This window comes from Nerophis ophidion, linkage group LG23, assembly GCF_033978795.1.
Source record: "Nerophis ophidion isolate RoL-2023_Sa linkage group LG23, RoL_Noph_v1.0, whole genome shotgun sequence".
Classification (NCBI taxonomy): domain Eukaryota; kingdom Metazoa; phylum Chordata; class Actinopteri; order Syngnathiformes; family Syngnathidae; genus Nerophis; species Nerophis ophidion.
Genome location: NC_084633.1, coordinates 4,374,470 through 4,446,558, shown reverse-complemented (window position 1 = coordinate 4,446,558; position 72,089 = coordinate 4,374,470). Strand labels below are relative to the sequence as shown.

The 72,089-nt window shown below is 40.5% G+C and overlaps 1 protein-coding gene and 1 long non-coding RNA gene across 2 annotated transcripts; one reads left to right on the top strand and one right to left on the bottom strand.

Moving 5' to 3' along the window:
* Nucleotides 1–19,892: 19,892 nt before the first annotated feature.
* On the bottom strand, nt 19,893–20,923 carry LOC133541540 (uncharacterized). The gene is made up of 3 exons (XR_009803908.1): nt 20,723–20,923; nt 20,405–20,489; nt 19,893–19,980 (listed from the first exon to the last, which is right to left on the bottom strand). It is a non-coding gene; the product is annotated as an uncharacterized LOC133541540 (long non-coding RNA).
* An 18,699-nt stretch (nt 20,924–39,622) lies between these two features.
* On the top strand, nt 39,623–65,927 carry fscn1a (fascin actin-bundling protein 1a). The gene is made up of 5 exons (XM_061885276.1): nt 39,623–40,637; nt 56,428–56,584; nt 62,348–62,469; nt 62,731–62,898; nt 64,190–65,927. Exons 1-5 carry the CDS (start codon nt 39,797–39,799, stop codon nt 64,396–64,398), a joined length of 1,497 nt encoding a protein of 498 aa, XP_061741260.1. The 5' UTR covers nt 39,623–39,796; the 3' UTR covers nt 64,399–65,927.
* Nucleotides 65,928–72,089: the final 6,162 nt, after the last annotated feature.

The following is a 72,089-nucleotide window of genomic DNA, read 5'->3' as shown; positions in this document are numbered from 1 at the left end:
CAAACACTAGAACAGATCGATCTCCGTCTCCATGTGAGACAGGCCCCTTCTTTGGCTATTTTTAAGACCCTTCTTAAAACCCATTTTTATTCACTGGCTTTTAACTCAGCATGAGACTTTAAACTGTTTTTAACTTTTAACTTTTTTAACTTTTTAACTGCTTTTTATCTAACACATTGTTCCTAGGGTAATTTGTATTTGCTATCTCAATGTGTTTTTTTTTTACTTCTGTTTTAAATATTTTTTTAGTCTGTCCTTTGCCTTTATTTCTTTGTTGTGTACAGCCCTTTGTTCTTCAACTGCGGTTGTTTTTAAAGGGCTTTATAAATAAAATTGGTATGGTACGGTATGGTAACATAACATTTATCCATTCATCAGCAAAAAAAAAATACAATAACGGTCATATATTTTTATAGCTTTTTGTTTATTTATTCACTCTTACTGCCATAAAAAAAATAATGTTACCTTGTATGTTGCTTGTTTGCTTGCTAAAAGCGCTGAAACCCGGCAGGAGAGAGTGGCAGAACGATGGTCGTCAAAGTACTGAATTGAAATTAAATCACGATTAATTTATACCTTCGGTGTGACGTACACATAACATTTATCCATTTATCAGCAAAAAAAATACAATAACGGTCATATATTTTTATAGCTTTTTGTTTATGTATTCACTCTTACTGCCATAAAAAAAAATAATATTACCTTGTAAGTTGCTTGTTTGCTTGCTCAAAGCGCTGAAACCCGACAGGAGAGAGTTGCAGAACGATGGTCGTCAAAGTACTGAATTGAAATTAAATCACGATTAATTTATACCTTCGGTGTGACGTACACATAAAAGAAGGCTTTGTAACGTTAGACGAGCATCTTTCATCTCTTTCATACCCTCATGACACCAACTTACGTTTAAATCTGACGAAACGTCAATGTCAAACTATTATTTATTTTGCGTGTTGTTTTGCCGTGCTTTTATTTGTGTTGTTATATGAATACGATTATGTTGCGTTCACAGATCCTGTGAAAATAATATTGTAATATCCACGCTTGTAAACTTGTTTACACCGAATGTTTAAAAGTGTTTTTTTTTGTTTTTGTTTTTTTTAATAACTCTCTTGACAAAGTAAACACTTCCACCAAAAAGGTTCAAAATATTTGGCGTGCCAAGAACTTGGGGAATTCCCAACTAATTCATTATCCGAGTACTGTTTAAAAGCTGGGCTACTTTGTTTCTCCTTGAATGGGCAAGATGTCCACCTACAATTGGCTGGCGGTGTCGCAAGTAGCTCTGTTCTGATTGGCTGTTGGTCCCTGCCATATAAGGAAAGGCGACAGCGGACGGCGCAGGAGGCAGGAAGTTGGGCAAAGCGGAAGTGGGGAACGGCCACAATGAAAGCATCATTTTAGCTATTTCTCCATCCCCGAGTCCAAACCTTTCTCATCACAGTTTAATTGATTTGTTACTGCATTTACACATTTTGCTTTTTTATACTGTTTTATTTATTTGTTACTGCAAATAGAAGTTAGCAAAGTACAGTACACACATTGCTTTTTTATGGTGGGACAAAGTCCATGTGCAGCCATATAATATCGTTTTGTTTTTTTTGTTTTTTTTAAATGAAATACAGCTTTATTTATTTTAAGGAACAATAAGTATGAAAAAACAAAACCTACAAAAAAACCTGCTGAGGGTATTTTAAACATTTGTTTGAGTTGCTTGTTATAGAAATTGCTTGTGTTAAAGGCCTACTGAAACCCACTACTACCGATTACACAGTCTGATAGTTTATATATCAATGATGAAATATTAATATTGCAACACATGCCAATACGGCCTTTTTAGTTTACTAAATTGCAATTTTAAATTGCCCGTGAAGTGTCCTGTTGAAAACGTCACGGAATGCTGACGTGTACGCGTGACGTCACGGACTGTTAGGAAATATTAGCGCTGCGCACACACACAGCTAAAAGTCATCTGCTTTAACCGCATAGTTACACAGTATTTTGGACATCTGTGTTGCTGAATCTTTTGCAATTTGTTCAATTAATAATGGAGAAGTCAATGTAGAAAGATGGAGTTGGGAAGCCTTAGCCTTTAGCCACACAAACACACGGTGATTCCTTGTTTAAAATTCCCGGATGTGAAACTTTATTATGGATCACAGCGAACATGGATCCCGACCGAATGACAGCCAGCAGGTTTCGGTGAGAAAATTGTGGTGAAAAGTCGCCTCTTACCGGAGATCAGCTGAACTTGCCCCGTCCATAAAGCTGCCATCGACTTCCCTGAGACATTGGCGTCAAGACCTCCGTGGACACACCCCTCCGACTATCAGGTACTGTTAAACTCACTAAAACACTAACAACACAATAGAAAGATATGGGATTTCCCAGAATTATCCTAGTAAATGTGTCTAAAAACATCTGAATCCGTCCCAATGCAATCGCGTTTTTTTTTAAACTTGATTTTATTTTTATTTTTTTCTAGTCCGTCGCTATCAATATCCTCAAACACAAATCTTTCATCCTCGCTCAAATTAATGGGGAAATTGTTGTTTTCTCGGTACGAATAGCTCTTTTTGTTGGAGGCTCTCATTAAAAACACTGTGAGGATGTGAGGAGCCATCAACGGGTAACGTCATCGTCTGCGACTTCCGGTAAAGGCAGGGCTTTTCTGTTAGCAACCAAAAGTTGCGAACTTTATCGTCGATGTTCTCTACTAAATCCTTTCAGCAAAAATATTGCAATATCGCGAAATGATCAAGTATGACACATAGAATGGACCTGCTATCCCCGTTTAAATAAGAAAATCTCATTTCAGTAGGTCTTTAAAAAGTAAATTTTCTGAGAAAAGAAGCAAAACCAAAAAAAACAAAAAATCATTCTAACACTTTGTTTAACGTCGTGATGTTGTCTATGTCTAGAGACTTGATGTGAGTGTGATGTAATGTATGATATCCGTCAACTGTAAAATAACATGATCACAATTAATAGGTATGGTTATGGTTTTAGTTGAGTAAAACTGGAGCTGGCCTTACAAAGGGAACAGCATTTGAATAACAAATAACAATGTCAACATATTGCATTTAACAGCAAGATGTAAGTAACATTTTATATATTTTATATAAATAAAGTACTATCTAATCTAATCTAATCTAATCTAATCTAATCTAATCTAATCTAATATACCAGTATTGCAGCATGTGACAATATTTGTGCTGTGTTGTGTTTTTTAATCTTCACTCGAAAGTAATCTGGCATTCCTTTTGGATGACAACTGGGCAAATGCTGACAGGCCACAAGACCATCATGCCTTCATCCATCATTTTGCCTTGTGCTTTGTTTTTTTTTTTGGATTGGTAGGGTTGTATGCATTTGTTGACCAGCAAGTGTATGACATAGCTGGCCACACCCTTCTTTGTGTTAAATCTGATATCCATAAAAGGAGATCTTTAGGTTTGTCACATGGTAAGATTCTAAGGAATGCAAGCCTGGTCACATGGGATGCAATCTACAGTTCTCCCCGCCCCAGGGATATGAAGTAACATGTACGTCATTGTGTGTATTCGTCTTGTTAAGACTGAAGTATGCTTACTGTTCATGCATTTTCTTACTTATGTGTGTGTGATTACAGGGGAAGTCACACCTTAAACTTTCACTTCTCTTTCCCTTGCTGTTCCGCCACTGGCACATGCAAAAGAGGACGCTAATCCTTTCGTAATGAGATGAGTAATTTAGTAGTATAAATGAAAGGGGGTTAATCCTCCCCCCCTTAAATGAGACCTATAATGCAAAAAAAAAAAATAATAATCTTATTGTTTTGTGTATTTAGGATCGGTATGAGTCTTGAATATTTGAAAGCAAAACTATTTAGGAATGGCAGAGATATTTATAAAACAATCTTGCCTTCCTTCATACTTCCTCCAAACAAGCCATTTGGAACTTGCCCAATTTGTGACGTCTTTCCAAAGTGTGAAATATGTAAAGTATTCACAGCGCTTCCCTTTTTCCACATTTTGTTATGTTACAGCACTATTCCAAAATGAAATCCATTAATTTTTGTCCTCAAAATTATACACATTATGATGACAATGTTTTTATTTTTCAAATTTACTAACAATAAAAAATATATATGTACAGTGACACCCGGGATGAAAACAAACACTTTCCGTCCAATCTGATGGAGCTTGAGAGGTGCTGCAAAGAGGAATGGGCAAAACTGCCCAAAGATAGGTTTGCCAAGCTTGTGGTATCACATTCACAAAGACTTGAGGGCGTAATTGCTGCCAAAGGTGCATCAACAAAGTATTGAGCACAATATGTGAATAGTTATGCACATGTTATTTTTTTTGTTTTCATACATTTGTAAATTTAAAAAAAATCTTTGTACATTCGCAATACAGGTTATTGTGTGTAAAATTTTGAGGAGAAAAATGAATGTATTCCATATTGAAATGGGGCTGTAAAATAAAAAAATGTGGAAAAAGTGAAGCGCTGTTAATATTTTTCAGATGCACTGTATGGTAAGAATATACCCAAAGTGCTTTGTGTGAGTTCGCCATTGTAGTACGCGCTGTAGTCAAAAAGCTCCTTTTCCCTATCCTCTTGTTGTGGGGCTGACATGCATTCTCCACTGGTGCCATTTCTAATAAAACTAGCGTATAGTTTGAATGTATATTTGTCAGTATACTCTATGTAAGTTGTAAAAAATACAACAAAGATGACGCGAAATAAACACTGTCGAAGTGGAGCTACGTAAATAATACCAGAAAGCGGCTTGCAAATGGTCTGTTAAATATAATCCATGCAGCATTTTGACCAAAGATCCGCCAATGTATGTTGTGTAGACCAGTGGTTCTCAAATGGGGGCACGCGTACCCCTGGGGGTACTTGAAGGTATGCCAAGGGGTACGTGAGATTTTTAAAAAATATTCTAAAAATAGCAACAATTAAAAAATCCTATATAAATATATTTATTGAATAATACTTCAACAAAATATGAATGTAAGTCCATAAACTGTGAAAAGAAATGCAACAATGCACTATTCAGTGTTGACAGCTAGATTTTTTGTGGACATGTTCCATAAATATTGATGTTAAAGATTTCTTTTTTTGTGAAGAAATGTTTTGAATTGAGTTGATGAATCCAGATGGATCTCTATTACAATCCCCAAAGAGGGCACTTTAAGTTGATGATTACTTCAATGTGTAGAAATCTTTATTTATAATTAAATCACTTGTTTATTTTTCAACAAGTTTTTAGTTATTTTTATATCTTTTTTTCCAAATAGTTTAAGAAAGACCACTACAAATGAGCAATATTTTGCACTGTTATACAATATAATAAATCAGAAACTGATGAAATAGTGCTGTATTTTACTTCTTTATCTCTTTTTTTCAACCAAAAATGCTTTGCTTTGATTAGGGGGTACTTGAATTTAAAAAAAAAGTTCACAGGGGGGTACATCACTGAAAAAAGGTTGAGAACCACTGGTGTAGACCACAAGGAAGTGTTTAAAAGTGGGAAAAAAAATCATAAAATAACCCCTTTAACTAATTTTACGCAATTTTTTTTCTTTTATCATGTTGAGTTATTACTTCATGTGGCATGAGCCATGATTACTAGACTTAGACTTAGACAAACATTAATGATCCACAAGGGAAATTCTTCTACACAGTAGCTCAGTTACAAAGGATGGAAAGGATAATGCAAAAAAGACGTGAAAACAAAAGGTGTAAAGTAGACTAAACATGTACCATGGTAGCAATATAAATATAACATATGTAATATTTACATACTATGTCTACATTATGTAGTATATACAGTATATATATAACAAATCCCAGTTAGCATGTACAATATTATTGTATGTAACAGCTGTAGCAACAAAAAAAAAGGGGCAGCATAAAAAAAAGAGAAGATCCAGCAGAAAATATAAATTATAAACAAAGAGAGGTAGCTACTATACAAGCGGCCTGGTAATAGACAGATATCATCTATTGCTGTATGGCGAGTGATTACACAGCTAATCTATTCTACATATATTTAATTTAAGTGTAAGAGTAGGAAAACACACCTTCCCCTTTAGCTTGTGTGGGCTCTTGCATCTCTATACTGCCCCCTGCAGCTGCTTGACTGTATCAATTTAACCCTCAGGTTACCATTTTTCCTAGTAACCGGAAGAGGCACTTCCTTTACCACGAAGCACCATATAAGGTGACCGTATGCAGGTAAAGACTTTATGGCTTTCACGCAACCACATAAGAGATCGGATGCGGGCGAAGTCGGGTTTATCCCCACCTTTATCTGCTGCACCGTCAGCAAGCGTGTTAGTCATATGGAAGGAAGTTTTAGGCAACTTTTTTTCTGACTCAGGACGCTGAACTTTTGACACGCCACTGCTTGGATACAGGCTGGCATGCATGTGAGGTTTGCGTTGCGCTTGAATTGAATGTGTCCTATGTGCGTTTTTATTTTCCACATAGGCTCAAATATGCCAAAAACAAAGCAACACTACCTCCTTCCGCCTCTCGGTATCAAGACCTCAGGTTTTGCCCCTGCATGGTTCCTGACACTTCGACAGTTTACACAAGATGTGGTATTCACTTCCTCTTTAGTTGGAAGGGTTAAAGTAGAAAGTCTCGTTTGACTAAAACCTACACGTTGTGTTTGTCCTTATTGGTGCCGGCCTGGGTGTTACAGCTAATTATGTGGAATTCCCCCTGGCAGCCGAACACACCAGAGCCCCCCTCCAAAAATGTAGGTCAAGAGGCACGCTCCTTCCCGTGTTACATAATCAAACATACACTAAAGTGTGTAGCTACGACACAAAACGAAATACACTTAAAATCCCAGCATTGGGCCCCAGTCAGCAACCATGTTCTTAGGCCCACTTATTTTTGTATTCACCAATGTTTTCTTAGCTGTGATTTGTTCGTAGGTAAGAACAACATATACGAGTGTTCCAGAGCACTCTTAGGGTGGCCTATTTGTTCTTAAGTGTGACAAGTTCCCTTACTTCTATTGTCCAATGTTAAATTAATATCATAGGATAGATAGATAGATAGATAGACAGATAGATCATACTTGCCAACCCTCCCGGATCTTCCGGGAGACTCCCGAAATTCAGCGCCTCTTCCGAAAACCTCCCGGGACAAATTTTCTCCCGAAAATCTCCCGAAATTCAGACGGAGCTGGAGGCCACGCCCACCCCTGCTCCATGAGAACCTGACTCTATGTTGTGACCCTCTTAAACAGGACAATACTGCCATCTACTGTACATAGAATAGAATGTCTGTTCTGAAGCCCACAGTAAAGAGACGTAACTTCATCACGTCACCTGGTTATTGACTCCAACCCAATATATTACACCGTCGACGTGCAAGATGAAGAAATACGCTTGCAAGTTCCAGAACGATTGGAAACAAGAATTTCAGTTTATCCAGGAGAGTTGGAAGGGGAAGGGGTATGTTGCCTGTAAATTTTGTAGAACAGACTTCTCCATTGAACACGGCGGCCGAACGGATATTCAGCCATGAACGGTCAGTCAGCAAAGCACAAAGCGTCCTCAGCGCAGCATCGTTCACAACCCAGTATTATGGGCCACCTCGCAAAATGAAGACCCAATGGTGTATCTTATGCTGAGACAAAGATGGCTATGCTGATAGCTGGAAGCAACATCCCGTTCTCATTTGCGGATGTCTACAACAAATCCGCGAAGGATGTTCCCGGATTCGGAGATCGCTCGCCAATACGCAAATGGCAGAACAAAGGTTACTCAAATAGTGAAAGGTAAGGGTTGTTGTTTTTTAGTAACCAGCAAGCACAGTACAGTTAGTAGAACAACTGTGTTTTTATTACTGTGTATTTGATAGGTGCCGTCTGAAATTAAACTACTTATTTTATTTATATATATAATAAAATAAATATATATAGCTAGAATTCACTTAAAGTCAAGTATTTCATACACATATATATGAAATATATATGAAATACTCGAGTTGGTGAATTATGCGCCAACCCTCTTAACCACGCCCCCCACCCCAACCACGCCCCAAACCACGCCTCTGCCCCACACCCGACCACATCCCCCACCCCCCGAAATCAGAGGTCTCAAGGTTGGCAAGTATGAGATAGATGGATAGATAGATAGATAGATAGATAGATAGATAGATAGATAGATAGATAGATAGATAGATAGATAGATAAATAGATGGATAGATATAGTTAAGACAGACAGACAGACAGACAGATGGACAGACATAGCAAAATGAGCAATATATAGACATTTCAAAATACCGTGTGTGTGAACGCGCGCACGCACACACACACCATTTATTTTCAACGTCCTCGACTGTGCAGACCTCGCCGCCTTACACCATGTTTACTGCATCGATTATAGTGCCCCAGATCTTAACTTTATATGTGCCCTTAAACCCAGAGTTTGCACTGCTGAGGATCACTACTTTGTTTTTCTCCACTTCCTGCAGTAGAATTTCCATTTCTGAACTCGACCAGTTTTTATTCAGCTTCGGGGCTACCTCAGCAGTTCCCCTCCTTCTTAAACTTATGTTTTGACATTGTGTATTTCCCCCACGGGATAATACGAATTTCTCTTCCGTAATCTGTTTGTGTTTTATCTATATGTTTGATGTTTAGTTTTTCCACCGGAATTGTGCCCTTATATGGGGAATTAAGGGCGTTTCCCTATGCAAATTACAGAATTGAGGGTGTTATGTTTTAATTTTTTTAATTATTTTTTAATTTTTTATTTACCTGAAGGAACTCTCCTGAAGGAATCAATAAAGTACTATCTATCTATATTGGGGAAATAAGGGCATGTTTATATACAAATAATGATAGACATGCACACGCTATCCATTTGGCATTCAGCAATTTAAGAACAGCAGGTGGGAACAATTTGGCCGTTTAAGGAATCTGAGCTGCCACCTTATCGTGGTAGAGGAGTTTGCGTGTCCCAATGATCCTAGGATCTATGTTGTCCGGGGGCTTTATGCCACCTGGTAGGGTCTCCCAAGGCAAACAGGTTCTAGGTGAGGGATCAGACAAAGAGCAGCTCAAAGACCTCTATGAAGAAGAGAAAACATGGACCCAGATTTCCCTCGCCCGGACGCGGGTCACCGGGGCCCCCCTCTGGAGCCAGGCCCGGAGGTGGGGCACGATGGCGAGCGCCTGGTGGCCGGGCCTGTTCCCATGGGGCCCGGCCAGGCACAGCCCGAAGAGGCAACGTGGGTCACCCCTCCAATGGGCTCACCACCCATAGCAGGGGCCATAGAGGTCGGGTGTGATGTCAGCTGGGCGGCAGCCGAAGGCAGGGCACTTGGCGGTCCAATTCTCGGCTACAGAAGTTAGCTCTTGGGACGTGGAACGTCACCTCACTGGGGGGGAAAGAGCCTGAGCTAGTGCGCGAAGTGGAGAAGTTCCGGCTGGATATAGTCGGACTCACTTCGACGCGCAGCAAGGGCTCTGGAACCACTTCTCTCGAGAGGGACTGGACCCTCTTCCACTCTGGCGTTGCCGACAGTGAGAGGCGACGGGCTGGGGTGGCAATTCTGGTTTCCCCCCGGCTTAAAGCCTGCACTTTGGAGTTCAACCCAGTGGACGAAAGGGTAGCCTCCCTCCGCCTTCGGGTGGGGGGACGGGTCCTGACCAAAACAGCAGTTCAGAGTACCCACCCTTTTTGGGTACACTCAAGGGAGTACTGGAAAGTGCTCCCCCGGGTGATTCCCTTGTCCTACTGGGGGACTTCAACGCTCATGTTGGCAACGACAGTGAAACCTGGAGAGGCGTGATTGGGAAGAATGGCCGCCCGGATCTGAACCCGAGTGGTGTTTTGTTATTGGACTTTTGTGCTCGTCACGGATTGTCCATAACAAACACCATGTTCAAACATAAGGGTGTCCATATGTGCACTTGGCACCAGGACACCCTAGGCCGCGGTTCCATGATCGACTTTGTAGTTGTGTCATCGGATTTGCGGCCTTATGTTTTGGACACTCGTGTGAAGAGAGGGGCGGGAATTTCTACCGATCACCACCTGGGGGTGAGTTGGCTGCGATGGTGGGGGAGGATGCCGGACCGACCTGGCAGGCCCAAACGCATTGTGAGGGTCTGCTGGGAACGTCTGGCAGAGTCTCCTGTCAGAGAAAGTTTCAATTCCCATCTCCGGAAGAACTTCGAACATGTCACGAGGGAGGTGCTGGACATTGAGTCCGAGTGGACCATGTTCCGCACCTCTATTGTCTAGGCGGTTGATCGGAGCTGTGGCCGCAAGGTAGTTGGTGCCTGTCGGGGTGGCAATCCTAAAACCCCTTGGTGGACACCAGCGGTGAGGGATGCCGTCAAGCTGAAGAAGGAGTCCTATCGGGTCCTTTTGGCTCATAGGACTCCGGAGGCAGTGGACGGGTACCGACAGGCCAAGCGGTGTGCGGCTTCAGCGGTCGCTGAGGCAAAAACTCGGACATGGGAGGAGTTCGGGGAAGCCATGGAAAATGACTTCCGGACGGCTTCGAAGCGATTCTGGACCACCGTCCGCCGCCTCAGGAAGGGAAAGCAGTGCACTATCAACATCGTGTATGGTGCGGATGGTGTTCTGCTGACCTCAACTGCGGATGTTGTGGATAGGTGGAAGGAATACTTCGAAGACCTCCTCAATCCCACCAACACGTCTTCCTATGAGGAAGCAGTGCCTGGGGAATCTGTGGTGGACTCTCCTATTTCTGGGGCTGAGGTCGCTGAGGTAGTTAAAAAGCTCCTCGGTGGCAACGCCCCGGGGGTGGATGAGATCCGCCCGGAGTTCCTTAAGGGTCTGGATGCTGTGGGGCTGTCTTGGTTGACAAGACTCTGCAGCATCTCTTGGACATCGGGGGCAGTACCTCTGGATTGGCAGACCGGGGTGGTGGTTCCTCTATTTAAGAAGGGGGACCGGAGGGTGTGTTCCCACTATCGTGGGACCACACTCCTCAGCCTTCCCGGTAAGGTTTATTCAGGTGCACTGGAGAGGAGGCTACGCCGGATAGTCGAACCTTGGATTCAGGAGGAACAGTGTGGTTTTCGTCCTGGTCGTGGAACTGTGGACCAGCTCTATACTCTCGGCAGGGTTCTTGAGGGTGCATGGGAGTTTGCCCAACCAGTCTACATGTGCTTTGTGGACTTGGAGAAGGCATTCGACCGTGTCCCTCGGGAAGTCCTGTGGGGAGTGCTCAGAGAGTATGGGGTATCGGACTGTCTTATTGTGGCGGTCCGCTCCCTGTACGATCAGTGCCAGAGCTTGGTCCGCATTGCCGGCAGTAAGTCGAACACATTTCCAGTGAGGGTTGGACTCCGCCAAGGCTGTCCTTTGTCACCGATTCTGTTCATAACTTTTATGGACAGAATTTCTAGGCGCAGTCAAGGCGTTGAGGGGTTCCGGTTTGGTGACCGCAGGATTAGGTGTCTGCTTTTTGCAGATGATGTGGTCCTGATGGCTTCATCTGACCGGGATCTTCAGCTCTCACTGGATCAGTTTGCAGCCGAGTGTGAAGCGACCGGAATGAGAATCAGCACCTCCAAGTCCGAGTCCATGGTTCTCGCCCGGAAAAGGGTGGAGTGCCATCTCCGGGTTGGGGAGGAGACCCTGCCCCAAGTGGAGGAGTTCAAGTACCTAGAAGTCTTGTTCACGAGTGAGGGAAGCGTGGATCGTGAGATCGACAGGCGGATCGGTGCGGTGTCTTCAGTAATGCGGACGTTGTCCCGATCCGTTGTGGTGAAGAATGAGCTGAGCCGGAAGGCAAAGCTCTCAATTTACCGGTCGATCCACGTTCCCATCCTCACCTATGGTCATGAGCTTTGGGTCATGACCGAAAGGATAAGATCACGGGTACAAGCGGCCGAAATGAGTTTCCTCCGCCGTGTGGCGGGGCTCTCCCTTAGAGATAGGGTGAGAAGCTCTGCCATCCGGGAGCAACTCAAAGTAAAGCCGCTGCTCCTCCACATCGAGAGGAGCCAGATGGGGTGGTTCGGGCATCTGGTCAGGATGCCACCCGAACGCCTCCCTAGGGAGGTGTTTAGGGCACGTCCAACTGGTAGGAGGCCACGGGGAAGACCCAGGACACGTTGGGAAGACTATGTCTCCCGGCTGGCCTGGGAACGCCTCGGGATCCCCCGGGAAGAGCTAGACGAAGTGGCTGGGGAAAGGGAAGTCTGGGTATCCCTGCTTAGGCTGGTACCCCCGCGACCCGACCTCGGATAAGCGGAAGGAAGAAGATGGATGGATGGATGGATGGATGGAATTTGAATGGACTTCTCATAGAAAATCACTAAGGAAGAAAGATAAGAGGAAAAGTTAGGAACTTATTGCTGAATGGGGCCCATTATCTTTATGTTTCATCCATCCATCTATTTCCTACCGCTTGTCCCTTTTGAGGTCGCGGGGGACGCTGGTGCCTGTCTCAGCTACAATCGGGCGGAAGGCGGGGTACTCCCTGGACAAGTCGCCATCTCATCGCAGGGCCAACACAGATAGACGGACAACATTCACACTCACATTCACACACTAGGGTCATTTTAGTGTTGCTAATCAACCTATCCCCAGGTGCATTTTTTTGGAAGTGGGAGGAAGCCGGAGCACCCGGCGGGAACCCACGCAAACTCCACACAGAAAGATCCCGAGCCCGGGATTGAACCCAGGACGACTAAGGACCTTTGTATTGTGAGGCAGACGCACTAACACCTTTCATCAGGCAGTAAAATGCTATGGCGACTCTCTGCAATGATTCGCTGACGACCGCAGGTAAATCAACTGGCGTGGATACCTTTTAAGGACAGGTACTTCTTTAAATCCCTCCTTCCGCACAAAGGTCCTCCTCTTCCCCTTTTTTTCCCCCTCTGATTTATTTTTCTCACCATTACTCAATAAGGTTTTTATTCATTCCTTTGCACCTCCCTGCTGTTTTTACACACTCTTCCCCCATAAAGAAAGCTAAAAGGACAATAAGAGGAGGGGGAAAGGACAAAACAGACATTGAAGACACGCCTTTCTTGGCTTATCTGATTGTAAACTGATAACCTGGAACATACCAAGCTTGCTAGTTATATAAGGATTAGGAGACACATTGAGAGAGACATATTGTGTGTGTGTGTGTGTGTGTGTGTGTATGCAAAAAAAAAAAGTGTGTTACCATATGCCTAATTTTTTCATGCTTTGTTTTTCCTCCTGTTTCTTTGGTTACAAGTAAAACTGGGTCAGTTAATGTTTTTTTTTTTTAAATGTAAAAGTTGCTCTTGTGCCGTTTTTACATCCTTCGTTTACACAACGGACACATGGCTTGAATTATGTCGTAGGAACCCACTTTTACTGACGGCCATCGCGGGTATTTTCATAAATTATTGAAGTTGAAATGCAACATACGAGCCCGACTCGTGGAGTTAATTATAAGTTGAGAACACAGTGGAAATGACGTTGTTATCATGAATTATTCACGGTTACACTTCATTTGACTTGTAACGGCTCTTCAGCTGAGTTCATAAACGTGCGCGCTAAATGGGTTTGAATTTCTAAGCAACATTTCTACATACATCATATTATTAGTAGGGCTGGCAAGCGATTAAAAAAATGAGCGATTAATAAATTATTATCCGTAATAAATTAATCCCTTTTAATCTCACCTAATAAAATGATGACAAAAGCCATAGCCTTGATGTTTGAGGTCAACAAATGCTGTCTGTTGGAAAAATACGGAAAATCTGCTAAAACCTAACCCTAACATTGAACCGGCAGTTATCATTAACTGAATGGGGCATATAAATTGAAGCAGTGTTTCTGTAGACCAGGGGTCACCAACGCGGTGCCCGCTGGCACCAGATAGCCCGTAAGAACCAGATGAGTCGCCCGCTGGCCTGTTTTAAAAATAGCTCAAATAGCAGCACTTACCAGTGAGCTGCCTCTATTTTTTTAATTGTATTTATTTATTAGCAAGCTGGTCTTGCTTTGCTCCACATTTTTAATTCTAAGAGAGACAAAACTCAAATAGAATTTAAAAATCCAAGAAAATAATTTAAAGACTTGGTCTTCACTTGTTTAAATAAGTTCATTTATTTTTCACTTTGCTTCTTATAACTTTCAGAAAGACAATTTTAGAGAAAAAATACAACCTCAAAAATAATTTTAGGATTTTTAAACACATTTACTTTTTCACCTTTTAAATTCCTTCCTCTTCTTTCCTGACAATTTAAATCAATGTTCAAGTAATTTTTTTTATTATTGTAAAGAATAATAAATACATTTTAATTTAATTCTTAATTTTAGCTTCTGTTTTTTCGACGAAGAATATTTGTGAAATATTTCTTCAAACTTATTATGTTTAAAATAAAAAATAAAAATACTATGGCAAATCTAGAAAATTTGTAGAATCAAATTTAAATCTTATTTCAAAGTCTTTGAATTTCTTTTGAAATTTTTGTTCTGGAAAATCTAGAAGAAAAAATTATTTGTCTTTGTTAGAAATATAGCTTGGTCTAATTTGTTATATATTCTAACAAAGTGCATATTGAATTTTAACCTATTTAAAACATGTAATCAAAAATATATATTTATTGTGAGAAATCATTAAGATGATCAGTGTTTCCACAAAGATAAATATCATTAATTATTAATAACAACATAGAGTTCGAGGTAAATTGAGCAAATTGGCTATTTCTGGCAATTTATTTAAGTGTGTATCAAACTGGTAGCCCTTCGCATTAATCAGTACCTAAGAAGTAGCTCTTGGTTTCAAAAAGGTTGGTGACCCCTGCTGTAGACCATTCAATGTCATTGACGTTTGCAAACTTGTCTCCTTTTGTGGTGTTTTTCAAGTTTCTTGTTCTTTTTCTTACTCACAACACTCACTGACATCGAACAGTATGGATTGATTCACACCGTATTTGTGCTTGTAAACTGCATAATGTGATATAAATACACGCACCTTCAAAATGTTAAATTCAGTCATTTATTAAGAAAATAGTTCCACATTAAGGATAGGCTACAAACTTCTGTTTTTAATGCATGTCTCTCCCTTGAGTTTTTTTATGGTTTTAATTCCATATAAATCTTACCAATGAAAATACAATCAGACGACTAAAAATGAAAATATAAATGTCAACTTCTTTTCTATAACTTAGTCATTCACAGCCTCGCAACTGTAGGCTTGCCATGGCACTAAGTGTTTACCTGAGGAATTTTATGCGCTAACGTCAATTGAGCTTAGATTTTTAGTTGAGGGAAGTTCTTAACATAACTATTTATCATTGACAAACACTTGCTTTTTTCCTTTCATAGCTTGTAATAACTGTCCGTAGTTAACATGTAATCTAGCGCTAAACTCACAGTTAAGGTCTAGCATGTACCAAAAGGATAGAAAAAAAAAAACTTTAGCTAACGTTAGTTAACTTGTCTGGTTAGTAATCTCTGTGGTTTACCTTTCATATGACTCGAGAGAGCCATTTAGAAAAAACTGGATTTCCTTTTTGCATACTTTGCAGCAGGGTACACATGGATTTGGTCCACGTTGTATCCAAAGTTTTTACTTGTCATTCTCCATCCAAGGTTCATTAAAACGACAACCTCCCGGCATGATGGACCGATGCACCACTGTCCTCTTGTAACAACCTACTGTAAGGGCTCGTGCAAAGCCAACAGATCAAGCGTGTGTAGCTTTCATTTTTAAGGAAACTTATTTAATGTTTTTCCATTTTATAATTAGCCTCATGCGTCAGACTGCCGAGAAATATGATGAACACTTCCAAGCATTTGCAAGCACTTCACCCAAAATTCAAGCATTTTTCAAAACTTGAAAACACAACATTAAAATCCTAGCATTTTAAAGGTTTTTAAACACCCGTACGAACACTGCTTTTTTGTTCCTTCCATGAAAATGCATATATACAAGCCAGGTACAGTTCACACTTTCCTTGTTTGTTTATTTTTTTGTTACTTATTAATTTCCATGATCAGAAAGGAGCAGATGGAAGAATAATATTTTTATATTTATACGCCCCCTTTTTTAACACAAAGGATTTTAGATTGTAGCTGAGATAGGCGCCAGCGCCCCCCGCGACCCCGAAAGGGAATAAGCGGTAGAAAATGGATGGATGGATGGATGGATTTTAGATTACTTTATCACTGCTCCCTCCACAAACATCCAAACTCCAACATACTTTTTAATTTTTGTTTAAGCATTTTCACAATGACACGTCCAATCAAAATAAAAAAATAAGTTGGACATAATGCCAGATGCATTATAAGTTAACACATTAAAAAACACTAAAACCACTTTTCTGGAAAATAATTAATGTATATTGTTCAATATACCATGTTGCTTTTCCCTTTGCTTCAGTAAGTATAAAATACATAAAACTGACCCATCAATCACAGTGCCAGCATACAGTAGAGTAGAATATTTTTGTCACAATTACATGTTCAACTTTGTAAAATATTTCCAACAGAGGAAATGTAAAACATTGTCCTCCATGCAAGTGTACTTCGATTTTATGTTAATATAATGCACTTGCGGTGTGAATCTTTGGGCACCTAACGATTCAATCCGATTCCGGTTCCGGTTCCTGGTATGACGATTTGATTCTCGATTATTATTTTTATTGTTATCATTATTATCTCGATTATTTTCATAATAAATTTTTTGGTATCTCAATTAAAATTTAACTTTTTCAAAAGAGGTTAGAGGTGAGAAAAGCTCATTCTGGTTGCATAGGGATGGCCTAAACATTTTTTTAAAAATTATTTTATACAAAAAAACGTGTATATGTGTGTGTGTGTGTATATGTAAATATATCCATCCATCCATTTCTACCACTTGTCCCTCACATATATATTATATATATATCCATCCATCCATTTTCTACCGCTTATTCCCTTTCGGAGTCGCGGGGGGCGCATATTTTTTTGAATTCCAATTTTTGAAAATTATGAATTTTTAGCGCACCACTACAATGTACACATCATTGTACATGTAATACATCACTATATTGATTTCCAGACAAATTACAATATGGTAAAATAATCTTAATGTCGGTCAAAAACACCTGTCCATGTTCTTCCGCTTATCCGAGGTCGGGTCGCGGGGCCAGCAGCCTAAGCAGGGAAGCCCAGACTTCCCTCTCCTCTATGCTAAAACAAAGACAACATCCAAACTATAAAGACATCTCTGACATGTCTTTTAAGTTTATTGTGAACAATATACACCATACCAACCACATTTTATCCTATCCCCACTAATTTATGCATCCCAGTCTAGTGACAGAGTGAGACCTCTTTTTCAGGTGGCTATATATTATCTTTGCAAGTCAAGCACAAAACGAGGGTGGCGACTATCTAGGACTAATCAATTGATCACAATGAACTTGATAATTTGACAGCCATGATTTAAAGTATCTCACAAAAGTCAGTTGACCCTTTCTTTACTTTGTATTGCAGTATACCTCTTCAAAGGACAATACTATAGAAATAAAACTTAGAGACTTAGATACGTCTAAGCTTATCCATGCCGACTGGACACTGGCCAAGTTAGTGGCTCTCTTGGTTGCTTTGTTGGGTCTGCTCCCGTCTCTGGCCATGCTCCCTCCACCCCAGCAGACGATGGCGTGGAACACCACAGAGGCCACCACAGTGTATATGTTTCTTTTACTTTTTGTTCATAGCAGTAATTAGAAGTGGCTGATTGTATCAGCTCTGCTCTTGTATTGTCTTTAATGTCCTTTGTGTTCTTTGATGTTTGATGTTTCCAACATGTAAGAAGGATGTGTGCTATGGCTATGAGTTTTTTTCCCCCATGGCCTTTATTCTGGACCCCCTCTCCAGGGGCCTAGGCTTAGACTGATTCTTTGTTTTGTTTACCTGTATCTCACCTTTCTTGTAAGGGGCGGCAGAAGTTGGCAGCGACACTGTTCTGTCTCCCTGTAATGTTTGTCTGATTTTAAATGGGATTGTGCGAAAACATTTAATTTCCAGTCTGGGATTAATAAAGTATTTTTGATTTTGATTCTGATATACTTTAGAGCAGTGATTCTCAAACTGTGATACTCGGACTCCATCAAGTGGAACGCCAGTAAATCACCTAATTAAATATTCAAACACAGTTTTACTGTTCAAACTGTGTGTAATGTTACAGTAGCCAAACATTTTGAATGTTTTTTTTTTTTAAATAAAACCTCTGCCATGTTTTAGACAGACTTTATTGATCCACAAGAGAAGTTGTGCAACATTTTTAATGAATATTTAGGCCTACTACGCTGTTGTATCTTAATAGAGTTAATTATAGTGGTACTTGGAGAGCCAAGTGTTTTCTGAGGTGGTATTTGGTAGAAAAAAGTTTGAGAACCACTGCTTTGCCTTATAGAGTGTACAGCTTGTATTGCAGTATAGATGTAATATCCTCTGAAAATGACTCAACACAGTCATTACTGTCTAAATAATCGATCACACAAAAAATAATGGTGCCTATAATTGCCATTAACGGCAGTAGTGACATTATAGTGGTCGACTGGTGCGGGGCACTGGGGAGCAACAGTTCATTAAAAGGGTCCTATTACGCATAAATATAAATTCTAACCTATTGGTACCTGCTGTTTTGTATTTGGGATCTGCATAAGTCCTGAAATTTGTAATTCAACAGTGAAGGCATTAAAGCGATATTTATAAAAATAATCTTGCTTTATTTCATAATTCCACCAAACAAGTGTTTGAATATTGCCCCAAGTGTAATAATTTTTCCCAGGTATGACATCAACATATTATCCATATATGGTATAAATTCACCAAAAGTGCTGCACAGGTTCGCTTTGAAGTTAATAAGCTCCTTCGTTTTCGCTATATCCTCTTGTTGTGGGGCAGACTGGCTTGTACATGCACATGCGTCTTCCGCTGCTGCCATTTCTAATAAAACGTAGCTTATAGTTCAAACTTCATTTGTCAGTTTACTCACAATGGAAGCGCTAAAAACTACAACAAAGTTGGCGGAGCAAAGACACTACCGAAGTGGAGCCACGTTAATAAGACCGCCCACAAAGGGGCGCATCTTGCAGAGACGGCCAGAAAGCGGCTCGAAAATGGTCTGTAAAACATAATCTAGAAGAAGAAAAAATTAAATGACCCCTTTAAGGGTGAAATTGTGAAGCCAAACTGGGGTTTCCAACATAATAACGAACCCAAACACACAATCATCAAGCGAAAGGAAGTGATTTTGAAGACTACACTAACATGTGCAGCTCTGGTGAATTCCATGCTTAAGTCAGTACACTGACTACTCTAAATTATCACCAGGTTTCATTTTCAATACTGTTGTCCCCTGTAGTAACACTATATCAAATATATTTGTACTTTCATAAAGCTGACACTTGCCCCTCTTAAAGCATTTGAACAGTGTGTGTGTTGGCAGATGGTGTGTGTCTGTCACACACAGGCTCTTTTCCAGTAAAAGCTTTACAGTCATCAATAATAACAAAAAAACTGTTATTAACTTGTAGCATAAAACATTTTTGCATAGTTGTTGAAATGGTAGCTTATTTATATGCTGGATGATGGGGAATTATTAGTGTTTTGCATATACTGTATACATGAACTTGTCCCATCAGGGCTTCGAGGGGTCCAAAGGAGGGGCTTTGTAATAAGATGCTGGCACAGCCCCCAGCTGCTCTTGAGGCTCTTGAGGGGAGGCCCCATCAGCTCCCTTTGTACAGTACAATTAGCATCTAAAACTCTTTATTACCCTCTGATACGGATGGTATGAATAAAAAAAAAGAGAGAGAATGAGTGAAGAAGAGAAAGAAAGAAGGGGGGTGTGGGCAATTCCTAAGTGGCAACGACTACCAACAACACCTGCTATTTTGTGTCTACTCACAGATGTGCTGTGAAATCCATTGAGCATGCAAAGGCTGGAAGTGGTGCAGTCTGCCGTTGTCGCCAGTAGGTGGCGCGCCGGAGCTCCTGGAAGCTGCAGGGAAGAGAAAGGAAAAGCATGAAAGTCATTGAATGAATGGTAAGGCTTCAACCATTGTAGGGATAATCACAGTCAACTAATATCAACATTTATTTATAATATACACATATTGCATGATAAGGTTTCTACAAAATATTCATTTTTTTATCACTGTAAACAGCAAACGTTGCATTAATACCTCTCTGTCATTTAAAATGAGTATTTTCGTTTGATACATAAACGTGTGGCGTACCTAACTTACTACTGAAAGGCCTACTGAAATTAGATTTTCTTATTTAAACCAGGTTAGCAGGTCCATTCTATGTGTCATACTTGATCATTTCGCGATATTGCCATATTTTTGCTGAAAGGATTTAGTAGAGAACATCGACGATAAAGTTCGCAACTTTTGGTGCTGATAAAAAAGCCTTGCCTTTACCGGAAGTCGCAGACGATGACGTCACAGGGGTGAGGGCTCCTCATGTCCTCACATTGTTTATAACGGGAGCCTCCAGCAGCAAGAGCTATTCGGAACGAGAAAACAACAATTTCCCCATTAATTTGAGCGAGGATGAAAGCTTCGTGGATTATGATATTGATAGCAAAGGACTAGAAAAAAAAAAAAAAAAAGTGAAAAAAAAAAGGTGATTGCATTGGGACGGATTCAGATGTTTTTAGACACATTTACTAGGATAATTCTGGGAAATCCCTTATCTTTCTAATGTGTTGCTAGTGTTTTAGTGAGATTAAATAGTACCTGATAGTTGGAGGGGTGTGTCCACGGTCCATGGTCTTGAGGCCAGTCTCTGAGGGAAGTCGACGTCAGCTGCATGGACGGCGCAAGCTCAGCTGATCTCCGGTAAGAGGCGACTTTTTACCACAATTTTCTCAGCGAAACCTCCCGGTTGACAAGTTGTCGGGAACCATGTTCGCTTGACCGCTCTGATCCATAAGAAAGGTTCACCTACGGGAATTTTGAACAAGGAATCACCGTGTGTTTGTGTGGCTAAAGGCTAAAACTTCCCACTTCCATTTTTGTACTTTGACTTCTTCATAATTAATTGAACAAATTGCAAAAGATTCAGCAATACAGATGTCCAGAATACTGTTTGATTGCGCGATGAAAAGAACCGACTTTTAGCCGCAAATGGTGCTGCGCTAATATGTCCTGACAGTCCGTGACGTCATACGCACGCGTCATCATTCCGTGACGTTTTAAACAAGAAACTCCGCGGGAAATTTAAAATTGCAATTTAGTAAACTAAACCGGCCGTATTGGCATGTGTTGCAATGATAATATTTCATTATTGATATATAAACTATCAGACTGCGTGGTCGGTAGTAGTGGGTTTCAGTAGGCCTTTAAGATGCTCTTTCTTTTTTTTTTTTGTAGGTTGCAGTGGGCCTGCAATGAAAGGAAGCAGCAACAGGGCGTTTAAGACAGGCAAGGAAGCTGGAATATTCCTGCCAAGCACCGCAGGGTGCATTCATGTGGCGAGTATGTGATGTCACAAACAGGAAGTCAGGTATTTTTAGGCCTCCGGATCGTGTTTCAGAAGTAGTCGTGTTTGTTTGGAGGAAAAGCAGTCTCACATTACAACTGCACAATGCTCAGTCCGGCACACACACAAAAAGTGTCTGTGCAAACACATTTATGTCCTCGCATGACAAACACATGATGCATGCAAAATGTGTGCGCGCACACACACACACTTTGGTGATCATGCATGCTCTAGTGTCCGACTTGCGCCTTACATCCCTGTTGCCTGACCTACATCTCGCTGTCAGCTGCGGGCCATGGCGGCCATGCACACTTCATAATGGGTTAAACAGCGTGGGGAAAAGCTATGTAGAGGATGTCTTGCTTGTTGCCATGACAATACGCTAACGCTGGGGGCACCGCCAGAGCTCACATGTGCACAGGGGCACCCACAGCTACATGTGACCCTTGACCTGACCGCCGTGAGTGTGTGGGGTAACCCAGTTGCTGTGGCTTCCAGCTCTTTGTTTGAGGCGAGCAGGCCTGCAGCTGTGTGTGTGTGTGTGTGTCCGCACACACTCGCAAGCCAAACACACATTCTTTTGTGATTGCGCAATGACAAACATACTCATATGGCCATTACCACTTTTTTCAAGTTTTTCCGAGTATTTACCACATTTTTCAGTACATATTCTTGAGTCATATACAGACATTGCAGGCATTAGTAGTTAAAGGTCACCACCAAATTGTACAACTTTCTGTTTTTTATCATTCTTGCAAAACCAGCTCTATAAGGACTTGTTTTCACTTGAAGCACTGCTCTGTATTATATATACAAAGCAATCACCCTGGACATTTCACACTTTATAAGTTCTCTGTATTGGATGGTTTTGCTAAAAAAGTATGTGATCGCCATTGCCAAATGAAACTCTTCAATCCCCTGGCTGACACAGTATTTATTTTTAGTTACCCTGCTGATAACGGCTAAGTATGCGTCTCTATACACAGTGTGGAGCCGCTCCCCTAAGCTAATAATAATCACCTCCATTACGGCAAAAAATCTGCATGTCTTAGTTTAGGAAATGTAGATGCAACCACGTTGCAGCAGGAAGTAAGCAGTTATTAACATGAAATTAACAAGTAGAGCCTGCAATGAGGTGGCGACTTGTCCAGGGTGTACCACGCCTTCCGTCAAAATGGATGGATGGATTAATGAGAGTTAGAGTGAGGATACAATCACATTAGCAGTTGGTAGTGATGTGTGATATCAATGATTTTCTTTCCAATCCAACGATACCAAGTAAAATTCAAGCTGGTATTGGCGATATCGATCCGATACCGATAATTTGTGCAATTACACCTAACGTGTCTGCTAAAATTTTAAAAGTTGTGTATTTTCAAATAATATATTTTTCTAATCGTGTAAGAAAAACAAGAACAAAAATCAGAATATAATGACAAAAAGCAGAACATTTTGAACTAATAATTAATAATAACATACTTAGTCATCTATAACAAAAAGTTTTGTCTTTAAATATATAAATATATATAATATCCATTTTTGTTTCTTTAAGAATTTTTTGTTTTTGAATAAAAACATATCAAAATGACACCCCCCGACGGACACACACATGACTTTTCAGTATGCGGCCCCTGTTGGAAAAAGTTTAGACACACTTGTCCTAAAAAAACAGAAGTTCTCAAAATAAAAATAAAATATGGTTAAAATATTAACAATGTTTAGTTAGTTAGTTAGTTAGTTAAAAAATAAAACAATACTAATTTATGAATTAATTTGAAAAATTACAAAAACCATAATAAACACTATTAAATGTGTAACTGAACATTAATATTTTTGTACCGGCATAATTTTTGACACTTTAACTTAGGCAGTTACAGAATCGGATTATTATTGTTAATCTATTTTTACATAAGAAATAACAACAGTAAAAATGTGATAACGATGAGCAAAATAACTGGTATGTAATGACAACAACCTGAAATGTTCTAACTAATAATTAATAACAATATACTTAGTCACCTTATCACCTATAATACAAAGCTGACACAATATCTGTTTGTAGCATTTTTTCAAAATGAAAATATATCAATATGGCCCCCGCATACTTTGATTTTTCAGTACATGGCCCTTGGTGGAAAAAGTTTGCACACCCCTGAACTAAAGTATCAACAGTATCAATGTTTTGGTTTGAGAATCGATATTATAGTGCAAAGATCTAGTATCGGCAGTATTGATATTTTAGTATCAGTCTGCAAATCACTAACTGTTAGTGGGTCAGCTTTATCACGGACAGGTAAGAGGAGTGTGAATCGATCCATAAGTTTGTGGTCTCGATAGTAAAGGTAGTATCAGTACATGATCAATATGAGAATGATTGGATTCCTACAACACTACGGCCAAGTACCGCCCCGCCCCTTTTTTAGTTTTGGGATATTTCTTTTCAATAAATATTTTTTTGCATAATACGACATATTTTGATGTTGACAATGAAGTAAACCACGTGAAAATTGGTTGGTAAATGAGCGACATGGTCAATATTTGTATTTTGTCAAAATCATATTTTTGTGTTTTTTTGTTAGTATTAACAAACTCAGGGAATAATTCCAGAGACACAAAAAGGACTTTGAGGGCAAACAGGGTTGAAATGAGTAGTAGATAGTAGTTTCAGATTTGTTATTTTTTGGTTATTGTGTAAGCAAGTAAGTAAATTTTATTTATAAAGAGCTTTTCACAGATAAAATCACAAAGCACTGTACAAAACATGGGTGAAGTAAAACAACAATTCGATTAAAACAACAGGGGCAACATCATAAAAAGGATAACAAGTGGATTAAAGATGATAGTTAAAAGGTGAATTAACTAAAAGCTTCACTAAAAAGAGAGGTTTTCAAATGTTTCTTAAAAGTTTCAACACAGTCAAGATCACAGAGTGACTGGTGCTAATTGTTCCAGAGTCTGGGAGCTATAGCCGGTATTATTAATTATTATTATTGATATTGTTTTTCCTCAAAAAATTGTATGTAATAAACGAGAATAGGAGACTACTTTAAATGTTGTGTTGATATTGTTTAACTGTCAATTGCACTCACCATAAATAAATAGAAACGTTTACAGTTAATACATGTAGTCAATACTGATATCAGCCGATTTCACACATGGATGATCAAAATCAGAAGCAGAAAACCCTGATTGGAACTTCTTTATTTTTAGATTATTGCATTATTCAAAAATGAATTACTTTATATGTCATGAAAAATGCAATGTTGTTAATGTTGAGTGGGGGAAACCTGATCTGGACTTGCACCTTAATTTAATATAATACTTTTAGACCCTTTGATACCCATTGTTTAGTAGTTATTTTGTCTAAGTAATCCCGCTCACTAAAGCAAAACTGTCTTTCTGTGAAATAATGGTGTGCATTTGGGATATTCCTGAACTAAATGGCATTAAAATGATCATTATTGATACAGTAAGATACAGAAAGCAACATAGCTACCACAGGCAGAACTTGGAGAGGACAATCATTTATTTAAACACACTGTAGGCTGATAGTGGCATAAACAATAAGTTATGTTGCTCTGTATGAGTGACAGGAAAAAATATACATGACGTACTTGTTTACGTGTATATTTTGTGGCTATATGGCCTCTATTATTGTTGACAGGCAGTGAACTAGACAGCTGACAATGTGGTCATGCTGGCATTGAACTGGTACTTCTTGTTAGTCGCCTTTGGTCGTAAAATGTCTGATCACATTTACAACGGTCCAACGGTTGCCCAGAATGATTTTCATCCTTTAAGAACAAATGTCTTCTGGTATGATTTTTAGAAAAAAAATTCTCTCTATCTTCTCAATTTCTAGAAAAAATAGCCTTTCAACCTCTAGGGCGGGGAGAATTGAAATGTGAAGAAGGCTAAGTGGTGCCAAGACGAAAATCAATAAAATCAATAAAACCACCACCTGGGATCAGGGATAGTTTTGGGATACTTAGGTCATTCGCTCTGCAAGCCTTCCTTTCTCAGGAGATATTTACATCTCAGATGCATTTCTTTATTGTCCTGTTTGCCAAGAGGTTATTAAGAATTATACCAGGACCCCCAACCACAAACTGACATATTCGACATATTAACTTTAAAAAAATGGTGTTTGGTGCATGCTGAGCAGTCAGTGAATGCCAGGAAAAAGGATGCTGACTGGTCAGCTATGGACCTGTCCGCTGCAGTGTTGCGCCCTCTATGGGTGTTGTGAGCACTGCAAGTCCACTGATGTTTTTGTACAGCTTACTCACTGCAGCAAGCGACCAGCCCATTTTTGAGAGCCGCAACGTTTTTGCATCTACAATTAAACCAGTGTTTAATAAGATGGACTACAAATACATTCAGCAATTGCAACCATACTAATGCACAGTTTTGATTGACACTGCCAGAGCACTATTGATTTAACAGTGTGTTTATTAGTGTGGTTTGCAGGGAGGTAGCACTGCACTTAATCAACTCACATTACTGGAAAAGCACACACTATGGTCAAAAGTCTTGGGACGGCACACTCAACTGTTTATCTTAATCAATTTAACATAGCACAAACAGTAAGGAAATTTCTGTTTAGTGGTATATGTATTTTTTGTAACAATAATTCATGGCAATAAATCTTTGGGTATACTTTTTTGTCTTACATAATGTTTTTATTTTATTTTTTTAAATATTTGTTTATTTGGATTTTGGACATACATTTGACAGGAATATTAAAAAATGCATCGATTGCTGTTTTCCCCACAATACAAAAAACAGACAGATAGTAACATAAAACCAATGAAAGCTGCATTCCCGAAAAGCCCGAGATATATAACAACTAATAAGCATACAAAAGGCCCATCAACTACCCACATTTCAATTGTGTCTCAATCGGGTTTAATTCAGTCTCTCCCACATATTAAAAAAAAAAGCACACACGAGTTCTTGGAATTTTGCAGAACAGTCATTCAATGCCAGCCTAATCTTCTCCAGTTTGAAAAAAATAAAGAACATCTTTCATCCGCCTTTTTCTCTTTAAACTGTGCCACCTTTGTAAGGAACATCCATTTGTGTGACGAGCAGCACAGCTGAGTATGTGGGTTGTGCCCGTGGAAAATGGACCAAATCTTATTATATCGTTGACTCTTGTTTGGTGTTTGGTTGATAGGACGATTGAAGTTTAAAAAATAAGACCATTTGGAAATGTAACAATTGATTCATGTAACAAACAGGCACCTCAGTATAAGTGTGCGCAATATACCATACAAATGATATAAATTTGGCCGACAAACTTTAAATGCTGTTGTTATAATGCATGTTGACGACAAATTCTTGCTCTGTACATCAAATTTGACAGCAACAAGTGAAAAAAGGCTTCCTCTATGCAATGTAACAGCTAACATCCCTCCACAATGCGGTTTCTAAATCACTCTTCGCCTTCATGGCAGAAATAAACTGTTTCTAACAAGCATCATTATCATCATTATCACTGGAGGACGAGAGGACAAGGAATAGCTAATCATGCTACACTACGCACCGTGGAAGGATGCAAAAAAGCTAACTGCTAGGCTAGACATCTTGGATGTAAACGGGTGGGTGGATGAATACAAATATCGACAGTTATGATACCAAAGTGCATTACAAACAGGGATGGCTACTGAATCCAGTACTTTCTCGGCATCAACCAAATCCCGCCAGTCCTACGGGACACCGAATTATATCAAATCTAACGATGCCATGTTAGGTTAACTAGGTTATGCGGGACATCACGGTTGGCAATCACTCCAGAAGCACTGACAGCGGACTCAGCCAAACTACCTCTAGGTAATGTTGGAATTTTCGATGCCGATAAAGTAATTGACTCAAAACACACTCCAAACGTGAGTAAAGTAAGGCTCCACTTTTCCAAAAATGCAATAGCTTGATGCTAATACACATTGGCTTTGCTATTGACATGCTACTGATTAGCATTAGCGGTTTTACATGGCTATTTCAACACCTCCAAATTTGTTAACGAAAACTACAACTAAGATGTACGTTACTATCAAACAGCGGGTGCGTAATAAGTACAACACAGTGTTAGCACTTTTTAGGATGCAACAAACAAACAAAAAAAATACACATAAACTATACACTAATGACATCTAACATATTTTACTTGCAACTGTAACTGCAATTTAATGTCTTACTTGCAAATGATAATATGATGATAATACAACAAGATATAACAGCTGGACAGCAGTTATCATAATCAGCTCATTTTTAAATGTTGCAATAAAAAATAGCTGTTATTTCACAAAACAATTAATTTTCATTAACACACAAAAAAGTACTGAAAATTGGTACCATTGAGTTCAAATGTGAACACTACCAGGCCCTAATTACAAACTCACGAAATAAGAGCCAACGATAGTTTTTCTTTTTTTTAGTCATATTGCACTATTAAATTGTAAATTAAATGGTTGTACTTGTACAGCGCTTTTCTACCCCTTTTTAAGGAGCCCAAAGCGCTTTGACAGTATTTCCACATTCACTCATTCACACACACATTCACACACTGATGGCGGGAGCTGCCATGCAAGGCTCTAACCAGGACCCATCAGGAGCAAGGTTGAAAAGTCTTGCCCAAGGACACAACGGACGTGACTAGGATGGTAGAAGGTGGGGATTGAACCAGTAACCCTCAGATTGCTGGCACGGCCACTCTCCCAACTTCGCCACGCCGTCCCATTATAACTTATAAATGTTGTTTGTAACTAAAAGTCATAAGGTAATTTTCTAATTATTAATTTACATTGTCGCAAAATCTCATCGCGATATCTTTCTGCATTGAGATTGTCTCAAATAATGAATCATATTTCTCTCCACACCACTCCATACCTTCACCAAAATGTCTTGGTGTATCAATGCAGTAATCAACATAGCATCCGCGTCATTTCCACACTTTGATTCTACAATCCAATGGCCGTACATGCAACTAACGTGCTGAACATAACACGTGATTCGCAGCACCTGGGGATATCAGAAGTTTGAAAGAATAGTCAATTGCATCAGCAATATAAACTGTTGGGCAATGACAAAGAACATTTGCCATATTTTTCCTGGGCACAACCCACATACTGGTGTCACACATGCATGTTCCTTACAAATGTGGCAACATTTAAAAGGGTAAGAATTAGTGAAAGATTTATTGCAAAAAAGCCTTGGTACAACATAAATACAATCCACCAAACTACTTGTTGTGCTATTTATTAATGCATGCTATATTGTTGGCTTTTTTTTACATCCAAGCATTAGCCACGCAATGCTGTGAAGAGTGATGGCTCACTATGGCATTCCCCCAAAGTTGATTAACCTTATCAAGAACACCTGAAGGGATGCAGTATTGTGTCCTCCATAAAGGCTGCCTGTCAGAGCCCTTTGAAGTCCTGACTGGGGTGTGGAAGGGATGCATACTCTCGCCCTTCCTGTTCACCCTCTGTATAGACTGGACCATGACACACAGAGCAGCTGGAAGACCTGGGTTTGCTGATGATTTAGCAATCCTAGCACACACACACCAACATATACAGTAGAAATCATGCAAACTGGAAACAACAGCTGCTTCGCTTGGACTCAAAATCAACACATCAAAAACTAAGTTATTGCGTATCAACAACAAGAACAACTCCCTAATAAACATGGATCATAACCAGTTAGAAGAGGTTGCCACCTTTACATACCGAGGAAGCGTTATTGCTGCAACGGAGGAGGATGTCAGTGCCAGAATTGGAAAGAAAGGACCATATTCATTATCTTAAATAAAATCTGGAAAGTAAAAAACAAATCACTCATGACCAAACTGCAAATCTTCAACTCAAACCTCAAACCCACCTTACTGTACAGTTCAGGAACCTGGAAGATCACCACCAACATACTCAACAAAATACAGATATTCTTCAACCGGTGCCTCCGTCGCCTCCGAGGTATCTACTGGCCTAACACCATCTCCAATGCCAACCTGTGGGACCTCACGAGACAAGACACAATACAACCACAAATCAGGAGGAAATGGAACTGGATTGGTCACACACTGCGTAGACACAATAGATCAATCACGAAACATGCTCTAACATGGAACCCACACGGCAAGAGGAAAAGAGAAAGGCCTAGAGCCACTTGGAGAAGAACCACAGAGCAGGAGATGAAGGCGCAATGGCTGTCATGGCAACAACTGGAGCGGCGGGCACAAGACCAAAGGGGATGGAGGAGTTTTATCAACGGCCTATGTTCCTTAGAAAATTTAAAGGCCTAAACATTAGCCAAGCAAGGTTCACAAAGCCATGCTGAAATGATTTTGTTGCGAAAGCACTTGAAAACCCAGACCTCAACCCCATCAAACATCATTGGGATGAACTAGAGTAGTGACGCTTTCCAACATCACTCGTGTTGAAAACAATTCTCTCTTCCTCGAATAATGAAAGCTGCAATGAGGAGACAAATTTCCTGTTCTCTCCTTCAGCTGTAAGACCAGCTGTCGTGATACTTTTGCCCTTAACAGAGTTTGATTTATACGAGTCACTTTGGAACTAGACAGCAGTCTTCATCGGAATTTCCTCTTGGTTTGTGTGTTATCCTCCGGATAGAGGGGGAGAATCATTTATGGTTTGTTCCTTCTCCCATACTCCACCTCAGCACAGAATTTGGAGTCCATGTCTCGATTAAGCAAAAGGCTAAGGTTTAGCCCAAAAATTGCATTAAAAGAAAGATTGATTGTTGATATGGAATTTATCTTTGACTGTGTTTATTCTGTTGGGCTTAATGTCTTGGGGTACGCTGCAGATATGACTAGGCCTGGGCCGATAAAAACAATTTCTGGACAATATATTGAGCTACAAATTTTTGAAGATAAAAGATATTATTGCCAACATTATTTCAAGACCAAATTAACCAGTGATGAAATAATAATACATAATAATAATGCAAATATCAATCATGAATCAAAGTTGATGTATATAGCCCTTAATCACAAGTGCCTCAAAGGGCTGCACAAGCCACAACGACATCCTCGGCTCAGATCTTCTAATGCAATACACTTGTATTTCTCGTATATTTTAACAATGTATTTGGAATGTAAACTATTAAATATCCAATTTAAATACAAAAAAAAAGAAACAAATAGTAAAAATAAAGTAAAATATGCTCCAGCACGGGCTTCACGGTGGCAGAGGGGTTAGTGCGTCTGCCTCACATTACGAAGTTCCTGCAGTCCTGGGTTCAAATCCAGGCTCGGGATCTTCCTGTGTGGAGTTTGCATGTTCTCCCCGTGAATGCGTGGGTTCCCTCCGGGTACTCCGGCTTCCTCCCACTTCCAAAAACATGCACCTGGGGATAGGTTGATTGTCTGTCTATCTGTGTTGGCCCTGCGATGAGGTGGCAACTTGTCCAGGGTGTACCCCGCCTTCCGCCCGATTGTAGCTGAGATAGGCGCCAGCGCCCCCCGCCACCCCAAAAGGGAATAAGCGGTAGAAAATGGATGGATGGATACTCCAGCACCTCCACAACCCCAAGAGGGAAAAGCGGTAGAAAAATGGATAGATGGATACTTCGTTAGCAAAATGTTGCACTATAATAAAAATTAAAACCAAAAGAAATAATATATATGTATACATATGTCAATCAATCAATCAATGTTTACTTATATAGCCCTATATATTTTTTTTCTGTGTCTGTTAAGGATGGTGTAGGAGACTCTCAAATATACACAACCAATACATTAAATAAAATGGCTGAAAGAGTTATTGTGACCAAAATGATCATGGTTATCATCATTATCGCGATATTGTTGAATGTGCTCAACATTTTTTTTTAACAACTAAAATGAATAGCCAAACAAGAAACTTTCTCAGCAGATGAAACATTAAATATTGTTCTGGCTTCTGTTGCTTCCAACCAGTCTTCCTCTTAGGGAAAACACACTGGTCAATCCCAAGTTCTTTCGGATGACATACAGTATATGTTGAGTAAAAAGGATCACAGAGACAGAACAGCAATATTACCAAGTTTTACTAAAGCTTTAAGAGACCAGCCCTAGTAATGCTATAATAGCAGCATCAACAAGCAGTCTAAAAATCAAACAAAAAGACTCTACTTATTTAGTGCGAAAACAGCCCCTCCCGCCAGAAAGAAATATAAGCTTTTGTTCTAAACAGATAAGGCTTTCGCCACAGAAAAGGAATACATTATACTCCCAGTAGACATTCCCGCGCCTTCAAGGTGAAACACAGAGTTTACTAACGAACATAAGGAAAAAACACAAAGTGTACTCATGGGATTTTAATAGCTGCTTTAAACATGACTATTGATAAAGAAAGAACACTTAAAAAACTATGCATTCTCCACACTCCATAAGAGCCATACTATTGTTTTTGTGTGTTTATTAAATATGTTCATCTTGCCCCTCACTAATTTATAAACGTTTCACAATGCAAATCGTGTGATCAGTTCCGTTTACTTCTGGTTTATGTGACATCACGCGCGCTCATTTCCTGTTCAACGGATGTCCGTCTATTTCAACTTGACATTGTGGAGTTTTAATTGATCACTTTACGTTATGTAAAGACAGCATAGCCTTCATGTCCAAGGTGAATACTGTGTCTTAGCTGTTAAGAGTAATGTGTTTGTAACGTGTTTTCAATGATTTTAATTTAATACGGTAATGCTAACTGTCGGGAGTTTTAAAGCGGTTATGATTATTGCCGCTTAGTACTCAGCTATATGAAAAAAGAGTGACCGCTCTTGTAACCCAAACATTGCATACATACTGCATGGCAATTATCAATCAATCAATCAATCAATGTTTATTTATATAGCCCTAAATCACAAATGTCTCAAAAGACTGTACAAACCACTATTATCAAAGCTTGAAAAAGATACCGACTTATTTATCGTTCATTTTAATTGACATATCGAATATATTCCAATGTTTAGATATAACAAATTTGGCTTAAAGCAAAATAGAATCAAATGTTGTCCAAAATGTAAAGATTTCCCCTGCCTAGCAACAAGGATATCAATATTGTGCTGGCAGCAGGTGAGATTTGGAAGACTCATTATCACATCTGTACTTTCACTTGGGAGAAAAACTAGGCTACTTCTTTTGCACGACATGTGTTTGATTGCACACCCCTGCACCGAGTAGATGCCCGCAGTGATCTGTTTGCCCTCTTTGTTTTTACAGAGCCAGATCTCTTCTGCTGTCCTCTGATGTGCGTGCCGAAAGTCATGAATAGAGCTTTTTGTGTGAGGGTTTGCACACACCCGGTCCTCATGACTTGGGACCTGAATGTGTCCAGTGACTGAAGAGGATGTGATATTATGATTAGAGGATGGAAAACTGTTTGCAAAATGTGGAAAATTATTCTCCTCGCCCACACGCTAAATGGTTAATTATGCACACTGGGGCAGTGCTCCTTGAAGGTACTTGTTTTATACCATTGGCACTGATTAACTGATTTCCGTGAGCAAATTTATCCATCCATCCATTTTCTACCGCTTATTCCCTTTTTGGGGTCACGGGGGACGCTGGCGCCTATCTCAGCTACAATCGGGCGGAAGGCGGGTTACACCCTGGACAAATCGCCACCTCATCGCAGGGCCAACACAGACAGACAGACAACATTCACACTCACATTCACACACTAGGGCCAATTTAGTGTTGCCAATCAACCTATCCCCAGGTGCATGTTTTTGGAAGTGGGAGGAAGCCGGAGTACCCGGAGGGAACCCACGCATTCACGGGGAGAACATGCAAACTCCACACAGAAAGATCCCGAGCCTGGATTTGAACCCAGGACTGCAGGACCTTCGTATTGTGAGGCAGACGCACTAACCCCTCTGCCACCGTGAAGCCCCTGAGCAAATTTAAACTTATAAAATAGGCGTGTGGGAAAAAATCGATTCGAATACGAATCGCGATTCTCACGTTGTGTGATTCAGAATCGATTCTCATTTTTTTACAAATCGATTTCTTTTTTATTTTTTTTATTTTATTTTTTTTGTCAATCCAACAAAACAATACACAGCAATACCATAACAATCTAATCCAATTCCAAAACCAAACCTGACCCAACAACACTCAGAACTGCAATAAACAGAGCAATTGAAAGGAGACACAAACACGAGACAGAACAATCCAAAAGTAGTGAAACAAAATGAATATTATCAACAACAGTATCAATATTAGTTATAATTTCAGCATAGCAGTGATTAAAAATCCCTCATTGACATTATCATTAGACATTTATAAAAATAATAAAAAAAAGAACAATAGTGTCACAGTGGCTTACACTTGCATCGCATCTCATAAACTTGACAACACACTGTGTCCAATGTTTTCACAAGGATAAAATAAGTCATATTTTTGGTTGGTTTAATAGTTAAAACAAATTTAGATTATTGCAATCAGTTGATAAAACATTGTCCTTTATAATTATAAAAGCTTTTTAAAAAAAATCTACGACTCTGCTAGCATGTCAGCAGACTGGGGTAGATCCTGCTGAAATCCTATGTATTGAATGAATACAGAATCGTTTTGAATCGGAAAAATATCGTTTTTGAATCGAGAATCGCGTTGAATCGAAAAAATCGATATATAATCGAATCGCAACCACAAGAATCGATATTGAATCGAATCGTGGGACACCCAAAGATTCGCAGCCCTACTATTAAACCTTTTATTGTGAGGCACAAAAACTAACCTGTTTCACCGTGCTGCCCTCGATTGGATCTTTTCAACTGTGACTTTAGTCTGAACAGGAAAGCGACCTCAATGCAAATTTTACGTCATCTGTGTCATTCGTGTGAGGAGAAAAATACGCAAGACGTCAGTGGAAGTGGATACGTCATCACAAAATCTGTTTTCGGTGAGAGAGGTATTTTTTCGGCGGTCGACTTTTCAGAGAATCACAATTCGATTGTGCGCAAATAATTGGCTATGTGTAATATATGAAGACACATATATTATATAAAGTACAGGCATAAAGTTTGGACACACCTTCTCTTCATTCAATGTGTTTTCTTTATTTTCATGACTATTTACATTGTAGATTGTCACTGAAGACATCAAAACTATAAAAAGGTGAAATAACTGAAAACTTTTTTTATATTCTGGTTTCTTCAAAATAGCCACACTTTGCTCTGATTACTGCTTTGCACCTCTTGGCATTCTCTCGATGAGCTTTGGTAATTCTTTTTAAGTTAAAACTGGGCTTCCGAGCGTGTTGTTTAGCAACAACTTGGTCAACAGTCGCAACTACGATCATTAGCTTTGCTGTTAATTGTTAGTATTCTGTTTTGTTAGAAATGTGTGTCCTATGTTGTCATTTCACCTAGCTAATGCCAAAGCTGTGTTATCGATGTCGAAGATAAAGAGCATCTTGAATCAAGAGAGTTCATCTCCACTTTGCCCAGACAGCTGTTGACAGCTGTTACAGTCTCATTAGCCTGAAGTGCCGCACCAAATGTCTTTTGACATTGCTTGCGTCAAAGTCTTACAAATGTGTTATTGATGAGGCAGGAGGTGAAGATGAAGTGCATCAATAAGTTGTTTTGTCAAAAGTTGGTCAATGTGAGATTGTCGCTGTGAAGATAGCACTAAGATTATCCGCCCGTTGTTGTAAGCGTTGTTCATCCTTAACCCGCAAAAGGAAGTCCTGCTTGATGAAGATCTTTATCGATCGCCACATTATATTAAAAGAAAATAGGACAAATACCGCACTGTAGGACATACATAAATACAACTTAATTCAACAATTAATTTAGGTATACATGTACAGCATGATTGAAAAAGTAATTTTTTTTAAAACCCGAAATGTAGTTAAGTGTGATGTCATTAAAAACAGTCAAGCACTCCAGTCATATATAAGATCTTAACTAGTTAAAACTAAGATTTAAGTTGTATTTTTTCAAAGTACATTTTTAAAAACAGCAAAGTGCTTCAGTCATACGGACAATTTTTTTTTTTTTTTTCCATTTTTGCCACAGGTTCTTATACTTCAGTCATATATTCAAGCTCTCTGATCTTTTTTCCGATATATCCTTAGGACAGCAGATAGACTGACGATCCCTGACTAGTGATTTTTTCCCCAGTACATTTATTAAAAACAATAGGCAGCTCCTGTCATAAAAATTATTTCTGACTAGTGTTTTTGCATTAGATCCTTAAAAACAGCACAGGGCTCCAAGATACTTTTGACTACAGTGTGAACCTATTGCTTCTGTTTTAATGTAGGACTTTATTTATGAGTATATCAGCCATTTAGTGAGTTGAAATATGAAGTAATGGCCAAACCTTGCATTAGACATAGATGGATTTTAGCAAATCTGCGCGGACTGGATGTTGGCCTAGAGCTAGTGGGCATCCTCGGATGGAATTGGCTCTCTTGGTTGCTTTGTTGGGTCTGTTTCAGTGCTGCTCCTCACCCCACCAGACAATGACGTGGAGCACTGCAGAGGCCACTGCAGTGTATGTGGGTGTTGAAATGGTGTTTTTTGCTCTGTTTTCTTGTTCGTCTATGCAGGGTACAATCGAAAAGCGTAATAAGTAGTATTTATTGCTATTTTTTTCCCCATTGTGTTTTACTTTGGTAGTTGCATGCATAAAAAGTGTCTCTAAAGTAGCGGTTGGGTTTCAAAAGATCACCAAGGCAATACCTCTATCCTTAAAATCTATGGTGACTCAGGATGTTTTATGTTCAAATACTACCCCTTGTCTGAGAAACCTTAATATTGGAGATGTTCATTTCTGTTCTGAAAAATGTTCCAACAAATATATGAGGGCAGTTTTAGTGAAAAAATATTTTCTGGGCACAGTTCATAGACAACATATTCTATATAGAGATCAAATTTGGTATTTTTATAAACCACGGTAACATAGAAATGTTTGTCAACATTATTATGCTCCGGGCAAAATGTTTTCTACATAAATGTTGATTTATGAAAGTAAGGCCTACATTTTCTAATTGGCTTCTAATTGCTCAGTGGCCTTGGGGTTAGAGTGTCCGCCCTGAGATCAGTAGGTTGTGAGTTCAAACCCCAGCCAAATCATACTAAAGACTATACAAATGGGACTCATAACCTCCCTGCTTGGCACTTAGCATCAAGGGTTGGAATTTTGGGTTAAATCACCAAAAATGATTCCCGTCCGTGGCCACCTCTGCTGCTAACTGCTCCCTTCAACTCCCAGTGGGTGAGGGTGTTGGGTCTAATCCAGAGGATAATCTCACCAAACCTAGTGTGTGTGTGTGATGTGGTCCTTTAACTTTAATTAATTAAATCTTGGAGGATGATTAAAAGTACAAAAGCCCTTAAATTGATATCTTTGTTAAAAACATCCATCCATCCATCCATTTTCTACTGCTTGTCCCATTCAAGGTTGCGGAGGGCGCTGAAGCCTAGTTCAGCTGCATTTGGGCGGAAGGCGGAGTACACCCTGGACAAGTCGCCACCTCATCACAGGGCCAACACAGATAGACAACATTCACACTCACATTCACATTATAGGGCTTATTTAGTGTTGCCAATCAACCTATCCCCAGGTGCATGTCTTTGGAGGTGGGAGGAAGCCGGAGTACCCGGAGGGAACCCACGTAGTCACGGGGAGAACATGCAAACTCCACACGGATAGATCCCGAGCCCGGGATTGAACTCAAGACCTTTGTATTGTGAGGCACATGCACTAACCCCTGTTTCACCATGCTGCCCTGCTAAAAAAATTTAAAGTGACGCCGAGATTATTATCCATGCGTTTGTTACGTCTCGTCTCGATTACTGTAACATATTATTTTTGGGTCTCCCCATGTCTCGCATTAAAAGATTACAGTTGGTACAAAATGCGGCTGCTAGACTCTTGACAAGAACAAGAAAATTTGATCATATTACGCCTGTACTGGCTCACCTGCACTGGCTTCCTGTGCACTTAAGATGGGACTTTAAGGTTTTACTACTTACGTATAAAATTCTACACGGTCTAGCTCCAGCCTATCTTGCCGATTGTATTGTACCATATGTCCCGGCAAGAAATCTGTGTTCAAAGGACTCCGGCTTATTAGTGATTCCCAGAGCCCAAAAAAAGTCTGCGGGCTATAGAGCGTTTTCCATTCGGGCTCCAGTACTCTGTAATGCTCTCCCGGTAACAGTTCGAGATGCTACCTCAGTAGAAGCATTTAAGTCTCATCTTAAAACGCATTTGTATACTCTAGCCTTTAAATAGACTCCCTTTTTAGACCAGTTGATATGCTGTTTCTTTTCTTTTTCTCCTCTGTCCCCCTCTCCCTTGTGGAGGGGGGGGGGGGGGGGGCACAGGTCCGGTGGCCATGGATGAAGTACTGGCTGTCCAGAGTCTGGACCAAGGATGGACCGCTCGCCTGTGTATCGGTTGGGCACATCTCTGCGCTGCTGATCCGCCTCCGCTTGGGATGGTTTCCTGCTGGTTCCACTTTGGACGGGACTCTCGCTACTATATTGGATCCACTTTGGACTGGACTCTCACCGTTATGTTAGATCCTCTATGGATTGGACTTTCACAATATCATTTTAGACCCACTCGACATCCATTACTTTCGTTCCCCTGGGGGGGCCCACATATGCGGTCCTCTCCAAAGTTTCTCATAGTCATCATTGTCAACGTACCACTGGGGTGAGTTTTTCCTTGCCCTTATGTGGGCTCTAGCGAGGATGTCGTTGTGGTTTGTGCAGCCCTTTGAGACACTTGTGATTTAGGGCTATATAAATAAACATTGATTGAATAATAATCAACACTATTCTAATTGTTACTGGGGGGGGGGGTGTTTGCCCACATATGCGGTCCTCTCCAAGGTTTCTCATAGTCATCATTGTCACTGTCACCGACGTCCCACTGGGGTGAGTTTTTCCTTGCCCTTATGTGGGCCCTACCGAGTATGTCGTTGTGGTTTGTGCAGCCCTTTGAGACACTTGTAATTTAGGGCTATAAATAAACATTGATTAATTGATTGATTGATTTATTGGCAACACTGAATTGGCCCTAGTGTGTGAATGTGAGTGTGAGTGTTGTCTGTCTATCTGTGTTGGCCCTGTGATGAGGTGGTGACTTGTCCAGGGTGTACACCACCTTCCGCCCATGTGCAGCTGAGATAGGCTCCAGCAGCCCCCGCCACCCTGACAAGGACAAGCGGTAGGAAATGGATGGATGGGTGGATATTTTGTACTTTTTTGTCTTTTGTTTTCCATCCATCCATCCATTTTCTACCGCTTATTCCCTTTTGGGGTCGCGGGGGGCGCTGGCGCCTATCTCAGCTACAATCGGGCGGAAGGCGGGGTACACCCTGGACAAGTCGCCACCTCATCGCAGGGCCAACACAGATAGACAGACAACATTCACACTTACATTCACACACTAGGGCCAATTTAGTGTTGCCAATCAACCTATCCCCAGTTGCATGTCTTTGGACGTGGGAGGAAGCCGGAGTACCTGGACGGAACCCACGCATTCACGGGGAGAACATGCAAACTCCACACAGAGAGATCCCGAGCCTGGATTTGAACCCAGGACTGCAGGACCTTCGTATTGTGAGGCAGACGCACTAACCCCTCTGCCACCGTGAAGCCCTGTCTTTTGTTTTTTTTTAGATATTTGTTATTATTATTATTTATTAATATTTAATATTCTATCTGTATTTGCTTTTGTTTTCTTTCCTTGACATGTTTTTCTGATGTCGGGATTTCCTCAACCTGATGTGTGGATTGTTGGTTATGTTGAAATTGCCCTGACTTTTGTGTTCAATAAAAAAATGAATAAATAAAAAAGTGCCGGTTGGTAGCATCATTTCTATGCTACTTTAATGTCTCTTATGTCTTTGTGTTCTTTGATGTTTCCCCTTTTTTTGTCGACTTTTCCCTACTGTGGGATGAATAAAGTGTCTATCCTAGTGAATAAGTGAGAACAGTGAGGATAAAAAAAAGGCCTTTCTGAAAATGATTTGGTACTATTATTTTCTGTCAAGGAAAGTGTTAGTGCACAAGGAGAGGCCTAAAGTCCCTTTGACAGTTCAGCTGCTGTTTGCTCACATTCACAGGGGGCGTGTCATCTGTGACGTCACTGGTGCTTATATAGGCTGCAGCTGTGGCGGCGGGACCGCGCTGATGAGGCAGGCAGAGGACCGGCGGCGCGCGCTCCCCGAACAAAGAAAAGCACGCTTGGCGTCAGGGCATCCCACTCTTTCACGTCCAGAACCTCTCTAGAACCGGTCCAAAACCTCCAATCCCGCTCTCACACATAACCTGTGCGAGGCAGAACCACCATGACAAGTAACGGCGCCACCAACGGAACCAGCGACATGCTGCAGATCCAGTTCGGCCTCATCAACTGCGGGAACAAATACCTCACGGCCGAGATGTTCGGCTTCAAAATCAACGCCTCGGCCACCAGCATGAAGAAAAAGCAGATCTGGACGCTGGAGCAGAGTGGCGACGACTCCAGCGGCAACGTGTTCGTTCTAAAGTCACATCTGGGCCGCTACATCGCCACGGACAAGGACGGCAACGTGACCGGGGACAGCGAGACTCCGGGCCCGGAGTGCCGCTTCGTCATCACGGCGCACGACGACGGCCGCTGGTCCCTGCAGTCCGAGCCCTTCGGGCGCTACCTGGGCGGCACCGAAGACCGGATCATATGCTTCGCCCAGACGGCGTCCGTGGCGGAGAAATGGAGCGTGCACATCGCCATGCACCCGCAGGTCAACATCTTCAGCCTGACGCGCAAGCGCTACGCGCACCTGAGCTCCAAGGTGGACGAGATTGCCATCGACCGCGACGTGCCGTGGGGCGTGGACTCCATGATCACGCTGGTGTTCCGGGAGCAACGCTACCACCTGCAGACGTCCGACAACCGCTTCCTAAGGAACGACGGCGCGCTGGTGGCCACCACGGACAAGAGCACCGGTTACACTCTGGAGTTCAGGTCCGGCAAGGTGGCGTTCAGGGACTGTGGCGGAAAGTACCTGGCGCCGTCCGGGCCCTCCGGCACCATGAAGTCCGGCAAGAGCGCCCGCGTAGGGAAGGACGAGCTCTTCCAGCTGGAGCAGAGCCACCCGCAGGTGGTCCTCACTGCTGCCAACGAGAGGAACGTCTCCACCCGGCAAGGTGGGTGCAAGAATGAGTGTGCTGGTATCTTCATGTGATGGCATGTACTACATGCATGCACCCTAAGAGTAAGAGTCCATGCTGTGTGCAGAGCAGGTACAGTGGGGCAAAAAAGTATTTAGTCAGCTACCAATTGTGCAAGTTCTCCCACTTAAAACGATGACAGAGGTCTGTAATTTTCATCATAGGTAAACTTCAACTGTGAGAGACAGAATGTGAAAAAAAATCCAGGAATTCACATTGTAGGAATTTTAAAGAATTTATAAATAATAGTGGAAAATAAGTATTTGGTCAACCATTCAAAGCTCTCACTGATCGTAGGAGGTTTTGGCTCAAAATCTCACGATACATGGCCCCATTCATTCTTTCCTTAACACAAATCAATCGTCCTGTCCCCCTTAGCAGAAAAACAGCCCCAAAGCATGATGTTTCCTCCCCCATGCTTCACAGTAGGCATGGTGTTCTTGGGATGCAACTAAGTATTCTTCCTCCTCCAAACACGACGAGTTGAGTTTATACCAAAAAGTTCTATTTTAGTTTCATCTGACCACTTGGCATTCTCTCAATCCTCTGCTGTATCATCCATGTATCCGTTTTGGTATAAACTCAACTCGTCGTGTTTGGAGGAAGTAGAATACTGACTTGCATCCCAAGAACACCATACCTACTGTGAAGCATGGGGGTGGAAACATTATGCTTTGGGGATTTTTTTCTGCTAAGTGGACAGGACGATTGATCCGTGTTAAGGAAAGAATGAATGGGGCCATGTATCGTGAGATTTTGAGCCAAAACCTCCTACCATCAGTGAGAGCTTTGAATGGTTGACCAAATACTTATTTTCCACTATAATTTACAAATTCTTTAAAATTCCTACAATGTGAATTCCTGGATTTTTTTTTCACATTCTGTCTCTCACAGTTGAAGTGTACCTATGATGAAAATTACAGACCTTTGTCATCATTTTAAATGGAAGAACTTGCACAATGGGTGGCTGACTAAATACTTTTTTGCCCCACTGTACATGCTCCCCTAATTTCCCGGGTGACTGCATTGCAAAAGGTCCAACAAAGGAGTCTTGAAGCCTGCATGTGTATTCATTCACATCTAAACCAGAGTTTTCATGATTTCAACATGAAGGAAGGGGCCTTCTGGTCCAGCCTGAGCATGTCTACAGGGTCCAAACAATGTCCTCCGTGGTGCATTTTTATAAACGGATACATGGAACACACCTTAGCCAGGTTAGGTAGCAACCATCAGACAAAAGCATTTTTTGCATAATTTCCCCTCATCCTGCCCTTCCCCCATTCTCCTCCACCCATCAGGCATGTCTGCTGTGGGCCAAAGGTCATTACCAAGTGGCAATCCCTATTTAAATCAACTCCAAAATGATTAACTTTAATAGCACTATATAATCCATATTTAGTGTGTGGTCACATGACCACGGAGGATACAGCACTCCATCGCTTGTGGTTTGGCGCAAGCGATCGAGTCTCTCCGTGACACTCGGAGCCCTGTTAACTCGTCAATGGTTCTTTATTCATCTGCTTTCCCCCCCACAAACACATTAGCAGTTTCGCCGAAAGCGGTGTTGGCCATACAAAATGGAGGGCAGAAACCGCTACAACGCAAGACCGTACGCGCTCAGTTTGGATTTTTGTCTGTAAATGTCAATTCAAAGAGGAAGCTAAAGTTAAATAACCGAATGGTTGCGAGATCCCACAATAGCGCGGTGTGATTTGGTCACTTTGATACTAATGAGCTGTGTTTGTCCCTGACAGTGTGGAGCTGCAAGAAGCATTACTTGATGCCATATATAACTAAGGTTGTGCAATATAAACGATATAAATGTATCAAACAAAATAGCTCCTCAGTTGACACGTTCTCGCTGTCTTCCGCAAATTAAACAGCAGCAAGTCTCTTCAGTCATCAATCCTCTCCTCTATGGCGCAAATGAACTATTTTTTACAAGTAACATTATCACTGGAGGAGGAGGAATAGCTCAACATGCTACACTACACGCTGTAGGATGATACAATAAGCGATGCTAACCACTAAGAGAGCTCCTGAATGTAAACAGAGGTAGGCAGATATAGGTATAGACTGTATGGATACCAACTATATTATGGTATCACTGGAGGAGGAGGAATAGCTCAACATGCTACACTACACGCTGGTGACCGCTAAGCTAGAGCTCCTGAATGTAAACCGAGGTAGGCAGATACAAGGTATGGGTGATATGTATACCAAATATATTATGGTATCACTGGAGGAGGAGCAGCTCAACATGCTACGCTGTTGGATGATACAATAAGCAATGGTAACCGCTAAGCCAGAGCTCCTGAATGTAAACAGAGGTAGGCAGATATCAGGTATGGATGATATGTATACCAAATATAGTATGGTCGTTACTACAGTGATTGGATGGACATTTATTATCTCACAATAGTTTGTCTTGTTTACAAACTCAGGAAATAAGTCATTGGACAGAGGAACTGCCTTAAAAGGGAATGATCCAAAACCAACTTTACTTAACTATTGGGACCTGTTTTTACAACGTACATAAATCCTGAAAAGTTTTAATCAAACCATGGAGGCATGGAGATGTTTATAAAAAAATCTTGCCTTTCGTCATACTTCAATGTTTTTCAAATTACTGCTGGAAACATATACCTTTTTATATATGATTATGTTTTACCCAAAGAGGTTTTTTGTGCAAGTCCGCCATTGTAATCCGACGACCCTAGCTAGTAAGTTACTACTTTTTCTCTATCCTCTTTTTTGGCAGACTGGCTCTTACAGTCACATGCATCCCCAGCTATTGCCATTCCTAATACAAAGTAGTTTATTGTTCTAACCTTTATCTGTCTGAGTGTAGACCAATGGAAGTGCTAAAACCTTTGTCACGTCCGTTGTGTCCTGAGCAAGACACTTCACCCTTGCCCCTGATGGGTGCTGGTTAGTGCATTGCATGGCAGCTCCCTCCATCAGTGTGTGTGTGTGTGTGTGTGTGTGTGTGTGTGTGTGTGTGTGTGTGCGTGTGTGTGTGTGTGCGCGTGTGTGCGTGTGTGCGCGTGTGCGTGTGCGTGGATGTGAATGGGTAAATGTGGAAGTAGTGTCAAAGCGCTTTGAGTACCTTGAAGGTAGAAAAGCGCTATACAAGTACAACCCTTTTATCATTAACTACAACATGGCTGACAGGGAGAGGATGCAGTCATAGTGGAGGCACGTACTGTCATACCAACATACTAAGATGGTGTCGCTGTAGTGGCTGCTGGTTGCAGGAGTTATGTGCTCTTTTGTATCCTTGTTTTGTTTCCCTCCTGTCTTTTATTGCATTTTAGTTTGGGACTGTGAAACAAGGATGGGGCATATTTGTGGCTTCTGTTGTGTTTTTTTGTGAACTTGTTCATAAGACTGGGGGGAGCCTTTGGCCATGGCCATGTTTACACCAGAGACCCAGCTGGTGGTGGCTCACTCTGTTGCTTTGTTGGGTCTGTTCCTGTCACTGGCCGTGCAGCCCCAACCCTAACAGATGATGGCGTGGGACACTGCAGAGGCCACTGCGGTGTACAGAATGTGGGTGTTGAAACAATGTTTGTTTTGTTTGTGCAAAATGTGGGTGTTTTAAACAGGGTTTCTTTTGTTTTGTCCATGCATGGTGCAATCGTCTACACGCGCTGTATTTACTGCTATTTGTTTTGGTTTTTCATTGTTTCACTTTGTAGCTGTATGTAGAAATGGCGTTATTGAAGTGGCACCTTGTTGCATCAGCTTTGTGCTCTGTTAATGTCTTTGTTCTTTGTTTCTCTCTTTTGAGTTTTTACCTTACTGTTGTATTTTTGTATCTGTATGGCAACATTATTTCCCCGTTGTGAGATGAATAATACCACTATTCTATCCTAAATGGAGCTATGTAAATTGCCCACGAATTGGCACATACTGAAGAGACGCACAAAAAAGTGGCTTTGAAATGGTCTGTAAAACATAATCTTTACAAAATTTTGACCAAAGAACTACCATTACATGTTATGTAGATCACAAGGAAGTGTTTTAAATGTTGTAAACAATCATAACATGACCCCTTTTTAAGGGCAAAAACTAAATGATTTAAATCAGAGCCAAGTATGAAATAATTGTAATATTTAATATTATTACATTGCCAGTCCATGGTTGTCCAATTTTGTAATTGTGATCAAAAATTTGTATTTAATGATCTGGAAAATTGTAAGTACCAGTATTGGCATTTGCAAAAATTTTTAACAGTCTTTGTAATTTGTCCTGTAATGGTTCTATTATAATTTCCATACCAAATATATTGTGATGTATATCGTTATCGCAGGATGTTGCTATTTGGACTATAGGCAATATCTCCTATACATCAATCAGTCAATCACATATACAAACGTAACTTTAAGGAGTGGGAGGAGGCAAACATAAAAGCTAGCATGGGTATGTGACCTATTGTGCTAACGTCACATTTAAATAGGCCATAATGCTAGGGTAGCCTGTTGGTGGAAGAAGATAATGATAAAGTTTCCAATGTCCATGTCTATAGCTGACTGAATTGTTGGCAGAGATCCAGGGAATATTTTTAAAATGTGTAGTGAAGCCTGTTTTTTGTATCGCAAGTTTAAAAAAATATATACACTCTGTGGCTGTCCCCTCTTTGAAGTTGTGGGTGTATACACAGAGCAGGCTCCTCTAGCCACATGGTGGGTCACCATCATGTCCATGATGCTGATTTTTCCTGCAGACCACTGCTCCAGGCGTACCAGTCAAGATGGCGGGGAGAGTGGCCTGTGGCTTTCATTAGTGGAAGCGGGTGGTTTTGATATTGGTCCAAAAACTGCTCAGTGCTATCACAACTGTTGATGGTTGTGCTGTCGATCATGTTCACACTCTTATAGGCAGGAAATCAACTCAAGCCTCAATTTAAGTGTGACAGAAATAATTCTACACATAATTATAATTTTTGCTACATACGGTTTATCCCTTTTTTAAATCAAACAATTTCCTCAATTTTCTTGCAGTTAATAATTGAATAGGTCTACATTTTATGAATGTTATGTTACTCTGACGCTGCAGTCTTCTATCCATTTTTATTTTTAATTATACATTATATTTTTGCATTTACATCATCCTATGGAAATGGGTTGTTTTTCAGAGCATGTGCACAATTTCATGAAAATTACTTGAATACATTTTTATGTAATCTTGATAATGAACTGACATACTAACAATATTAGGGGTTGGTGACATGGCCTACAATTTATTTTGCAATATATATCACAATATTGTTTGCCATATAAATGATAATAAAATGTTAAAACGGGTTACAAAGGCTCCTAACACGTATGTGGTAATAACTTATTGTCCTTTTTTAAAATGTTTTTTTAACCTATTCATTTTTAACATGGTTCTATCTACATTTGTTTTTCTGTTTTATTCGTTTTGAGCAATAATTCAAATTGGGTATCAATCCAATACCAAGTAGTTACAGGGGTAGTATTAGTTATACCAATGGTGATACTTATTCAAGTTTTAATCACAATTACAATCGGAAAAATCACAGGATGTATAAGTATTAATTCATTGAAATTATTTTCTTTAGTACATACAATATGTTGCGCAAAATAAAGTTAATGGTGCAAAATAAACTAACATTTGCTAATATTGTTTTTTTCCCTTAAAGTTCTCTAATTTCCTCTTAAGTCCTATTTCCTTCTTGTGTAAGCGATAGAAAAACGACAAGATTTTGTAATAATAAAATATCTAATTATTGTAGTATCGTTTTTAAACTGATACTTGGTATCGTTACTGGCGATATTTATACTGATTTGCCCAACCTTGTTTGTTTATATTCAAGAGCTCTACCTTAGCGGTTAATATGGCTACTTGTATCTTCCTATACTGTCTAGTGTATGTGGCATGTTTAGCTATTTGTCGTCCTCCAGTGATACTTCTTAGCAACTTTTTTTAATTTCCCTACACTGGAGGTGAGGATTAATGACTTAGTGACTTTGCACTGAGGGACGTTAGCCACTAGATAGCATTGATACGTTCGTAGCAGCTTGTCCTGTCAAGTTGATATACAACTAGAAGTGTCGTGTCTTCTCGCAATACAATTAAAATCTCTATTGTCAGCCAAATTTATATCATTTATATTGTCTATAGAGTTCCTCTCACCCTTTAAAGCTAAATGGCTATTAGTCGCATACCATTATTGCATATAACTTAACTTTATGAAAACCTAATGGAGTATCATCTTTTAAGATAATGGTGTATAATACACAATGAAGACCAGGTAGACAAATTACTTACAAAAAAATAATGGTGTGTCTAGGTTTTTTCCCCTCAAGATATTGAATGTCTGGAGTCGAGGTCATGGTTCTGCTCAGTTTTTTCAACACACACCTTCATGAATGCCGTTATGAACCTGTTATGCTGAAAACAAGAAGTGGCTTTGGTAAACAAGGTGTCTAGTTCAACTCCTGAGGTAATAGATTTTAAGTGTCTTCACAGCGTATAAGTGTCATGTTACAGCCAATATTTCACTATTAACTATTGACTGCAGTTTCCTGTCATTAGTGCTTGTGTCCCATCTAATATTGCTATGAAGACTGTCCCAAATTCCCAGAGAGGCTGTTTATGGACTGGGATGCTGTTTTGACTCTGTTAGCCTGCAGTACAATGGCTTTTCAGAGTGCCAAGATGGAAGGCAGAGAGCATCTTTAAAAGGCCATCATTCCCTATTTGCTACAGAGTTGTATGACCACTGACTGGTTTTCTTGGCCTCTGGCTCCACACCAGCATGTAGAAAAAAGATGAGGTTAGTTTTTACAACAAAGCAATATGGTTTGTTGCACTGCAGCGAATTGGCTTTTTGGAGTGTCACAGTATACCATCATACCTAGGCTTCACTGCACATCTTAAAACTGGAGCTCTGCTGACTATTAGTCAGTCTGTTATGTGGGAGCATTAAGTCTGATCACTGTTTTTATTCAGTGAATAGACTGTGTCCCTACTTTACCCTAAAGCTAACTTTTGAGATTCTGAAAATATTTAATTTTATATTTTAAATATTACACTAATTTACTTTGTTGCCTATAACAAAGCTAATGGCCAATAGGTACAATCGGACTGTTTTTATAATTTTCCCCCTTCTGACCAAAAACCGCAAACACCCCCATTATCTTATATCGCATAAGATTGTCTTATAATTAGGGCTTTCAAAAATAACGTGTTAACTAATGCGATTAATCACAAAAAATATTTAATTCTGTATATGTGCAGTTAAATACGCAATTCATTTTGACTACCCTAACCGTGGATGGTTACCTGAAAGCCGAAGCGGGTTGTTATAAGTTCAGTGATCAGCTCAATGTAAGTCAGTGCATAGATGAGCGAGGAGATCAAAAATACATAAAAATAAACCCAGACTGGACTTTAGATAAAACTTAAGTTTTGAATGATGTGCATTAAAGTAAAACATTTTTTAAATGTTACTGTATGACATTCTGAGAATAATTTCAAAAGTTAATTTGAATTATGCAAGTAATAACCTTTTTAATTGATCATGATTAATCCAAATTCAAAAGTGTGACAATCTAATTTTAGAAACAAAAATAATTTGACAGCACTAGATTATATGGATGTTTTATTAGGGCTGTCTTGTGATTTTTTTTTTTTTAAATCAGATTAATCACACTCTGGAATTGTTTATTCACTAGTTATTATTCGTAAAAATAAAATGTGAGAAAATAGCCCAATATTTGGTCACAAATGGAATTTAGTTGTCAGAATATGACCCAGGAACCTTTTTAAACATTTACTATGGTACATTTTTAGTCTACTTTATACCTGCATTATCCTTTTCATCGTTACCCTTTTCATCCTTTGTAACTGAGCTAATGTGTGGAACAATTTCCCTTGTGGATTAATAAAGTTTGTGTAAGCCTAAGTCTACTTAACTGCAAGTCATTAATATACGCAAAACTTGGTGACATTAAGTATAGTAAGAATTAACTGCACATTTTCAATATCTTTTCAAAAATATAGTAAATTAAGGTACAGCTAGTAAACAGGGTAGGACACCCATAAATAACTTTACATAGTGCAACATATCTGTATTTACGCTTCCTTTAACTAGTTGCTTAAACAAACAAGGTTATTTAACCTATCAGGTGACCGTGTTGATCTCTTTTCAAATTTTCTTGTAATCATACAATATTTTCGGCATATTCTATCTTCTGAAGACTGCAGATGACAGTCGAAACAAGTCAGGTTAAAATTCCATCGAACATACCGAAAATAGTCTGATTACAAGAAAATTTCAATTATTTTATGAATAAGAAGACATAATGAATCTTTTCGAGCAAAGTGTTGTTCTCTTCATTCGGTACAATGTGTACAAATAACATCTTCTTGCAGCACTTTGTCTTCACTGATAATTATAGCTTACATGCGCTGGCTGTCCATTTAGCGAAGGCTATGTTTAACATATCTAAGTTTTTCGCTGCAATGTTGACAAATGACCTCAGTTTTATCTTAAGCTCCATCTGCGTGTGTTTTGAAGTCAAATTGGCCACCACTCATCACTCATCTTTGCACTGTGTAAAAATAGGCGCCGACTTCCAGGTTTAAGTGCGGTCATAACAACTCGTGATTTAAACTTGATTCATTTATGATAATGCAACAATTTTTTTAAATTAATCACATGTCTTAACTATGACATCCCTATTTTTTTGTGTAAAATATATAAATGAGAAATGGTAAGACAGAGTAAGAACAATACAATTACAGAAGGTACTGCACTGTAGCCCACATAGCTATGCTAATTGATTGATTGATTGATTGATTTGATTGATTGAAACTTTTATTAGTAGATTGCACAGTAAAGTACATATTGCGTACAATTGACCACTAAATGGTAACACCCGAATACGTTTTTCAACTTGTTTAAGTCGGGGTCCACGTTAATCAATTCATGTTACAAATATACAGTATCAGCATAATACAGTCATCATACAAGTTAATCATCAGAGTATATACATTGAATTATTTACATTATTTACTATCCGGGGGGTGGGATGTGGAGGAGGGAGGGTGTTAGTTTAGGGTTGAAGTTGCCTGGAGGTGTTCTTTTAGTGTGCTTTTGAAGGAGGATAGAGATGCACTTTCATTTATACCCGTTTGAAGTGCATTCCATACTGATGTGCCATACAACGAGAATGAGTTAAGACCTTTGTTAGATCGGAATCTGTGTTTAATGTGGTTTGTGGAACTCCCCCTGGTGTTGTGGTTATGGCGGTCATTTACATTCTGGAATTAGTTTGACATGTACTTCGGTTTTAGGGAGGTGTAGCGAATTTTATAAACTAGGCTCAGTGCAAGTTGTTTTACTCTATCATCCCCCCTGAGCCAGCCCGCTTTGGAGAAATGGGTAGGATCTGGGGTGGAGGTCTAAAAGTAACCTGACAAGCTTGTTCTGGGATGTTTGGAGTATAGATTTGAGGGTTTTGGAGGTGCTGGGATACCAGGAGGTGCAAGCGTAATCGAAAAAGGGTTGAACTAGAGTTCCAGCTACAATCTTCAAGGTGCTTTTGTTGACCAGAGAGGAGATTCTGTAGAGAAATCTTGTTCGTTGGTTGACCTTTTTGATTACCTTGGTTGCCATTTCATCACAGGAAATATTAGCTTCTAGAATGGAACCTTGGTAGGTGACCTCATCTTTCCTGCCGATAACAATGTCACCCACTTTTATAGTGAAGTCACTGACGTACAATTAGTGTTGACGTTTGTCCTCTGTGATATGTGGTGTCAATGTTGGACAAGTTGGTGTTGCATCTTGTTGTCAAAACAGAGTGAAACATATGTTGAAAAAATTCAAAGGTTGCTCTTTGGCTAACAAATGGAAGATTTGCTTGGAGGCAATATTTGCTAACTGGCTTTAATGTGTGGTCTGTTTCTTTGTGTGGAACATGCATGCCCGAGGTAATGTTGTCCAGGAGGTCAATGCATCCAGGCTGAAGCACAGAAGTATCACTATAAGCCAATTGTAGACATATTGGCACAAATATGAATTTTAGAGTTGGCCCTGTGATGAGGGGGCGACTTGTCCAGGGTGTACCCCGTCTTCCGCCCAATTGTAGCTGAGATAGGTGCCAGCTCCCCCCGCGAAAAAAAGGGAATAAGCGGTAGAAATTGGATGGATGGATGAATTTTAGAGCAGCTGCAGGACTTTTTAGACAAACTCGCCTGAGAATGTTTGTAATCTGTAATTTATGATCTATTTAATTTATCTGTTGTTTAGTAGTGTAAAACTGCACATCATCATACTGACAGTTAGAATTTGTCTTTCTTGTGTGGTTAACCTTAATATTAGATCATCTTCTACAGCACACACCCAAGTCGGGTTTGCTTTGGTGTGTGTTGTGAGGAGGCCATGGGCAGCTGTGGCACAGGGTGTGGTTTACCAAAAGGGCCTTGACACTACATCTGTGTCCTTCATCACCTCCCACTGGCAGGAAATGACAAGCACCTCCCACATTGGACGATAAAACTACGTCTACGCACAAAAAAATAAGGGTGGTGTTATCGGACTATCAGTGCGTGTGCATGTAAGCAGCAGGGGATATCTATTTCATTATAGCTTTGGCTTTCTGTCCGCAGAAATGCCCTTCACACTCATGCTTGAAAATCAATCTCGGTTTTGACCTTTTTTTTTTTTTTGTCTTTCTGCAGGAAGTGTCTAGCGTACGTGTTTCCTTCGGCTTAATTAAAGCAGCTCTCAAAACAAAGGCAGACGATCTGGTGTCTCCCCGTTTGTGCCCCAGCTGTCCGCCTCCCCAGTCAGGCCTGCTGAACAATAGCAGGCGCACACACTAACTGGCGACGGAACTGGGTACAATCGCGTGCTCACAGCAGACCTCTCTGGTGCTGGCTCGCATTAAACTGTGGCCAACAATCTGCCTGCCTTCATCAGAAGGGATGAGTTGGGTGGGGTGGACAGAGATGGCACTTTTCTATGTGTGGTTTGGGAGGATTCCGCATGTGTGGTCACTTTTGGTGTGGTGTGCAGATCCGTTCCTGCTTTTTTCTACTTGTGTCATTTGGCTTTCACACACACTGACTCCTATCTGCAGCCATGGACTCTGTGGGTCATGGCTTTGTTTCCACTGGCGTCACTCTTGTGTTTTGTCTATGTCGGTGTTGTATATTTCACACTGTGTATTTTTCTTATGATACAACCTTTTCCAAGGCTTTTTTTGTATGTTTTTGGAAAAACAGACAATTTTTCCACACCCCAAACGCCATCCTACTTCAGTTCAGGTCACAGTTGAATTTAGCGTGAAGTTTGTTTTGAGGACATTGTGGCTAATCATGGAAAACGGGACAGAATGTGCTGTTTTGCAAGAATGAATTTGTACATTTTTGTACAAACCTGTGATAAATCTTTTCAGGCTTAGAAATGTTATAATGTGGGATACTTGTGTTAAACAAACCCAATATATCAAATCAAACGGTTCATGCATTCTGTTGAAGCCTGTACACAGTTTTGGATGTCTCCGTTCGAGTCTAACTACATTGTGACATCACAGCAAGGTGAAGGGTATTATTTGGACCAGTGGTTCTTAACCTTTTTGGAGGTCCCGAACCCCACCGGTTTCATATGCACATTCACCGAACCCTTCTTTAGTGAAAGATAAAATGTTAGTTTTTTTCAAATTCAAGCCAATTTTATTTTTTTTTTTACTGGTGCACAAAAGGAAGCGTGCATGTGAACACAGTGCATGAACTCACGTAAAAACTACACACTTACAAATCGGTGTGGCTTCTGCTGTTTCCTTTTGAGGGACCTGTTTGGATATGTGTGGCTTCACCTTGGCAAGTGCCACTCTCAAGTCATTTTCATAGCAAAGTCTGTTCCTTTACTTCGTTTTCTATACAATTCTAGTTCACAGCTCATGAAAAACAATATTTTTTGTTATTGTCATTGCAGGTGGGCCAAAACACTTGTATTAGAAAATAATCTCATGGAAATGACTGTTGTCTTTTGATTATAATAATAAAACCTTGAACTTATTTAGTCAGGTTTGGGACAGTTGTGCTGCTGCTGTGGCCAAAGTGTGTGTGGACATCGGATGTTGCTCACATGTGCTCCACTGAATGCTTAATGAGTTCTTTAGTTTGCTAACGCATATGGAAAATTAGAGGGAACATTGTTTGGGGTATCCATAATACGCCGATAGGGAAAAGTTTTTATTTACACGATGAGTCGGGATGAGACCTCTGTGGCGGAGGCTCTGCCGAACCCCTGACACGACTTACCGAACCCCTAGGGTTCGATCGAACCAAGGTTAAGAACCACTGATTGGGACATTAAGTCAAGCTATCTGCCAGAGGGGGACGAGCTCCACTCATTTTCGTCTAATCATGGCAGCCATATGCATAAAAACACCGATGTGTGACATGCAAAATATTTTTTCGCCGCTTCTGAGTGAGTGTTCAGAGGTATTTAATGTTGTGACCTGGTGAACGGACATATTTTTGTAGTTTATTTTCGACCGTGTCTGGGGGAAAAAAATGGTGGCAACGACTTCACGTAATATCTATAGTGTTTTTTTCAAAATATAAATTAAAATTGAATGCCTTGCAGGCACATAAAAATGACCATGATTGATTGATGCCAAATTTACACAAAAGCATATCCAATGTGTTTTATCTAGACCACGAGAAAGTGTTTTTTAATGTAGCTGAAAATCATTATAGGTCCTATTTTTAAGTGGCTCTGATGCTTTTCAAAGATTTTAGGTCCGTTGAAAACAGTGCTCCTGCCATATAGAGGATCTTCCATTACCGTTTTGCACCATAGGTACTTGAGCTTTAACATGCTGCTTCCTTAATTTATGACCAGGACTACATTATATGGCAGAGCCTTGCATGAAGGGAAAGGAAATGTTCACCCCCGCCCCAAAACTGTGTACTGCAATATTTGTGCACTTTAATCAGAACTGGTTCAGCTATCAATGATTTCAGGGGCTTGCAGTCTGTTCTAAATCGCTATTTCCTCAATGCACTTATTCTGATCTGCTCATCCCGTTTAGCTGTCCCTCATGTTTGAAACGCTATTTTTCTGCCTCAGCTTTATAGATTTAAACCAAGTTGTACACAAGTCACAAATCTTGTGCCCTGCCGCACTGACGGATGCTTTAAACACACTCCTAATATATGATGTCTCCACTGCTACTGTGCTCGCAGGAAAGGGTCAGAATTAGAGCACCGTGCCACGACTTAAAAGGTGGAGGATGGGAGACATTTTACCCTCATTCGTTCTCTCCTCCTTGCTTCAAGACCTCTTTGTCTGTTGTTGCTAGTTCTCATCTTCTCTGAGCATGTGGTTTCCATTAAGCTGCCTTATGTTTTCTCTCTCAATCATTTGTGTGTGTGTGTGTGTGTGTGTGTGTGTGTGTGTGTGTCCACGCGCATGCATGCGCATTCCCACATATCTGCAGAAACTCAATATGTTGGCAGAGGCCAGAGGTCTCAAGATTTGGAGTTGATTTTAATGTGTGCCCGACCCATGAGGAGTAATGTGTTACGCTGTATTTTCACATTTTTTTCCCCTCTAAAAACAAAATGAGAGCTGTAATTCTTCAGCGTTTGGTATTTTACGTAACTCCGCCTGGAGTTTTAGTTCTTTTTGCATTTTGCAGTTTTTCATTAGGCGAGGTGGGGCAATATAAAACATGTTAGATTTAATAAAAGTTCAATCTGTAAATCTCTAAAAATGTCTCAATCGTGAATTTCTGCCATCTCTACCTGTTTTATCATCTGTGCAAAAGACAGAAATAAAGGATTTTGCACCACAAATTCTGCCGAGCAACAAATAAGAATGTGAGGATAAAGTTGTAAGGTTTTGACACATTTTGTGCTCTTTTAGTAAAATAAACATAAATTATAATGTAACTCAATAAGCACATTTAGTTTACCTTAAACCTTTTTTTAATTTTCAAACACCAATGATTGGGTTTATTTAGACTACGTTGTCCCTCATTACTTTGCGCTTCAAATATTCACTCTATCATTTTTTAAAAGCGTATTCTATAACATTTTCCCTATATTTAAGCATTTTCAAACATAAAAATAGCTAAATGAGCCAAAAAATAGCAACACTACAGTAGTATTGGCCACTAGAGGAGACTAAACCAATCTGCTCATGCTGTTCAGTATCGTGGTCACTGATTGGCTCAGCTTCAGATAGCATTACTATAGTGTAGAGGTGTCAAAATGTACGGCCTGCAGGCCGGATCAGGCCCGCGAACAGGTTTTATCCGGACCACGGGATGAGTTTGCTAAGTATAAAAATTATCTGAAATTTTTGAATGAAAGAAACCGCTGTTCTAAATGTGTCCACGAGATGTCGTGATAGCAATTCTTTGTATCTTTGTAGATTATGCTACATATGTAAAAAAATAAACAAACCACGTTAGTGCACCGGTAGAGGAAAATGAGCAAACTACATTAATAACATCCTGTAATTTGATTCTGATATTTTTTATCTTGATAGAATAAAAATGACCAATGAGTTGACTAATAAACATTATCACATAATTTATTCACAAAGTATGAATAACCACAAATAAAGAGAAAATATTAACTGCAACATGTAAGTGTAAAAAAACCCCCCAACATTATGATTTGTACATTTTCAGAATGTGCTTTTTCTATTTTTAAAGAAAGTACAACCTGAAGTTGTCTTTATTTTTAAGTTATCGTGCCGTGATTTAACCACTTGGGAGTAGATTTGTCTCCATGTGGCCCCCGATCTAAAATGAGTTTGACACCACTGCTATATTATTATATAGAATAAAATAGAAAGTACTTTATTGATCCCTGTGGTGTTGAATTTCCCCCAGGGATCAATAAAGTACTTTCTATTTTATTCTATTCTATTCTATATTGGATTAAACGTGTACATGTGACTAAAGTGTGTTATTGTATGTCAAGAGAGCCCTTATAATGTTGAAAAACATATTTAGAAGGTCAAACCTTTTTCTATGTTCTAACAATGAAAATATTTGATTTATAATTGATTCCTGCTTCGAGGAAATTAATTTGTCACTGTCATGTACGGAACGAATTGACAGCGTTAAATGAGGGACGATTGTAAAGATGGATGTTTTTAAAAAGATGCATTTGCAGGTCCAGCATAACACTTTAATTTTTTCTGTATATTTAATTTCATTGTAATGTCTTAAGCTTGTCCTGACAGCCAGTGGTATAATGGAAGAATGGTAGCAAACAAAGAGCTTGGAGCTTCCAGGCGGGGGACATGCATGTGAAGGGTAGACGAAAGCGAGCACATTATTACGTTGGCTTGTGCACCGAAACACATATTTCTTTCTGCAGCAAGCAGCCATTTACACAACGTTGTCCATGTTTCTGTCTCTCTCAATCAGAGCTTCAGGCTAACGGTCAACTATGACTTCATCAGGCACAATAGCTTGCATTGTGCTCTATGAACTCTGCGTGTGTGTACAGTTGTGTGTGGTGTCCTGTATGTAGACTGGCATTGTTTACTTCTCTGTAGCTCTTTGTGGGACTTTTGTGATTTTAATGAGGTCAAGAGTTGTGTACATTAATGCTGAAGCTGTGGGTGAAATCCTTCACTAATCCAAGCTGTCTGATGTTGCTCATTTAGAACGTCTGATCCTAACCAGATGATTTGCTTGTGTGTCTGGATCGTGTCTATTGTAGACGACCCCTTCTAAACACTGCGTGTCCCCAGGTATGGACCTGTCTGCCAATCAAGACGAGGAAGGTGACCAGGAGGTCTTCCAAGTAGAGATCTGCCGCGAGAACAGGAAGTGTGCGTTCCGGACCGCCGCTGGGAAATACTGGACCCTCACTGCCAATGGAGGCTTGCAGTGCACCGCCTCATCCAAGTATGATCGGCAACATTTGATCCTTTTTTACAGCGTGGGTGTATGGGGAGCATGTCGAGCCAGAATGTTTGCTGTTAACCCATAACCTTTGACCTATTGGCCTGTGCTCTTGTGGGTTTTTCTCTAAATAATTTACTGATACTACTCTGGATATCAACAGGACCAATTTATGGATTGATCTGCCCTCCGCTTACGTGTCGTGTACTGGCTGCAACAATACTGACACACCAACAGTTGCTATATTATCTTCTCTCTAGACCAGGGGTCGTCAACCTTTGCCACTCAAAGAGCCATTTTGACCCGTTTCACAAAATAAAGAAGACAATGGGAGCCGCAACTATGCTCGCGAATGTGGTCATCCAGACAACAATAATAAGGGAGTGCTATGAAGCCATTGTCTTAGACGCCTCCTCAAACATGTACAAACTGCTTGGCAGTCCAGCAAAATGTTGTATGTGGCTTCCGCAGATACCCGTACACGACTGCAAGGCATACTGGGTGATACAGTTTACACTGACGCTTGTGATATACACAACTTTAACCCTCTTACTAATATGCACCACACTGTGAACCCACACCAAACAAGAATGACAAACACATTTCGGGAGAACATCCTCACAGTAACACAACATAAACGCAACACAACAAATACCCATAATCCTTTGCATCCATGATTATTCCTGACTGTATTTTACACCCCACGCTCTCAAACCCGCCCACCTCAAACGACACACGGAGTGCTAGCGGGGTGTATAAGAGTCAGGAATAGTCATGGATGCAAAGGATTTTGGGTATTTGTTGTGTTGCATTTATGTTGTGTTACTGTGAGGATGTTCTACCGAAATGTTTGTCATTCTTGTTTGGTGTGGGTTCACAGTGCGGTGCATATTAAGAGTGTTAAAGTTGTTTGTTTCACAACCGTCAGTGTAAACTGTATCACCCAGTATGCCTTGCAGTTGTGTACGTGTATCTGCGGAAGCCACATACATGTCGCTGTACTGGCAAGTATGCGTCCGGTCGGCACGCAGATACCATTGCGTGAAAGGCAGGCGCGATGACATGGTGTAGAGGACGTTAATAGTAAAACCATCACGGCATGCCCTCAATGTGGTAGTCCGAGAGAAAATCTGAAAACGTTGACCCCAGATGATGTCCGGGAGAGGCACCGAAATACGTTGATCCCAGATGATCTCAGGTAGAGGCACCGAAATCCGGAATCCCCCCGTAACAGTCTGGGGGGTTGGCAATTATGCAGCTGAGCCGCATCAGAGATGCCAAAGAGCCGCATGCGGCTCCAGAGCTGCGGGTTGCCGACCCCTGCTCTAGACTCTTAGTCTACTTGATAATTTCCTGATAACTGCTTACTTTCAGCTGTCACGCCTTTTTGATCTACACTTCTTAAACTTTACTAAGCTCCTATTCCTTGCTGTCATTTCAAATTAGCTAAACCGTTAGTTTAGCTATTAGCAGGCGTGCTCCTGGCTTGCTCTTAGTGTGTAACATGTTTAGCCCCGCCCTCCGGGGTGATATTGGTACATTATTATTCCTATAAGAGTTGTATGTTGTTTTTTCTACATTTAAAACACTTTCTTGTGCCCCACATCAGTATTAACTTTAGGGTGAGGGCAGCTAAAAACGGTTTCTTAGCTGTGGTCTGTATGGGCCGCAAGGGTACTCATTTGTCATTTTTCCACCACTTGTGGCAGTAATGACAGTATCAAACTGAAGTCTGGAGGTAAAGTCTTAGAGATTTCTTTAGCGCAAAAATTATGACTCAAGTGGTGAAGGTCTATTTTCATTTGTACTTCAATTTTATTATTAATCTAGTTATAATGTATTTATTTAAAAACTGCGAAATTGCATGTAAATGCCCCCTTTGCAGTGTATTTGATATTTATTTTTGTAATAAGCCTGACCTAAGCCTTTGAAAAGGTTTATCCAGTTAAATTGTAGGTAGATTAGTTATAATTATTGATTATGATTAAATTCAAAAGTAGCATTGGTATTTCGGTGCTAATATTTGATTGGGCCTGATGTCCTTCTGCAGTGGAAAAGTTAGGCCCCGAGGTTAAAGGTTAATGGTAGTTCTTTGGTCAGAATTATTGATTTTTTTTTTTTTTACTGACCGTTTTCAAGCCACTTTCTGGCCGTTTTGGTCTCATTTTCGTGGCCCCACTCTGACAGAGTTTTTTTCCGCCATCTTTGTTGTAGTTTTTAGCACTTCTATAATGGAGTCTACTGACACGTTAAGTTCAAACTATACACTAATTTTCATAAAAAAATGGCAACAGGCTTGTCTGCCCAACAAGAGGATAGCGAAAAATAGGCTTAATGATTACAGCACGGACTACAATGATGGACTCACGCAAAGCACTTGGGTACCATTTACGGTATGGATAATCAACTTGCGTCACACCTTGAAATTAGCCCCAAGTGTGATGTTTTTTCCAACAGCTTGTTTTTATGAAGAAAGGCAAAATTGTTTTATAAATATCGGTTTGATTTCAAATTTTCGCGTACTATGCATATCCCAAATACACAGCAGTTACAAACAGGTAAGAAATGTTGGTTTTGCATAATGGGGCCCCTTTTAAGATAGTAATAAATGCAGTTTATTTGCCGAGAAGGACATGATTATTACCAACTTAAAGGAGAACAGCACTTTTTTGTAATGTTTCCTATCATTCACAGTCCTTATCTAAGACAAGCACAACTTTTTTTTCTTTTTGATGCATTCTAAATAGTAAATACATGTGATCAAAAGTCCACTTACCATCGCTCTTTTATTCCTATAAAGCACTTAAAAACATCCAAACACCTCCATTAAAGTTTAATATACATGATGTAAGTATATATGTAATGTAGTAGCGGGGACATCCATAACAGTTAATATTTACGTATTTTGATCATTTTAAACAATGCGGTGCATTAATTTTAAAAATGCCTCACATTCACTTTTTTCTTCAACATCACTCACTGCAGACTTTGAGAGCCAACACACATAATAAAATATCACTGACTTTACAAGGTCTGCTGTAATTAGGATGCCCACTGATAAAATATTCTTACACTCCCGTTTGGATGAAGAATGACTCAATCTTCGCGAAGAAAAGGATATTTTTCGCTAATTCCAAGTCTAAATCGGCTGTCAATGTACAAACTCGTCAGATTACATCCTCATCCTTCTACTATCCAGGTGAGAAGGATCCTTTATGATTCAGAACAAACTTCCACGAGCTCCGACGCGAGAAACCAGCTCACCAGCCGATGTCACAAAAGCTTGTGACGCCGCTATAGTTTGTCTGCGTTGGCGCTAATAATTTGTTAATGAAGTCACAAAATTTAAAAGGAGTATTGTTGGCGCTAGGGCTGGGCGATAAAGCCTTTTTTTAATATCTCGATGTTTTTAGGCCATATCGCAATAGACTATATATATCTCTATTTTGAATTAACACTTGATACATATATATAGCATGGCTAACGTTAGCTGAGGCAGGTCGAACGGAGCGCAGCTTGTGACAATACGAGAGAGATGGTGCGAAACTGATCACAAATGGAGGAAGAATAGATGCCCAAAATAAAGAGCAGGGGATCCATCATCTGGCGGTGGTTTGTCTTCAAGTGGGAAGATATTCAGCAGACAACAGCAATATGCAAAGTATGCAGCAGAAGTTTTACTACAAAAAGGTAGCAACACTATTAATTTGTACTTTCATTTAAAAATTCACCCGTGAGATAATAGAGTATTCAATAAATACAGTTTTGGTCGATTGACTTAGTTGTGATTTCCCTCTCTGCATGAAAGTTTAAAAGTAGCACACCATATTTCCTTGAATAGCCGGCGGGGCGCTAATTAATTTAAAATCTCTTCTCACTCCTGCACTTATTCAAGGCATGCGGTAAAAGTAAGCAGGCGCTAATACTTTTAAAACCTCTTCTCACCCTTGCGCTTACCAATGGCATGCAGTAAAAAATTGAGAGTGATATAAAAAAAAAATTCTTCTGCGGCCGCGACTCGGTGGTTGGGGACCTCTGCTCTAGAACATGTCATCGCGCCCACCTTTACACCATGCTATCTGCGGTTCTGACCGGACGCATGCATATTGCTGCTTCTCTTACGAGATTGCACCGCATACTTGGTCAACAGCCATACCTTTTACACTGATGGTTGTGATATAAACAACTTTAACACGCTTACTAATATGCGCCACACTCTGAACCCACACCAAACACATTTCTGGAGAACATTGGCTCTGTAACACATAAACGCAACATAAGAATTACCCAGAATTCCAATGCATCCATCACTCTTGGCTATATTATACACGCGCTTCCAACCGCGGGGGTTGGTGCTAGCGGGGTGAATAATATAGCCAAGAGCCATGGATGCATTGGAATTCCGGGTAATTCTTATATAGCGTTTATAATGTGTTACAGAGCCAATGTTCTCCAGAAATGTGTTTGGTGTGGGTTCACAGAGTGTGGCGAATATTAGTAAGCGTGTTAGTTGTTTCATATCACAACCATCAGTGTGATCGGTATGGCTGTTGAACAAGACCCCTGGTTTACGCATAGTAAAAGCAAATAAAAAACTCCTCCGCCATTTTGGAAATGACGACGGGGGAAGCGTCACTCGTGACGTCACGACTTTGACCCGGCGGTAAAAGTAAGCATGCGCTAATAAATTAGGCGAGCGAGTTTGACCCGGCAGTAATTCAAGGCAGGCGCATATAACATGCCTGGCGGCTATTCAAGGAAATACGGTATATTAATGCAGTATGAAGAAGGTTTTAATGTAGACACATAGAACCATCATACTGCTGTGATTATATGCATCGAGTATTCATTGAAGGCCAAGGCAAAATATCGCAATATGGCATAAAAATATCGCAATATTAATAAAAGCCAATTTCTCCCAGCCCTAACTCGAATACGACGATAGTCATTTTCTATATCGCACGGACAAACCCACGATATATCGATATATCGCCCAGTCCTAGTTGGCGCTTGTTTTTTTATATGGTTTTATGGAAGCAATACAGGACCTCCCATTGGCTCCTTTTGTAAGTGGACTTTTATTTTATTCATGACTTAGCCGTATTTTTTTTTAATGCATTCTGTCATGTCTTTCATAATGATTGAATGATGGGCAAAATTACAAAAAGTGCAGTTCACCATTAGGGGAGCGGGGGGGACACATAATTAGCTGCTCGCCACTTATCAGCTAAGGCTAAAAAATATTGTCAGCTGAAGATGATCGCCGTTTGATTGCAGTTAAAAGTCCCTAATTGGCATTGGTGATCACACACTTTTAGCACGAAAATGGGCCGATTGGTCGGCACATCCCTAGTGTCAATCAGTATGTTCTTAATTTCTTATTGAGTATTGCATGATTTTCATAACATATCGGGTTTAAACGTTTGAGGTTCAATTACTTACTCCTTAAAGGTGTTGACTTGACAAAAGAGACACATTCCCTGCAGCCGCATTCCATCAATGCACTCTGCAGCTTTTGTTCTCTGGATGCCTTCTGTCCACATTGGACCACAATGTCTCATTTCCTCTCTGGAAAGCACAAATAGTGAATGTTTAAGTTAGTTCAGGCATGTGAAATGCACACTTAGTACATTGAGCCAAGTGAAAGAGAAAGGAAATCAGACGCCTGATTCAACTCCAGAATCTGTTTCCAGTGTTTACACTTGCAGGTGCTACCTGAATTTCTCAATGTGCTCCTTTATTTTTTTTTAATTTGTTTCTCTACAGGTCAGCTAATTGCTACTTTGACATAGAGTGGCGTGAGAAAAGGCTAACTCTGCGTGCCGCCAATGGGAAATATGTCGCCGCCAAGAAAAACGGCCAGCTGGCAGCCACCATTGATGCTGCTGGTCAGTCTGATTCCTTCATGGAGTCTTTTAAAGGATCATTCCAAATTGAAATATCTTGCATGTGTGCAGATGTACTGTAGGTTAAAAGCACATTGATTGCTGAAGTTATTTTATAAAGCTGAATTTGACCGAAAGTGTTGTTGGCTATTTAACAATATTGTTGTGCTTATAGTTTTGTGGTTTAGAACCTCATCATACAAAAAAAAAAAGATCTTAGATATATGTAATACTAAGGTAGATGTGTTCCTTTTAACGTGGCAGGTGAGTCCGAGGAGTTCATCATGAAGCTGATCAACCGGCCTATCATCGTGCTGCGCGGCGAGCACGGCTTTATCGGCTGCAGGAAGGTGACTGGCACGCTGGACTCCAACCGCTCCTCCTACGACTACTTCACGCTGGAGTTCAGAGATGGCGCCTACAGCTTGCAAGGTCTGTGCGTGCATACTGGAGCGACAGCAGTACACTTGTCGTTGCTCCAGGCATGAAAGGGATTAAATCTATTTCTTTACATACTCATTATGGATTTATTCTAAAAAGGATTTGATTTGGTTAATTATCCCCACCAAAGAAGGATGTGATTTTTTTGTTTTTTTGTTTTGTTTTGTTATTATTGCCATGTCTGTGGGCAGGATTATGCAAATGTGTTCTGCGAAAAAGTGGACGAGGGGGGCCAAGAAGAATCCATAAAATTTTGGTCCTGAATTGAAATGTTTAAAGGTTACAAGATGGAGACTTAAAGTAGGATTTTTGTTATGCAAAAAGTTTGTGCTGATAGAAAGATTGGTAAATGCAGAAATATTAGTGCCAGCAGCTCTTGGAATAGGAGAACCTATGAGAAGGGAAAACACGGAAAGAATAACACTTATATCGTGACTCAGACTCCAAAAGTGCAAGTAATTATATTCCTGTGAAAGTGTTTTGTTTGTAGCAGGTTGACACGGGTATGACTTTTATTGTGTACTCTTAGGCACGGGCAACAAATGTCATTAATGAAATAAAAATAGAAGATGAGCTAAAAAGAAAATTAATAGGTTTGTAATACATTTTTTTTTTTGTTTCAATCAGATACTTTGACAATAGAATGTTTCATTGCAAGTAACTAAACACTAACACACTTTTATATAGCTCATCCTATCAAATTTAGAATTTAATATTGTTGTAAATCAGATGCATTGCATTTGTTTTCAAAAAAGTGTGGTGTACAACAACTAAACAAAAGCCAAAACTATTGCCGGTAACTCCCATTTAAATCATTTGGGTTTTGCCCTCCAAGCCTTCCTGTCTCCAGAGACTTATTCCCTGACTCTGTAAACATTAACAAAAACAACTCAAAAATGTATTTGGTAATAGACAAATCAATCTGGTTGTATTTTTATATACTGATACTACACTAAGTATCGATATTATCAGCTTCGATCACCCCTACTTTACATTGAAGCTTTAGCAGTTAGCTTTTTGAGTCGTCCTGCATGTATACAGCATGCTTAGCCATTATTTTTATTCTAAACCTCCAGTGATAAAGTTAGTTGGAAGAAAACCTAAGTTTATTTTCGGCCACGGTGGGGAGGATTAGTTTTTTAGAAGCAACTTCATGACTCAGGGCCCTCTTCCACTTCAATGCAGCTCGCTCGCAAATATGAGCCAGTGTTCTGTTTTTTGTGGGGGTTTTTTGTGTTTTTTTGCGTTGCAACTCACTCTCATCCTGTATCTTTGTCTGCAGACTCCACTGGTAAATACTGGATGGTAGGAAACGAGCAAGCGGTGGTCAGCAGCAGCGACACGCCCGTCGACTTCCTTTTCGAGTTTTGCGACTACAACAAGGTGGCCGTCCGCCACTGCGCCGACGGCAAGTATCTCCGCGGGGACCACGCCGGCGTGCTCAAGGCCAACGCTGACGACCTGGAGACGGCCACACTGTGGGAATACTGAGGGGAAAGAAGGGGGAAGGGGGGAGAGGATGCACACATGACAACAGCACCACCCCATCTATACCGTCTGCCAATCCACCCCCTCTCCCTGTCCTTAAACGGCCTCTTGTATGACTTTATATGTTGAACTGCACAGAGAGAAGGATGGAAGAGGATGGTTCATTCTCTGCCTTCCTCGTTACTTCCTACCTATCCCTCCTTTTTCCCAGCTGCTGACCTTTTATGTTTCCATTGTTACCTTTGGGCTGTGCACTATATCCCCACCTCGCTCACTCTGGTTCGCTGCTCGACCGCCCCCCTCCCCAATTATCGCTCACTCCCTCGTCGCCTTAGCACCAACTGGACTTATTCTCTTTCTACTCGTGTCTGTTGTATATTGGTGTTCTGATGGCGTTCTACTTGATCCCCCTAAAAACAAATTTCTGGATCTGTTTTTCTTTTTTGGCTCAAGCAGAAACAAAGCTTGCAGCTTTGATGAAAACTAGATCTGTGTTGATGGTTTTGAAGGTGACTATAAGCCCTTCTCCTTAAACATGAAAGTGTAAACTAGCTTCCTGTGTTGTCCTCTTGCTGTCTTCCTATTGGTCAGTTGGAACCAGACAGGATGTATGAAGCCCTCCACCTTGCCTATTGTCCCCCTGAACAGTTGAAAAAAGAAACAAAATGGGTGCTCTCACTAGCTTGGAGTCTGTCAAAAGTCCAAGGCACAGACATTATTATCATAGCTAAGTCAAGTTGGAAAGGCTAAAAATGAAGTATTGTGGAAGCTGCTTTTTTGGATGTATGTAGACCAAGCCTTGTGATTAAACTGGATTAAAGCACAGTGTCCTGTCACACAAAGCTGATGCAACTGGAACGTGGTGCTACACAATGTGTGTGCTGTTTGGACCAACTGATGGTTTGGTTTCTCTTCTGTCCTGCCGAACCCAGTGAAGCATCTCATTCTTCACAAAAGCACTTGGGAGCCTTGTCATTAACCAAATCTGCTGCTTTTGTGACTTACTTTCTGTTCAGCTTGTCGTATCTGCCTTTTTAAATGAGATACAACTTTTTTTTCCATTTCTTTGTTTTTGTTTGGAGCAGTAAAAGTGAGAAGTGGTCAACAGTCTTGACACAGTGAAGCCATGACTTGTCAGCCTGATACCCTCGTTAAACACCTTTTTTTTTTTGCTTTCAATTTGTTAAATAATACATGATTGTATCCAGCTCCTCACAAGTTTGTTTTGTTGAATCTCAAATAACTAAAGGGTTATTTTTGGAGATGCCGTCTTCCTGGTAACCATAATGCAGGCTTACAGACGGAATGGATGTGGAACGGCAAAATGTGGTAATGACTGTGCCTTACGCTTAAGTTTTGGGCAGTAAGAAAATGTATGAGTACAAAAAAAAAAAAATCCACATCTTTGCTTTGTATAACTGGAATTTCCTTCTGTATTATTTTTTTGTATAATTTGTTTGATATTGTGGATTCATTTCTCTCTTGTGCCATTGGTTCACCTAAAATCCAACCAATAAAACTGGGATTTGGAACATTGTGTGTTGATAGTAATTGTGTACAACACTAACACACAAAATACTCATACTCTGACGGCAATGAAGTGGAGTTGAGTCTGTCATTGAATCTTTTATGTCACAAATGTGTAAAATTGGCAGCAAAAACAAATGTTCACTTTCCTGTTCTTTAATTTATAGCTTTAGCGTCCTGATTATTCAGTAAAGCGTTCCTATAACTGGTTCTATGGTAATCATTAACGATTGGTAAATGAATGGCACACTCGCTACCTGTATTGTCAAAGCACTGATACAGTGTTGGTGTTTCATAATGGTCACCCGTTATGGATGTGAATCTTACAACTCATTCAATTCTGATTAGACTGAGACACATCAAATGTATTTTTGGAATATATTATCGATCCATCGATAGTCTACCTTTTGTCACTTTCAAGATTTGATATATAAATTAAGATAAAATGCATGAAAAACTAGTAACGAATGCTCAAAAAACGTGTCTTAAAAAACGTTATTTTTTTCGTCACCCTATCTGCCAACTGCTGGATTATATAAATCATAACATTTGCCCTGCAAGTCAAATTTAATAGTAATGAGTTTCTTTGTAACCAATAGTTTCGCAGAAAGGACTATTGAAAAGTCTGGTCAATAAGCCAAATAACAGGAGAATATACAATGTATTTGGTACTTTAAGTCAAAATAATCTCACACTTTGTTTTTTTTTCCCCCCATTTGTATAGGTTTATTTAGACACGATGGAGATGAAAACCCGGGGTCAACACGCCACTCTTCCGACTTCTTACAGTACGAGCTGTCACTTGTTCGCCGAAAGAAGCGTTTTACATTTAATGACACACCAACTGTATCGGTCTAGTGTTTTTTTGTTCTGTAAGTGACACATCGAGGTATCAGGGACACTGTATCACTGGTTGTTTCATAAGGCATCGGTGCTTCAGTATCGTTTGACCCTTCACTAGTAATCCTATTGCTCTGTTTTTGCATCACTCGAAAACCAGTGATTAGGAAAAAGCCAAATAAAAAGAGAAACATCCATCTTCCGCTTATCCGAAGTCAGCAGCCAAAGTAGAGAAACCCAGACTTCCCTCTCCCCTGCTACTAAAAAAAGCGAAAAACGTGTAAATCAGGGATTTTCCGATCAGGGTGTTATTCTGCTGCTTCCTTTACCGATTGGCCGATTCCAATACAAATTACATGTATCAATTTTAAATTTTTCAATGAATTTTTGGTGATTGCACTTGGAAGTTTAACAATATCAACACAGTATTTGATCCAGTTATTTCTTTTTTTACACACAAATGTTTAAGGAAAACAAAGTCATTAGTGAACAATAACTAAACAAAAACTATAATCTACTACTAATAGAAATATTTACAGCCCTAAAAGTCCTCGTGTACATGGAATTATTCTCAGAGTTTGTAAATATTGACAAAAACTAAATAAAAATATTAATGAAATGGTGAATGGGTGGTATTTGTATAGCGCTTTTCTACCTTCAAGGTACTCAAAGCGCTTTGACACTATTTCCACATTCACCCATTCACACACATTTACACACTGATGGCGGGAGCTGCCATGCAAGGCGCTAACCATGACCCAACAGGAGCAATGGTAAGTGTTTTGCTCAAGGATACAACGGATGTGACTAGCGTGGTAGAAGCTGATGATCAAACCAGGAACCCTCAAGTTGCTGGCACGGCCACTCTACCAAACGAGCCACGCCGTCCCCTAGAATTAACCCTAGTATCGATCATATGCTGATACTATTGGTATCGACACTAACAAATCATGGATCAAGCCTGCTGGCAACCGCAAGTCAAGCATAAGGCGGCAAACTAGAATGTCTTAGCATAGCATAAGAGCCACGTAAAACAACCATGAAATGAACATGAAGCAGTCTATAAATCAATGTGAACAGTTTTGTAAAGCAAACAATAATCCTGCAAGACTGGCATAACTAGTCCTCAGACTAGTGATCAGCGACAGGTGTGCTCAATCAGCTCTCCTAGCAATGAAAAGGTAAGGGAGGAAAGGAGCGTGACAATAGAAATAAACAGGACAACGGATAAAAATTAGCTATTGTGCTAACTTTGACATGTTTACATTGTTGCTCTATGTTAATCAATATGCATTGTCCTAATTCAAATAAATAAACACTATAAACAGGAGAACTACAACAAAAGCGAAACGAGACATGACCAGCAGTGACAGGTCATGACAATTTTGCTATTTGTTAATTTTTATGTTAACAGCTTACTTTCTGCTGTAACTCGTCCCCCTGTGATAATTATACTTGATAACGATATGTAAGATACTAAAATATTGACTTCATTTGCCGTAATGGGGTGTATTATTAGTTTAGGGGAGGCACTCCGCACTGCGTACGGAGACACATAAGTAGCTGCAAGCCGCTTGTCAGCCGGGGGACGAAAAATTGTTTTTATAATCAGCCAGAGAGGATCGGTGTTTGTCATCGGCATTGAAAGGCATTAAACAATAATATCGATCAGTTTTTTTCCCCACAAAATTCTGCACATCTTTGGTGTAACTTCTTGCTATGTTCACTGAACTGCAAGTTTAAACTGCAGGGGCCATGTTTTGGTTGAACTTGTACGACCTTAAGGGCAAAAACGATGATGGAATTTTTGTGTAAATAATTCACATAATTAACAATCTCCTGTTTGATCTTTTGTGTAATCACAACTGCAAAGATTCCGACCACATGGATTTGCCTGGCTGACATACACATGTGGGAACTACTTGCTCTCCTGTGTGCTGAATAGAGCCTTTGTGTTGAAACATGAGCGTCAGTCATGATGGTAATGTAATGATGGAGCCTCCACAGCAGGTCTCTAATCCATTTCCCTCCCATCAGCATGCAGATCCCCAAGGGACACCCAATATGGCAAAACAAACACGCACCCACCTCTCCTCTCCCCAATTCCACTATGACTGCCACTTTTTCACTCTCTATACCTCCTTTTCTGACTTTGCCCGTGCGTCAGACTTGGCCTGAAAGGATGAGTCACAGAAAAATAGGAGCCACGTCCCAGGAACAAGAGCGGAGGATTGTGGCCAAAGCAGACTCGTCCATTTTTGCGGGGATGGGGGGAGGGAGGCTGCGTGCGAAATGGCCGCCATCTCCACCACCCCCCACCGTCCAAACTCATCCCCCTGTCGCCATGGCAACACAGGCTTGAAAAAACTGTGTGTGGCAAAAAGACAGAAGAGACCTAGCAAGAAATGAGTGTCTGAAACCTCCTTCAAATCCACAAAGAAAGGGATAATATGTAGTAAATCAAGTATAAACGTGCTCCATTCTCAAATAGCAAGGCAGGCATGCAGGCAGTAGGTCAGTGGGTCAGCCACTAATCTCTTTAGGGGGTGGAATGAATCTCAGAACTCCCAAACACGTTAATTAAATGCCCTATTTAGGTGGATAAAACAAAGGGGAAGCAGGAGCTCTATTCAATGAGAGGACATAGCTGCCATACCGTGTAAGCATTATTTGCCCTCCAATAATATACAATGTCATTGAGGCAAAAAAAATGATGTTACTCCGACATTGCCAAGAAAGCATGTGACTTAAGGAAACAGGGGTAAAATCCAAGGTGCATCAATTGCAAAATCTACAAGTCCTGGAAAAAATATATGGAATTACCAGTATTGGAGGATGCTCCTTTAGTTTTACAGGCAACATCATTTTATCTGGCCCGCTAACACCTGGAATTTTTTGTTGTTGTTGAAAGGACTAGTTGGTTCAATCCCTGGGGACTAGGCTTGCACCTGACCGCAAACTTGAGTGAGGCTAAGTGACACCGCTGGGAGGCTATTCCACCATTGGGACACATCTTCAGTTGTGTGCCCCAGCGTCACGGGGTGTTTCGGCCCGGCTTACCATAAGACACCCTCTGCCGAGGAAGGGCCCAGCCCAGGGTGATCAATTCCCTGGGTGTTAGCCTTAGCAGCCCAGCTGGTGTCACTCCTCTTCAACCACAGCGAATGGTTCGTCCTCTCTGCGGTGTTGGCCAGCTCTTTAATGGCCTGTCTGTGAGTCAGCCCCCTGACTCCAACATCCCTAAGGAGCTTTGCTACACCCCACCTCCGCTGGGCACACCTTACCCTCCAGCCTCTGTTCTCTGCCTCAGCTGCAAGGTTGGAGTATCACAGCTTCTTGCGCTCATACGCTTTTTCAATGGCTTCCTCTGACGGAACTGTCAGTTCAATGATGTAGACAAGCTGGCAGGTTTCAGACCATAGGACGAGATCTTGACGCAGGGTGGTCGTTGCAATCTCCGGGGGGAAAATGAGCCTCTGATCCAAGTTGATTTGGATCTGCCAGGCATTGGCTGCCTTCAATGGGTTTAAATCAGGATATGAAGGTCGAGTCTTCAGCTTTTCCCCCTCCCAAACCAACGCTGGTAGGTGTCGGCACACATACTGGTTGTTGATGGGTTGGGCGTTGATGGATACCCTCCTGCACTCAGCTGGACATCTGAGGACCTGGTTATGTCTCCACGTGTCTTCATGTGGGAGATCTTATATCCATTTGGTGTTCAGGTGCATGAATTGGTGGCATGTCGGGAGGGATAGTTAGAGGCTCATGCCTCTGGCTGTCGGTGGAGGTCTTCCTCAGGTGCTCCTACCTTGTCTTTTATGAGCACTTTGAGGCTACCACTCTTCTTTTGCTCAAAAAGACCTCTGACAAAACTGTAGGGATTGCTATAGAAGAGGGTTCTTGTTTGTTCTTTCCTCTTGCGTTGTCGTCTGAATTGCTCTGCTCTTCGCAGCTTTGTCAGCCTTTGCTTTATTTCAGCCTGCCGAACTTAAATTCCCCCTCTGTTGCCTTTCTTCACTGCTTCCTCAATTATCTTTTTTCTTTCACCAGGCTGTCAATTTCCTGCTGCCTTGTGGACTTCGGTTGGTTTGGGGAGGGAGAGCCTTTTTGCTGCCTTTGTGGCTTGCTCTTTACCCCAAACTTTCGGCTCCATAGCTGTAGATGGTAGCTCCCATGTTGTCTAGTTTTCTTTCAACAGGACTCTTCTGTTGCTCTAGAAGGAGGACCAGGTCTGAGTCAATGGCCTCCCACTCTCTCTTCTGGTTGGACTTGGGCCACAGGATCTGGGCTTTCCTTCCTTTCATCTTCCTCTCTGTCGCGGGCAGATGCTGGCTGGACTCAATGTTGGAGACTGCTGCTGGCTGCTACAGTACTGGTGCTGGCTAGCTGGGCTCCGGTCTGGAGACTGCTGCTGGCTGTGGTTGGTTAGGCTCCAGGCTGGAAAATGCTAGAGGGTCTATGCGACGTTGAGCTTCTTTTGAGGTAGATAGATAGATAGATAGATAGTACTTTATTGATTCCTTCAGGAGAGTTCCTTCAGGAAAATTAAAATTCCAGCAGGAGTGTACAGAGTTGAGATCAATTAAAAAAAAAAAAAAAAAAAAAAAGTAAAAAGTAAATAATGGGGGTTTAAAAGGAAACAAAATAGAGAAATATTACAAAAAGAATAAAAACAATGGGAATAACAATATAACAGTAAAATAAGAATATAACAAGACAAAGTAGGCAGTAGTGACCATGTTATGAAAACGTATTGCACTGTTAATGTTTTGCATCCCCTGTCATCCTAATACCCCCTGTCCCCCGTCCCAGAGAGGAGTTGTACAGTCTAATGGCGTGTGGGACACAGGAGTTCTTGAGTCTATTAGTCCTGCACTTGGGATGAAGCAGTCTAGCACTGAACAGGCTCCTCTGGCTACTGATAACTGGTAATGACACCCTTACGACTGTGGGGGTTCTCCTGCCTCCGGGCTTCACTCGACTGATTTGACCTACTTCTTAAGAAGTACTGGTATATGTGAGACACTTTGCTGAGGCATTTTCTTCTTTGGCTTTTTCGTAGCAATGATTGGTGCAACCAGGAACGCTGTGCAGCGCTGGGTCCTGCTGGTTGAGTCGCTAACCCACACCAGCCCCGTTGGGATCTATTCCCTCCAGTCAGCAGTCTTTCCAGGCCGTCATCAGGTCTTTCCCTGATTGTCAGTTGCTCTTTTGCAGTGGTCACTGGATCTTCTCCAAACTTCAGAATTTGTTGAAAGGACTAGTTGGTACAATCCCTGGGGACTCTGCATGGCATGGCAGGAGCAGGACAGTCCTCCTCCCTGAGC

Excerpts from the sequence above, each read along its gene's own strand:
- fscn1a (XM_061885276.1), top strand. The coding sequence starts at position 39,797 with ATGACAAGTAACGGCGCCACCAACGGAACCAGCGACATGCTGCAGATC. Across the intron at positions 56,585-62,347 it reads CAGTGCACCGCCTCATCCAA|GTCAGCTAATTGCTACTTTG; the intron begins GTATGATCGGCA and ends GTTTCTCTACAG. Across the intron at positions 62,470-62,730 it reads AGCCACCATTGATGCTGCTG|GTGAGTCCGAGGAGTTCATC; the intron begins GTCAGTCTGATT and ends TTAACGTGGCAG.